At 31.7% G+C, this 72089-nt stretch overlaps 3 protein-coding genes and 1 long non-coding RNA gene across 4 annotated transcripts in view; 3 read left to right on the top strand and 1 right to left on the bottom strand.

Annotated features, from left to right (window-relative positions):
• The window catches only part of LOC134245613 (uncharacterized), a gene marked incomplete at its 5' end in the record, with an annotated part of 16339 nt that extends 2106 nt beyond the window's left edge, over window positions 1-14233 (top strand). The window contains 3 exons of the mRNA XM_062727912.1: window positions 943-2121; window positions 9347-9383; window positions 13657-14233. Of these exons, the coding sequence (XP_062583896.1) occupies window positions 943-2121; window positions 9347-9383; window positions 13657-13982 (1542 nt within the window). The remainder of the gene's footprint in view (window positions 1-942; window positions 2122-9346; window positions 9384-13656) is intronic.
• Window positions 14234-40939: 26706 nt separating this feature from the next.
• Window positions 40940-44829, top strand: LOC134245421 (uncharacterized). Its single transcript, XM_062727734.1, has 4 exons — window positions 40940-41034; window positions 43643-43790; window positions 43990-44445; window positions 44591-44829. The coding sequence occupies exons 1-4, from the start codon at window positions 40990-40992 to the stop codon at window positions 44785-44787; spliced, it is 846 nt and encodes a 281-aa protein (XP_062583718.1). The 5' UTR covers window positions 40940-40989; the 3' UTR covers window positions 44788-44829.
• A 623-nt stretch (window positions 44830-45452) lies between these two features.
• LOC134245351 (uncharacterized) lies at window positions 45453-50268 on the top strand. The gene is made up of 4 exons (XR_009987412.1): window positions 45453-45698; window positions 46485-46939; window positions 47862-48097; window positions 48247-50268. It is a non-coding gene; the product is annotated as an uncharacterized LOC134245351 (long non-coding RNA).
• An 18839-nt stretch (window positions 50269-69107) lies between these two features.
• Window positions 69108-72089, bottom strand: part of LOC134245511 (uncharacterized) — a 3628-nt gene continuing 646 nt past the window's right edge. Inside the window, exons 2-3 of the mRNA XM_062727825.1 lie at window positions 70905-70991; window positions 69108-69259 (exon numbers count right to left, since the gene is read on the bottom strand). Of these exons, the coding sequence (XP_062583809.1) occupies window positions 69108-69259; window positions 70905-70991 (239 nt within the window). The remainder of the gene's footprint in view (window positions 69260-70904; window positions 70992-72089) is intronic.

The raw sequence follows: 72089 nt of genomic DNA, 5'->3' as shown, positions 1-72089 counted from the left end.
CTTTCGAAGCACATTATATATAACAAAGAATTTAAAAGGTAAAAAAACTTTAAAAAATATTCTACTTTCACTTTAGATCGAACCGGGGTTACAACTTCTTCAACGAATCGTAACAAGTTGTAAATCTGAAGAAATATAGAGTAACTGTTTGTTTTGTTTACGATATATATCAAATTAAAAATGGAACATTTACATGAAAACTTTGTATTGTCTTACTGTCAGAGCAAATAAGCGTCCATTTTTTCAAAACCTGATTTGTTTCTGTCCTAGAAGTAAACAAGAGTTACCTCTCTTACGTCACAAGTGCTATCAATTGGCGCACTTTTTAAAAACAATTTTCTCAAAATTTTAATATAAATAAATATTTTTAAAGATTCTGGTTAAATTTTTAGATATATAATGTTTATCTTTATTACGAAAATACGAATTTTACTCTTTATTCACCCAAATAAAACAGAAATAATGATTTGAAATTTGAGGGCGAGACAGCCCCTTGACGACGGGCCGAGACAGAGATATCTCAGCCCTACTTCCAAGGCGCTGTCTCGCTTAGTCCAAATCGCCTGTATCAGGGCTGATACACTACTAGGTATATGATATATTTCTTATACAGTTATTCTTATCTATTTTTTTCAATTATTTCTTTGAAGGAAGACAATAATTATTTGCCAATCCAGTTCAATTTACAAAAACACAAGCCTTAAAAACTACCCCAGATAATTTAACCACAATTCAATATTAAAAGCATGCGTTTTGTAACAGATTGGAAGTGCTGCTCAGAATAAATTTTGTGTTCAAAGATTTAAAATTTCTATGGTTGCTGACTCAACATACTCGTTTTTGATTATAAATACAGATGTATTTTTATTTACTGTATATCTTAACTTTTTTCTTTGTCCAGAAGATTGTAAATATTATGTATATATTATATTTTTCTTACAGGAAAAAGACGGATTTTATGGACAGCTCTTGGATTTGCTACCTACAGATTCGAATCTTAAGAAACATTTAAATTATGAGAGGTGTTTCTTTGTCAGCTTTCCTTCTGACAAAGGTGAAGATTTGGAAGTTTTATCTGAATTAGAAAACTGCATTACTTCTATTGCCAAAGACAAGAGATGGAAAGAAGATATTCCAAAAGAATGGTCTATAATTGAACTCGCTCTAATCACAATGAGACGTTATGAAAAGACCGTTCCTATCGAAGATCTCAAAGAGAAATACTGGAAGGCTAAGGAAGATGAAAGTTTAAAAATTGAGGATGCACTATGCTTTTTCCATGACATTGGATTGATTCTTTACTTTGAGGAGGGGAACCTTTCAAATACCATCGTAGCTGACGTCCAATGGTTTGTTGATACATTTAAATTTATAATATCAGACAAAAATCATGTCCGAGACTTAGCTGAAACTGACAAGGAGTGGCAGTACTTCCATAGATCTGGGTATCTCATGGACAATTTTCTTGGTCGAGTTTGGGAAAGCTTATCTATAGAATCTTGGGAAAGGCCGACCATTTTGCAATATATGCAAAGACTAGGATTACTTGCTATAGGAAAATTAAAACACTATGTCCCATGTATGAATAAAAGAGATTTTGGTAGGAAGGAACGGATTGCCTTACGGGGAATGGAAACAAAATCATCTGTGTTGGTGCTACATTTCCACTTTTTACCGTTCTTCTTCTACTGTCGATTGATAGTTGCCTGCATAGTTGGAACAGAGTGGAAAGTGGTAGAGGATAAAAGTTTACCAGGCTTGTATAAAAACATAGCAATTTTTGTATACAAGGACCATCTAATTGCTTTGGCTGTGACGCAAACTGCAATTCAAGTGCAGATTCTGAGACCAAAAAACTCACCTATTGATATTGATATCGCAGTAGAAATAAAAGAGACACTGGAAAAGAGACTTAAATACTTAACAAGCACATTTCATAAAGAAGTTGAATATTGTATCGCATATCAGTGTTTAAATCAAGATGTGCTTTGCGAAAGTGAAGAATGCTATGTGTATGAAAAAGAATTACTATCAGGAAACGATACAATATTGTGTCCAAGACATGGATTTATAGAATCACATGAGATAAATATAAAAGCTCTGACAAAATTCTGGAATAGAGTGAGTAAATATAAACTATCTCTCTCTCTTTCTCTCTGTCACTTTCTTTCTCTCCCCAATGGAATTTTTTTTTTATAAAAATGAGTTTAAATAGAAGAAAGTATTATATTTCTAGTCGGAAGAAATAATTCTATTCGTGATCGTGAGGTCGTGAGTTCGTATCTCGCATGCAACCGACCTAGGTCGAAATAAATGGGTAGCAACTGTTCCTTCACCATGCGCTCAGCACTTGAAGTGAAAGTTTAGGGTCCTTCGGACGAAACCTTAAAAACCGAGGTTCCATGTCACGGCAGGCGTTGGCACGATAAAGATCCCTCACGCAGGGGGAATAAGGAAGCATACAAAATATTCTACCTTGGCTAAATCAGTGCTGCATTATGACGTCATAGTAGGCAAGATGACGTCAATTTTAGAAATCAGGTTTTCGTAATATTGGTATTTAGCTATGTAATTTAACTCTAGAAAATGATTAGAAACGTGTAAACATTAACAAAAATAAAATGTTTTTATTTTGTTATGCTGTAACAGTCATTATGATTGAAATCTACCACCGATGACGTCATATGTGTACATCAAGTAACTCAGAAATTGATCATGTCGTGTAAAGAGAATTTGGCATAGACGGCATGTTCAAAGATACGTTAAATTGAGTTTAAACGGGAATATCGGAAATATTGTGTTAAATTCATATGGAGTTCAATTAATTAAACAGGTATGCTAATTTATTATCATCGATTATATTCTCTTTCGAAGACAGTCCGCTATGTTACGTATCCCGGTCGGCCTATCGTCCGTCATTCTTGACCAAAAAATGCAACAGAACAACAATAAGCTGGATATTTCAAAACATACGATTTGTACGGATTGAAAGTTTGTGTTTTGACAAACTTGGAAAGTGCTGCTAGAATCCCGAGTTAAGCATGGTTGTACGAAAAATCTCGATTCATATGTATAAAATTCAAAACAAAGGGTAAGGTTTCGAGAGAATGTGTGGAATAAATATTTTACGGACAAGATAGTGGGATTCTAGCAGCACTTTTTAGACAAATTAGATGTTTTTCATCTATATCACACACTCAAAGAAATTATCAAACTCCGGGGTATTGTTGTTCTGTAAGCCTTTTCGTTAAGGAAAATTTTGCTATTAATAGAAATCACGTGATGCCGTGGCGGTGATGCACGTCTTTGTGTTAGACACGCTTTTATCTGTATGCAATAGTAAATAACAGTTTACGTTTATCAGTGGTTTTGGTAATTTATTAAACTAAATTTTCTTCAAAAAGTCTAAATTTCCCCAAAACTAACTTATATGCTTCCTTAACATACCCGCGCACTGTTCAATGGCCCTGAGTGCCGAGTAAAGGTAAAAAATTTGAAGCCCTTCACCGGCATACAGTGACGTCTCCATATGAGTCAAAAATTATCGAAAGGGACGTTAAAAAACATACAATCAATCAATCATTATTATATTTCTAGGACATGGTATTCTTATATATCATATTGTATCATATTTCTTCGATACTTATACGTCTATGTAGAATAATAAAATGTTTATAAATGAAAGTTATGAATAGCTAGCTACTCAACATGACATTCAAGTTTGACTACCACACAATCTCTAAAACTGGATGCAAAAAGACACCACTTAGGGTTTAATATTGAGGTAAAAGAACATGTAACAGAATTGAATGTTTCTGATGACCATAGCAACATTGCTATTCTCTGTATCAAACAATATCGAATAAGCTATTCGACGACGTATTGTCAATTAATAATGATAATTTCCATTCCTACGTCGATACGATATATCCTGGTGAGCTTGAGATAAAAGATACCACAGAGTCCGACACTTCTGCTTCATACTTGGATACTTTACTTGAAACAAACACTTATGGTAATCTAACAACCAAGTTATATGATAAACGTGATGACTTTAACTTTTCTATCGTCAACTTCCCTTACTTATGCAGCAATATACCTTCATCACATGCATACAGAGTATATATTTCTCAGTTGATTCGATACGCAAGAGCATGCTCTACGTATGAACAATTTCTTAAACGAGGTAAATTATTGACAAGCAAGTTGATGAAACAAGAATATCAACAGTTTCGTTTAAAGTCATAATTTCGTAAGTTCTATGGTCGATACAATGACCTTGTCAGCAAATACAATTTATCATTGAGTCAAATGCTGACTGACGTTTTTCATACCAATTGTTAGTCCATTGTTTATACACTGAATTGACGGCAGATTTTTTCCGTTATTTCCTGATCATGACAACGAGCACACGGCGGGTGTGACCGGTCGGCAGGGGATGCTCACTCCTCCATGGCACCTGATCCCACCTCTGATGTTTCGGAGGTCCGTGTTTGCTCTGCTCATATTTTGTATATTGTTTAATGGACGTTGAGATTGAATACTGTTCGCTATCTCCATATCCTTCCCTCAGCTTTAGTTCTATCATATGATAAGCATATGTTAAGGTGAGTCAGATTATATTCTTATATGCATCTTGAATATCAGGTAACATAATTCCAAAAGCAGCAAAAACATTTTAAACATTTTATAAGGATGGGTCTTTCTTTATAGGACTTCACTTTTATCAGAAAAATATTATGCAGTTTAAATCTACATGTTGAGGACATTAATATTTATTTCATATCACCTGAATTCGAAGTCACTTGATTTTAACAATCATACTTACAGTATAGAGGTCATCTATCAATTCCAATATTGCAAGGGCATAGCCAATTTAAAACTTAGTCCAATTTATAATTGTTTTCAACACTTTATGTAGTTTGTAAAAAGTGTTGCAAACCCAGATATATATTCTCTAATTTAAGGATATACGCAAGGTACCTTACCTACTGATAATTTTTCAAATATTCTAGATTTAAACCCATAATACAATTACAAGTTCTAAGACAAGAAATCAGCATGCGTTACCAGGGCTATTGAAAAGATACCAAATTATGAAAAAAAATTATTATTCAAAGAAAAATGTACAAAAAATACGAAACATATATTTTAGATATTTTTCAGTCAAAATTTGTTGTAGATGAGGCGTATAAATCCTTATATAGACATTAAATGTATTGCAACCAGACCCTTCATTTAATGCTAACCTTCAACTCCATGGAAGAAACCAATAAAGTTCAAACTACGTTGCATATGCACATAATAGTTAAAATTTAAGTTGTTTGACGGCAGTTTGAATATTTTGCTCGTCAACTACATTAAATATAGCTATAATTAATTTATTTGCAAGATTTCATGAGGTTCGCAGCACTTTTCAAGTATCTTAATGCTTCTTGAGTTGAAGTGTGTGTGAAAACTTGGTTAGATGCATTGAGGGTATTTAATTTCATCAATATTTTTTTATGAAAGTAAGATTACGTAATTGGATTTGGGGTATGCCCTTGCAATGATTAATCAGGGTCCTTCCATTACTTTTTTTATTGAATCAGCATACAAACGCACGACTGTATCACTATAAAATCATCGGGAAAGGTATCGTTCAAATGTGTGGTATAATTATTTCAGGGCAGTGGGATTCTAGCAGCATTTTTTAGGCAAAATAGATGTTTTTCTTTTTACTATATCTACTATATTATTTACCCAAAGAAATTGTTAAACTCCTTTTTATTGTTGTTCTGTTATCTTTGTTTATTTAGGAACTTTTCGCTATTAATAGAAGTGACTTGATGACCTGGTGGTGGTGCACGTCTTTGCGTTAGACACTCTTTTTATCTTTATGCAATAGATAATAATATTTTACGTTTATCAGCGGTTTTGGTAAACTATAAAACTTAATTCTCTTTAAGAAGTCTAAATTTCCCTAGAAATGATTTAAATGCTTCCTTAACATACTCACTTTAATTTAGAAATGACATTCTTCTGTTTAATCATAATATGCATTTTTTACTACAAAAAAAATACTGGATCTGTCTCTCTATCCACATAAAAATGCGTCAGGTTTTATAAAGACGTGATGTCGACAGGATGCATTGCTATCAGTAATTTGTTAATATCTTGTTATGTTGTATTTAGCTACCGACAAAAATGAATACAGTTGTGATGTAAGTTTTGATGTAGTTCAGTGCATTAGTTAAATCAGCATTGTATTTATCTTTTGTTATTATTAGGAGTCGCCTATTTTTTGTCTTGTCAAAGTAAACATAATCCGTATAAATTAGGCCCTGTTCTCCTATACGTAGCATAAAACGCCTGCATTGATGTGGAAGATATGGGTCTTTTGAATAAGACCTTTAAACACGAAGTCCTCTGTCAATACAAAGCTTGGCTGATCGATAAAGATCGTTTCCTGCTCTATGACCCTCAGTGTCGAGTAAAAGTCTAAATTTGAAGCCTTTTACTAGTATATTGTGACGATCCTATTTGATTAAAAAATTCTTAACCAGACGTAAAATAACATACAATCGATCTGTTTTTCCTTATCATATCTGTATTTACCAAAGCCAAGCAACAAATTATGCGCTTACACGCTATTCTGTGGCAACTGGTTAGGCTTTTCTAAAATAAATATCAGACAGTTCCTAAAGAGTGGCGAACTAAGAAATATATCTTTACATTGCCGATTCAAATCCCATGTAGAGACCGATCTTTCGGATGACACCGTTTAACTGAGGTACAGTGTCGCAGTAGATGCTGGCACAAATAAGAAAATGCTGTATACTTTCCAATGGTACTACTTGCTCTCAAATGGCATGTGTGTCTTCATATGAGTGAAAAGCAATTTTTAAAAAGACAAAAAAAAAATACAAGTAAAACTTGAAAAAAAAATATTTCTATGGTTTTTCTTTTGTTGTGAATTGAAATTTATAATGAAAATTTATCATTAGTGACTATTAAGTGTTTTAAGTATTTATCAGCATTTGAATTTTTTATTTAAAATATACTCACAGTTTCTAAATACTTAGAGATGGACTTAGGATAGTTAGTTAATCAAGACGTCACAAAAAATGAGATGTTGCTGTTAACGTGGTTTCTTAGATCATCTTATCTTTGTTACGGGTCAGTGAAGACTCACACACTTTTACCACAGCAACTAAAACTAAGAGATAACAGCTTTCTAATGTTCTAATGTTTACATGTGTACATGAATACTGTGAAATCACTAATTTTTTTTTGAGGTTTACATCTTTTTTAAGGTATGATTGTTTGTATATTGTTTGTTCGTTCATCTCGAGAATTTTTCATTCATATGGAGACATCATTACTTGCCGGTGGAGAGCTAAAAATTTTGTCCTATGCTAAGCACTCAGGGCCATTGAGCAGGGAGGAATCGTTTTCGAGCCAGCACCTATTGCAGGACAGGACCTCGGTTTATACGGTGTCATCCGAAGGACCGGTCTCCACGTCCCACAGTGGGATTCGAACCCTCGACGTACGAATTGACTCCTTAGTACGCGACTCAAGAGCAGAGGCAATAACTACTGCGCCACGCAGACGATTTTCAAGATTTGAAGAAACCCACGAATTAATATCTACGAAATGCAATTTATATGCCCCTGTTGACTAAGTTTCGGGGGTATCTAATTTTTTTTTTGTCCGTCCGTCTGTCTGTCTATTTGTCTGCAAAAAATTAAACCTTGCCTATAAATTTTGATTTAGTGAAGCTAGGACTTTCAAAGGAGTATATAGGATAAGAGCCAAATTGGCCCCCTAAAAATGTACATTTTAGAATGACACTGAGATATGTTTAATTGAAATTTATTTTGTAGAAGAGATTATGTTAGAAATATTTCCAATATATTTTTCACATTTACATGCACCCACTCGCTCTAATTGACATGAGAAATGATGATTTTTTGCTATCTAACAAAAAAAGAAAAAAATATGCCTTTTTCTTGATGTTTTTTCTTATGGGAAACAAAGAGCGCAGTGTAGAACATATATAATTTTTCTGTCACTAATTAGTATTGGATAGATACATCTTTGTTAAAAATATAAAGCTTGTTCTAGGCTGCGCTCTATATTTTCTGGAAGAAAAACTGCTTGAAAATAAGCAGTTTTATACAAAATATGCTAAAATGGCGGGAAAACGTGATTTTTATGATGTCATATTTCTAAAATAACGGCATTTTGGTCAAAACGAAAATTACCAATAAAGGTCGCATATATAGCTATACAAACTACAGCTATATATAAAGTAAAATTAAGATATTCATTTTAAGGGGCCAATTGAGACACTTACCATATATCGCTCTTTCAAATGTTTAGTTCATCTGACAAGGACTTTTTTTGGGTACCACCACATTTTGAATGTTTAACCTTGACCCATGAGGTTGACCCACCTTTACTAAAAAATTCCAAACTTTTCTTTTGGCCATATCTTTTGAACATTAGATGCCAGGACTTTTACACTTCATATATGTGTGGCAAGACCTTTCATTGGATATCAAAAACTTAAAGACCTTGAGCATGGAAATTTTTAGGATTTTTGGAGATAATTAGGGGGTCATCGAACGTCATCCAATGTTACAAAATACTGAAACATGTACAACCTCAATTCAAACATTTCAAAATGACCAGTTCTGTGTTGCCCCAGTACAATCTGTATTTCATTGGCTGATTTGATTTGTTTACGGTTCTTGCAAAATTCCTGCAAACTTTCGAATATGTAATGTTTCCTGCGAACTTGCTGCAAACATTAAATGGCGTATGTTTCTTGCAATGTTCCTGCAAACATGTTGGGTTCCTGCGAATTCTCTGCAATGTTTGCCGCAAGATTGCAGTTCTGAGATCATGAAAATTTTCTTCCTGCGAACAATTTTGTTTGCTGCAAGCTTGCAGCAGAGTTGTTGCAGCCTTGCAGCAAACATATCAGTTTGATAAGGGCAGATTTGTAACTAACTCGCTCTCTCATCAATCATGTATACATTTTTCTAAATTAAACACAGTGCCTCAGTTTTTACGGTCCAATCCAAAGGACAGTATCCGCATCTCACAATTTGATTCGAACCGCAACAAAACGATCAACTTCTTAACCTGCAACCTAGAAGTTAACGTGTTAACAACTACACAATTCAAGCAAATTTTTAAAAAAGCAAATTTAAATTGTTGTCATTTCAATTGGAATACATAATTATGCTTTTAAAAGATTGTTTTGTTTTTTTTTCTTTGAAAATGATTAGAAAATGAGCATTTTAAAAATTATTTTTCAATACTTTGTCATTTAATGTATCTCTTATTACTATAGGGGAAGTCATCTGTTCCATGCCACAGGTCTCTGAAAGGTAAAAAACTCATTTAAAGTCATTGACATATTAATGTATTCATAGACTCTTCATAAATTGTTCAATGTATGCTGATAATCAAACTACAGGCAATAATACTGACATATTTGATTAGAACTGTCTATACTCATACTTAAATTAATAACGTGTATAGAAATGTACAAGAGACGAACGGTTTATATTCACATGTATGCCCCTTAGAAGAAGGGATGGCATATAACTCTGCTGCTGACTGTCTGTAGCTTCACCAAAGTTTCCATTCAATTTCTTTGTACATACAGAAATGAAATTTTGTATACATATTTATTTTCAGGATATCTACGCCATGTTTTGTTTTAGATACAATCGAGTAATTATTGACAGAGTTATGTCCCTTGGGCATGTATCTTTTAATAGGTAAAACAAATTAATTACTGATATATCATGAGAAACGCGTTTTGCCAATGATATGATATAGAAGTTTATTTCTGGGTAGTGTACTGTAGTATCTCAGACTGTACCGATAGATGACTCTTTTTATTTTAAGTTCAAAAGGCCTCTTTCATTTTCATTTACACTCTCCATAATATATGCTGCTTATACATGTTATATACAAATATGTACTCCATGTAGGTCAATATGCATTTATAATGACCAAGGTACACAGATATTGACCTCTGATAAATTGAGTATATCGACCGAGGGTACTAGCCCTAAAAAGAAATAGGAAGTTCATTTTAACAATGTCTGCTGTTTACTTTACTTTTGACAGATAAATGCCATTATAGGGTTTAGTTTGAAAATAAGTATGTCTAAGGTTTAAGTTCTAAAAATTGATTATTAAATCACTTCTGTTTGTGCTCTGAAATTATAATTAAGGAAGCTATTAAAGGTGCTTAGACACAGATTTGAAGTTAATATTTAAGTATGATATCACAGGATAAGGAAAACTGAGACAAAAACGATACAAGTCGCCCCTTTCACTTCATAAGGGGATGAAGGACCTTTAGCTCAAAAAATACCTGTCATTCAATTTTTTTCATATTTTGTATATCTCATATTTAGTATGTCCCACATATATTAAAGCAGATATATCAATAGGTTTCTAGATTTATTTCTGAGATATTGAGTGACAAATACTATGCCCCACAGTGTCTGAGTGTAGGTTTGATTCTCCGTATTTCTGGGCCCATTACTCAGTCCATTATTGAATTTGTTCAGCATAGATAAAAATATGTCAGTGAACATGTGTCTTTTAATATATTTCAGAGTATGAATAGGGTTAAAAATTCGAAAAGGTGAGATTCTTTTGTCACACCGCATTTGGAGACGGAAAATTACATTCTTTTTAAGACAACTTAAATGACAAAAAATTAATTTACAAAAATCCTATAATTTAATATTTGAAAAATTACGTCGAAATGCAAATTCTTTATGTTATGGATTAACTGCAAAAATATCGATTGGTGAAGCTGAGCTCAATATTGCACAGGGCATATTTAAACAAGACATGAGCATGAGAAAAACATGTCATGTTTACATTTCTCGAGTACGGGAAAACCCTACTATGACTCACACATTAGCGAAATAAGCTAAGTAAGACATAACTACAATATATTTCCGTCAACAACCTTGTAAGAATATTTTTTTCTGTAATTCATAAAATATCCCACCATGCACTGATTATGACCCGTTTTTATGATATTATACTACCCATGTTTTACCTTGTATAATCTTACTGTACTGAGATCGGCTCTGACGTCAGTGACTCGTTGGACACACAGTGTAGGGAAACAGAAGAGCCAATCAATCTATTCTGTAATTTGAAACTATTTGCAAGAAAGTTTGAATGTTTTTAAATATTTTTATACAAGACGGTGAACTCAAACAAACAGTATTTTAAAAAAAAAAAAAAAATACTGTGGTTTTAATCTGGTTTTGAACATAATTTATCAGAGATTATGACGTAATTAAATTGAGTCACATGACCATACATCGTTCGTCCCCTTTCTTGTGAACTGCAAGTAAAAAAACAACTGTTATTCAAAAATTTATTTTATATGCAAATTTAAATTATAATCAATACTCACAGTTGTAATGGCTAGGTTATTTTTTTCATGATGCATTAACGTCATATCTTTGTAAAAAAAACATTGTGTGCATCAAAGATTTATCATAATATCCGTGCCTTCTTTAATTTTATTCTTACGAAATAGAGTGAATAAATTCATTTTTTTTATGTTTCATATTTTCAAAATTATCATTTTTAAAACATTTTTATTCTTATGAACATATTTTTAACAGTGTTAAAATATATAAATTATCTAATGACGAAATTACTGATAAACCGACGGCGTTATGAAACTGATCAAAATGAAATTACCTAAATTTAAATTAAAACATCTTGCAGAAATTTCAATGAAATATCTAAGCTAATAACTAATTTTGATACTTCAAAGTGATAACTTATTTAAATTAGTACATGTAAGCTCAATCGAAATTACTATTATTTTGTTTTTAAAAAATGGCATGTCGTGTCCAAACTCCGAAGCAGTTTCAACATGTTGGAAAATTTTAGCATGCAAACTCTGGGAATTACCTCTTTTAAGTTTTTGTTATGAAAGTTTAGGATAAATTTGTGAATTTAGTGAAGATTTCAATTTAAAAAAAGTTGTCTTAAATAGGGTCGAGCTGTTTTAAATTTGGGGCGAGTTGACCTAAACAGGGGGGGGGGGGGGCGAATTGTCTTGGGGGGGAGTTATCCAGCATTCGATATCACGACTTATGTATTGCAATTGCATTTCTCACAAGAAAAAGAAATTAAAATCTTATTTTATCTAAAATTTATTGAAACGTTAATTTTTTGACGGTTTAAATTGTCACATCCTTGCACTGTCTAAAATTTTGATTTTATTCTCCGTACTTGAGTAAAATTGCAAAATTGTTGTTTACATATATTTATGAAAAATATTGAAGTTTTTTAACCAGAATGATAATTATATAAACTCCATTCTTGAGGGGGGTATAACGTAGAAATTTTGAAAAGAAAACCCCTTTACAAGTCATCATCCCGTGTTGAGTTTTGTGTGCACGAGCTCTGTTATTGTTAATATTTACGATTTACCGGGTGTTTTTAATTGTAAAATCAACACACCAAAACTGCACGGACTGACAATATACTGAGATTTTCTTTTTTTTCGAACATTTGTATTCTGAGGTTTTTTTTCTTTATTTTTAGTATAGTATATTATTATATATATTATTAAACATATTGTTATGTTTCATTAATACACAACCAGATCGCCACATTTCCTAAATATAAAATTTAATGACAGGACAGGGTCAGACTCGTTTTGGGTGCGTTTGGGTGTCTTTTAGAATGATGCAATAGTATATAAATTGAAAACCACTTATTACTCTTGCCACAAAATGAGTATTAGTTCTACTCATTATAAAAGTTATGGGGTACACAGAGGTCACTAGAAGGTCAGAAAGTATGTTGATTTCTGAATTTTTCCAATTATATGCAAAATTTTATGAAGTTTACAGCATATTTTCTTTCAGAAAACATATAGCACAAGCATGCCTATCAACCAAATTTATATATTTTATACGCTAGTATCAGATGCATCTTTTTTTTGCAAATATCTCAGAAAGGCAAGCTTGTACTATTTGTTTCTTTTTGTTTTTTTTTTATGAAAAAAGTATTTCAAATATGACAAAATTAAAAACTAAAATTGAGAAAATTTTGGAAAATATTTTATTTAAGTACCTTCTTGTGGTCTAGATCTTAACTTTAAATCAAAATTTGTACTGGTTGCAAAACAAGCATCAACTTACTTAATTAACTACAAACTATCACAGTTTTAACCGTGTTCTGATTTTTACATTCAGATTCCTTGTTTACCATATTTTATCCTTAGTGAATTTAATTTTAGATGTGTTAATCAAACCGTTCAAAATTTTGAAAATTTTAATAACTTTTAAAGGAAATAAGATTTTATATACTTTTAATTTTAAATTGAAATTCTAGCGTTATTGCAATATATAAGTCCTAATATTATACAGAATACTTGAGAAAATGTTCTTCAAATATGTGTCCATGCACCTTTGAATAAAAAAATAAAGGAAGAGGAAAAAATAATTACAATGTTTACCATATGCTGTAAAATTCTTCAAAAGAATCATGGTGCTATTTATCTTAAAAACAGAGATCGGTTAAATGTATATTTTTGTGTATTATTATAGATCAGTATAACATTTATTCCTTTCTTTCATTATAAATTTATTCAAGGCAAAAGCGAAACAAAGAGTGGTATTGAGATGCATTCAGCAGAGAAACTTCACCGACGCTTACTTGCAGACTTAGCGACTGACTATCTTGACGAGTCTGTAGAGGAAAGGCGTGTTTACATTAAATGGAAAATAAATTTTAAAATTCATTATCCAGCACCAAGGTATGATTTAACAACTGTTTATCAAGATTTCAATAAACTAGAAGAGGATGGAAAACTTTCAGTTAATAATTATGGGACATTAAAGGATATATTAAAGAATGTCGACCAGCGAGCTTGTCGAAGAGTTGAGGAATGTGAACAACAACTCATGAAATCATTGTAATTCCCTTTTGCTGTGAAGCTGAATTTACATCACAAATTCTAGACATGTGCCAAACTTAATATTGTTTTCATAATTGAATATCTGAACACATCATTAAAATGCTTCTATCTTATGTCACTATATGTCTATACGATATAATATATATGTATATACCTGTATTGTCTATGAAAGTAATTAGCGATGAGACTCTATGCCTTACTTTAAATATGGGACATTGTTAATATTTTTATTATATAAAAGGATGACTGCAATTATAAGAATGAACCATTTTTCCTTTTTAAAAAAAATATCAAATAGATCTTATCGAATGCGCTACTGGAGGGCGAGGTAGAAAAATATTTGTAATTGTTCGAAAAAAAATGGAAATTTGCTCGAACGAATGAGATATTTGTTCGGACGAATTAGAAATTCGTCAGAACAGATTATCTATATATCCAGTTACTTGTTCAGAAAATTTTTTAAAAAATCACATAAAAATGAATTTCATCATATAGCAAGCCACAACAAAGTGTGCGCTGACGGATACACAGGCAGCTGATTTCAACAAAAATGAATTTCACCATATGGAATGCCTCATCAGTGAAAAATGGCTAAAATTCCATGCATCTGCGCTGATTAGTTACAGTGAAAACTGCGCTCAAAACTTTGATACGGACAGACACACAGACAGCTAAACAGATGAAGAAAACACGTTTGACATCCACATTGTGAATGGACAGTTAACTCGTAGGGTAGTGCAGAGGTACATGTATAAGGATAAATGCATTAAGGCGTTTTAACTCCATTCTTGTCGGGGGTAAAACATCTTTGACCAACAGCGATCTAAATTATTCCATATATTTCATCTCCGGAATTATATTCAGCGTTTCTGAATATTTTTCTTCTATCACAAGCTTGTGAAGGTAGGTCCGTACTTTCAAAATTTTCTTTTAAACTGATTTTTTTTTATTTGAATACCTTTTATAGCTAAACATCAATAAAATACATATTTTAATTTTCATATGACTTGCATTACAGTACTGACCTCTAAAAAATCAATATCCACAATTAAACATAAAGAAGTGTTGTACTCTTGTTTAGCTATGCGCCAAATCGCATCAAATTTATGTTATATCTAATGAAAATCAAATATACTCATTTACCAAGAGAAAATTGAATTTTTTGGAGAGCATTGACAAATTGATGTTTACGTTTTTCAGCAAAAAATCTAAAGATCTCTTAATTTTAAATAAATCTCAACATCTAAACTTTTTTTTTCTTTCTACTAAGAATCATATAATCATATTTAAAGTTAATACAAACACATTAAATGCTGACCAGATAAATTTTACGAAACATCTTTTTTAAAACGTATACCCCCATTTTTGGAATATCAATTTTTTTTTTTAATTATTCTTTGCAAAACTTAAGTAAAAGAAAAATTTAAAAAAGATAATATAGGCTTTAATTCAATAAAAATATATCTTAATTAAGTTTTGGAAAAAAAACTATTAAAAAAAAGGCTTTAGATCCATAAAGACAATTAAGATTTTTTAACTATGTATGTAATTAATGACATATAGATCCTATGGACAGAGTTTGATGTATTAATTTCCATAAATAATTATATTAAATGCTTTGTGTGCACATTGACACTAATACACAAATATGTACCAGCTAAATAATTTTTAAACATCCAAAAAGATTTTATTTCTATAGACAAGTAATAATCAGAATTTCACATTGGTGGGTAAAATTAAAACAGTAAAATTATGGATTTGCCTTGAATAGAAGGAGTATTTAGTTATATACATGTACTTCTCTTCATCTTCGGAATTATGCACAGTATTTTCGAAATTTTTTGAGCGTTTCCGTCTTATGTTTTTTTTTTTTGGACGGGGGGGGGGGGGGATAGGGGTTTATATGGATCTCAAGTCTACCAAGCTTATAAATAATCGATCGGTCCAAAAAAAAAATCAACTGCACTTGAATTATATAATTTCGGTGATTTCGTCGCCCGTGTGGCGCAGTGGTTAGAGCGTCTGCTCTAGATTCGCAGAGTAAGGAGTTGATCCTTACGTCGCGGGTTCCAATCCCACTGTGGGACGTGGAGACTGGTCGTTCGGATGATACCGTATAAACCGAATTCCCGTGTCGCAGTAGTTACAGGCACGAAAAGACCCCTCATCATTGACCCAAAGTGCCGAGTAAAGGACAAAATTTGAAGCTATCCACCAGCAAGTGGTGGCGTCTCCATATAAGTGAAAAATTCTCGAGAGGGACGTTAAACAATTTGAAATCAATCAATCAATCAGTTTTGGCGATTTTACTTTCTTTGTCCCAGACACATCTACCAACTGTCACTGATATCATATTTAACATGTTATTCTTTAAAAATAATTTCTAAATATTATGTTGATGTCAATGATTTATTGTTCAAGGATTTTGATTTTTGATTGTGAAAGTCTTCACTCCCAGCTTTTTTTTCCTGAAATTTCATCTTCCATAAATGTCGGAAAATAAAACTATAAAATGTCAGTAAACTATGAAATATCGGAAATAAAAAGCAAAATATATATTTTTCCATTACTGAAATAAATGCACCCAAATCATTGGGAAAAAATGTTTATACTCCTTTCTGATTTTTATGAACATTTTTCCGTCAGAATAATATATCTTTTATAAACATAATCATTTTTTTATGCTGTGAACTTGTATATTTTAATGATATGACGATTACAATCACACGAGTAGATATTGAAACATATGTATATCGACTCTGCTTCAGCTCCTGATAGATCCTTGTAATTTATTGTACATCATATCTCTTAATCTGACTTTATTTTCTAAAAGCTTGATTAAATTTGATATAAACACCCTATTCTCTAAATAGAAGGGAACAGCTTTTCGTATATATCCACGCTGTTCATGAAATCCATCTCCTTCAATCTGATAATGAAGGCAAACTGTTTCCTTTGGCATCCCTTTGGAAATATTATAATTCTCAATAAATACAGCTACAATTAAAACATTTCCATAGAAACCCCTTTCAAGAGTACTGCCTGTTTTGCTCCACAAATAATCGGAATAATTCGGACACCAATTGGGAAAATGTCTAGCACTGACCCCTACGTCCAAGAAGTTCTTGGCTTCTCTTGTAAACTTATGTATATATTTTTTAAATGTGTTAAACTTCCATTCCAAAGAAAAGAAATAATGCATTTTGATGTTTTTGTTGTTGTTTTTTATTATTATTATTATTTAATTTTATTTTATTTATTTATTTTTGCAAATTTGCCCTTAGTTTTCTCTAACCCATGGCTTTTAAAACGTGCTGATTTTTTTTAGTAGTCTACATGTACCTATAGTTGTTAAGATTCTGTAATCTTCGCTGGCCAGGGGTTTTCGATTCCCTTCACATCTCCACCACTAGAATAGTTTTCGAATCGGAAACCCTTGGATAGCAAGATGTAGCTTTTTACTGCTAATTTAAGACTAGTGATATCACTGAATATCGAGTCTGGAGGCAGTAATTTCATCCGTAAACCGGCCAAAATATTTGTTTTAAATCTTAAAAGAAGATCTTAAAAAGAATATGTGATCAGTTGAATTTTAACTATTTTAAAACTGAAATGTTTCCCTTCGATAATTTTAATGCTATTTTATTGTTCCATAGATAATAAGCAATATTCAAACAATGTTTTTTTTAAACCTTAATAAATAAATTTAGATATGCTAAGAGGTACAACGTCTTTTTGTCCTAAAACGTTAGTAAAATAACTTTTATAAAAATATAGTAACAATCATTCCCGTCTTGACCCCATTTCTACTTTAATCAATAACTGAAGATTCTGCAGCTTTCGACAAAAATTGTTATGCATGTGTCCAAGGAAATTAAAGAAAATTTGGGGGTGGGGACTGGATCAAGTGTCGTTGTCTCTCACTTTAACCCGAGCATAAAAATGAAACCCTGTCTGGAAAATCAAACAATTATTAAGAACGATGTTTTAGGTTAAGATTTAAATTTTGTAATAAATTAGTTCTAAGCTAGGATAATATATATTAAGATTGTACTATTCCACATTTAAGATTTATTTAAACAAAATAAGCAGGATCAAATCAGCATCAAAATACTTGAATTCAACTTACAGATGGCTGCATGAAAATAATGGCAATATAAGACAGACGGCATCCAAACTATATGAATTCAATGCTTGTATTTACATTCTCAAATTTTTCCTCTTCATAATAATATTGTTCATTTCGTTTGTGTTTAATGTGAATTTAGCGCCCTTTACCAGTTTGATTAATAAACATAGCAGCTGTTTGTGACGTTGGAAAGTATAATAACGCAAAATGAAATTGCAAGAAAAAATGGGAAATTTATTTTCAACGAACAATTGTTGTATTTTATCTTAAGTCAAAAAGGTAGACGTATATTTTTTTTAATGGAGTCAAAGCAAAATCCATTTAACTGTTCCTAGATATAGAAAATGCATGTAGTTCCTATTGTGTTTAATTTGAGTCTGAAAATTATCTAAAAAATTTGAACGTCTTAAATTTCTAATGGATTTAATAAAATAAAAATACGCTGAATGTAAATTTTGATCTTTAAAGAATTTGAGGTTTAATCATCGCTTGTTAAATTAAAACACAGTAATAAAATCAAAGAAAGCTTTACATAACTATTTTGTTTAAAACAAAGACAACGCAATTGTTCTTGAATGAAGATTTAGAATATGTTTGCAATGTACTTGTTTGTAAACAAAAATGAGGTTTGTTTACCCCCATCACCACCACCACCAACCCCTTTTGCCTATCCTTTTAATTAAGGGGGAAAGGACCTTTAGCTGAAAAAAATACCTGTCATTCAATTTTTTTTCTTCATATTTTGTATATATCTTATTTAGTATGTCCCACATACTATAAAGCAGACATATCAATAGGTTTCTAGACCTATTTCTGAGATATTGAGTGACAAATACCATACCCCACAGTGTCTGGGAGGAGTTTCGATTCTCCGTGTTTCTGCGTCCGTTACTCGGTCGATAATTGAATTTTTTCAGCATAGATAAAAAATATGCCAGCGGAAATGTGTCTTTTAAAATATTTTAGAGTATGAATAGGGTTAAACATTCGAAAAAGCAAGATTTTTTTTGTAACACCACATCTGGAGACATAAATTTACGAACTTTTTCAGACAACTTAAACAATAAAAAATATAATTTGTAAATAATCCTATCATTCATTCAAATTTACGTCGAATTTCAAGTTCATCGTTGTATTGATTAACTATAAAAATATCGATTGGTGAAGCTGAGCTCAATATTGCACAGGGCAAAGTTAAACGAGACATGGTCATGAGAAAAACGTGTCATGTTTACATTTTTCGAGTACGGGAAAACCAAACTAGGACGTCACATATTTCTGAAATAAGCGAAATAAGACATACCCACAGAACATTTCCGTCAGCAACCAGGAAACATTATTTTTTGCGTTCTGAAATTCACAAAATACCCAACCATGTAAAGATTATGGCCCGTTTTAATGATTTTATATTACCCGTTTTTTACCATCATGTATGATCTTACTGTACTAAGAGATCCACTATGACGTCAACGGCGCGCTGGACGCGCAGTGTATAGGGAAACGGAAGAGTGGATTAATCTATTCCGTAATTTGATAATATTTGCATGAAATTTTAAATGTTTTCAGATATCCTTATACTAGATGGTGAGCGCAAACAAACAGTCAAAAAATTATACAAGTACTGTGGTTTCAATCTCGTTTTGTACATATTTTATCAGAGATTTTGACGTAATTCAACTAAGTCACATGACCATACATCCTTCGTCCCCTTAGAATTTAATTATTTACACACATCTAACAAAGTAAAAATGACATTCGTAACAGTGCTTGAAAATTTGACATATTTGGATGATGAAGCGTGTAACATACAACTGATGTTTACGTTTGTTTACATTTGAAATGTGTTTTTATAAACACAGGGTTAATAAGCCAAAAAAAAATTGATTTTCAGATCAGTATTTCAAGAGAAGCATGTGTCCAATTAATTTCAAACTGCTTTTAATGACTTTACTTTCCACGACTTTTTCAAAACTGAACATAACAAGACTGCTGAGTATATACATAAATTAATGTAGAGAAAACGACGTTTGTAAAAATTGGCCAGGCCTCACTGGATATCAGATGAGTTATATACAGCCGCGATGCCCCTTGTGCTCCTGTAAGGACTCTTGTGTTCATGAGAATACATGCTGCCCTGACAATTTTTTCGAAGGAAAATTGACGCGATTCTATGATGCAACTTTTCAATGGTCACCACAGACTGAAATATATGCTGAACTATACTTCCACAATATCATGTTGTTGATTATTGCACCGAGGTTACAGAGATGCTTGATGCATTCATAAACCCCGATATGAATTTTACAAACAGAATCTTCGTAACCTCGCTAGTGAGAATTTATACTTACTACAACATTCACTGTGCTTTGTGTAACGGCGAAAAGAATTCTGACCTTGTGGAATGGAACATAGCTGTTGATGAAAATGCTAAAAACGTAAATTTCATTGACACCTTTGAAGTATTGATAACATTGATTAGGAACACAGCAATTCTGTTATGTTTTACCCTCTATCCAGCCTTGGAGGCGTTGTCTTTCCTTCTTATATAGATGATAATCACTATTTTAAAGAACTGTGTCCTGATAATGAAGATCTTTGCCTGCACCTCCTCCTATGTAAACGAATTCAGACTTTAATAAAACATATTTTGTTACCTCAGCAAACTAAAGACAATCAGTAATCCACAATCACATGTCAAAACCCAGTTGCAAACACAATTCACAAACTGTGTAAAGATAACAAAGTTTCAGACCTTAACATACCCGTTCCGAAAATTTTATTGCTTACTGTGTAGTATTTCAACATTTAAAATGTCCTCAAAAAATCTCTCTATCGGAGAAAATATGTCTAAGGACTATATTAACCTGGATTTTTCCAGTAATGTGGAGGAGAGAAGTCAAGGAGGGGGTTCATCGGGATGAAGTTTGATTTTCTATAACAACGTTTTTAATGATTCATCAATCATCAGCAAAATTTTGAATACAGAAACGATGAAAACAGATGAAATCCGCTGTGATTTACCAGCTAAATACATCACAGATCAACTGAAATCATATATATTTAAAATGACTTCAGCCTCTCTACATCGTATTTGTAACCAAAGCATTCTACCAAACTCAATGCAAAATGATACCATATGAATTTGTGACTGTTCTTTCTCGTATTTTGTTTGGACACCCCGTTAATATATCCGTTAAAATGCGTTAGGAATATCTGGTCACAAGGCACTATGATCAAACATAGAGAGAAACTACTAAAAATATCCAAGTTGTTCACCTATGTTACCAAGACACTACAATAATAGCGAACAAAGAGATACAGAGAAAGATAAAAATATTATGTGAGGAAGAATTAGATGAATTGGATTATCCTGTTTTATCAAATAATGTTACTTATAAAAACGTTTTTTGTTTCCTTTGCAATACAAATAACACGATTGCAAACGGCTCCATATTTTCAAAGTTTATAAAATTTTAGATATCAGCAGTCATTGTGATAGTCTTTTGCAGTTTAAATTGACTTCATACTGCATTTTAGCCAAGTTCCTACACTGGCTTCCAACACAAATTGTGATATTATATACGATGTTTATGATTCAGTTTTGTGTGATACAAATACGTCAAAGACTATTCAAACAGTGGGATGTCAAAGTTTAAACAGACAATTTGGCCTTGATCAAATTGAAATATATGAATATATGAATTTAGTATTAAAGTAACTAATTTATGAAATTACGAGGGAAAAAAACTTTCTGAGAGAAAAAAAATCTCGTAAAATAATTTCTTAAATAAAAACATGAAATGATATTCATGGGATTCGAAATCTGACCCCCAAAAAATCCATATGACAAGCATACTACTTGAAGACAACACGCTAACCATTATGCTAAACGTCTCAAGATGAATATTGGCATTTAAATCATGTTTGTGATATGAACCTTGATTTAATGTACTTAAAGATTTCTCTGAAAGATGCCAATGTTTTGTCATAAAAGTTTACTTTAAATAGAATATGGAGATAACGAACAGTATTCAATATTCATGGATATCAAGTCCATAAAACAATACAAAAGTGGTGTAGAGTAAACACAGACCTCCGAAACATCAGAGGTGGGATCAGGTATAGTGAGTCTTCACTCCATGTTCTTGTAAACTAAAAAAGGTATATTTTATTGCAAACTTTAAGGTATAATTGGTCTTCGCTCCATTTTCTTAAACCAAAAAAAAGTATATTTTATTGCAAACTTTTAGGAATATCTATTATAGTATGAGAGAATGATCATTTTTATGCTTTTTAGTGTGTGTGTGATTTATTATAGGCAAATATCTGTGAGACTTTTGTAAATTGTTGAGATTTTACATTAAGTATACTTTAATATTAAATGAAATATCAAATAAAATTTGGATATAATTAAGATTAAATCTTCCATTTTTATCTGTAGCGCTGTGGAGACCTCGTCCGCTTTATCTCCCATCTTCTTTTTTAAATGTAAGTTAAATTTATAATAATAGACTGAAGTTCCTAGAAATATCAGATATATTAACTTCTATAAGCTTCCAATCAAATTTGAGCCAAAAATCCGTAAAAAAAATTCTTCTTTCCTAGTCAAAGATGATTTTTTTTGGCATCATTTTGTAATTGTGACAAGTATATATGAAAATGAAAAAAAAATAAATATTTGATGCATAAAAAATAGCTAATATATCTTTAAAAATAAGGAAAAATAGAGAAATTCGGATTACCCATTATCCATTTTAGTTAAATCATTTATATCATTTTGATAATATCACCTTGTAGGCCCTTCATGATATTATTCTTTTAAGCTAAAAGAGAAAAAATAATCTTTTGAAATACAAGCAAGTATTGCATAATTAGCTACAGATTTTTTTTATTATTATTAATGTCCAGAAAAAGGCAATGATCTTGACCTGACCTTGTCCACGATATAACTGTCAAATTTAACCTACCATCACTTAGTGATATTGTCATATTGATTCTGTGTGAAAATTTCACTAATTTCCAAATGCAAGAAATGTAAAAAGAACCCTACCTTAATTATAAATTCAGTTCAGTTAAGACATCGATATCCTTGTTAATTACCGTATAAGTAGAATTTTTAGCGAGGATTTAATTTTGGCATTATTAGCGAGTGTCCCGAGATCGCTAAAATTAAATATCGCTAAAAATTAATTGTGTTGTAGTTGTTACATCTTCTTAAGTGACGATTTTTAAATCACTAAAATGACTTCTCGCTAAAATTAAAATACCATTTTTTAAAGGTCAAATCGCTTAATTTGCGTCTCGCTAAAATTTCCACTTATACGGTATTACCTTAGTTTAATTCCTTCTTTCGGAACGTTTATTTGTCATATTGTTGATACAACTTTTCAGAGAAAAAAATTATAAAAAGAAATCCAAAGAAGAGATTGAATTTATTTTTGTCAAGGTTTGGTCATTTCTGAATTGTCACGATAGTAATAAGGCGTTGTTTTTTTTATGCTTTCATTGAAACAGTTGTGTGTGGGATTTGTTTTTTTTTTGTATTTTTAAAAATTAATTGTACATACTCTTTCATTATACATATATGCATTTTTAAGATTTACAGTATTTTTATGCAAAAGTTGTCTCAGAAGAACGCCCTATTTTTAATAATCTTTTTTTTTTCTGACAGAAATGATTTTTTTTCTCAGTAATTGGAATTCGAATGTTTGCCATTTGAATAGAATATGATAAGGTTATAATCTCATTCATATGTAAAATGTGTTACAAAGGAAATCTGTGGAAGCTTATCAGTGCACCGCATTTTTTTCAAAGTTTTTTTTTTAAGAAAAGCATTGTCATGAATGTTTTGTTAATAACCATACATAACGTAATAAATTGACGGAACTTATTTACTAATGTGCAAGAATCCTTTAGTTTGACACTTAAAACTGAGTTTAATGACGTATATGCATATACATTTTTCAGTAGATATTGCCAAAATTGGAAATTTCATTTTATGTCATTCAAATCATCATACAGCAACGCGTTATGAGGGTAAGGACTATCCTATTTAAACACTGGTTTAATACCGATCACAGGGCTATGGTACTGGTAATACCGATGAGGAACTTTGTACAGTCTAAAAAGTACAAAGCAAGTCATATATGGAGACCAACTTTCCCAACTGATCAGGGTTGTGAAGTAGTCTATAAAAATATAACATATTTCGATATGTCTGAGCTGTATTAAATGTGTACTTCGAATACTTATTGAAAAACCATTGCTTCAAACGAAATTTAAAAAAAAATCTAAAGGAAAGAATGATTGTATACTGTTTAACGTCCCTCTCCAGAATATTTCACTGATATGGAGACGTCACCATTGCCGGTGAAGGGCTATAAATTTAGGCCTATGCTCGGCATTTACAGCCTTTCAGCAGGGAGGGATTTTATCGTGCCACACCTGCTGTGACACAAGGCCCCAGTTTATATGGTATCATCCGAAGGACCGTCCAATTTAAGCACAATTCCTGAACAATTGTACACATGCTAGAAACTCTGTTGATTTTTAGTGATGCGCAGACAATTTTTTTTACAAGACCAGCAATATGACTCAGACAAAAATTACAGTGTAATATATTTTTCCCCTACAAAGCAAATTTGTACTCCACGGACATTTGTTAATTATAATCATTTTCATTGCGCTTTACTGTCACCGGTGTTTGTAGGTATGAATATATTTTTATGCTAATGTTGGGTGCGTAGGTTGGTGGGGTGGGGAGTTGGCAGGGTTGGGATGAGGTGGTGGTAATAAGGCTGCATGGGTTCCCTTTCTTTTCCTGCACTGGTATTAGAATGTTACATGTACCTTGTTACGGTACGGTGGCAGATATACCCCGTATGGTATTTCTTGTTTTATGTGTATGAGGGTTGATAGAAAAGTTTGCAGACATATTGATTTACTGAAAATCGATTGTGTACTGTAAAGTGTAACCTAAGTCTAATTAGATTCCTATCATTTGTTTATTGGTTATGTAAAAAAAAAAAATCAGGTCCATTTACTAAAACTTAACAAATTTACAACGATTCTACTATGCGGTCATAGGATTCACGGAGAAATCACTTGACGTTAGTAAAGTAACAACCAGATTTCAAACCCGTTCTATGAGGGGAATTTCAAAGGTTCTGGCAACTGTTTATTAAAACAATTAACCGTTATACGGAAAATATTGAGTTTGATATCACGGGAAAGATGAGGAAAATATAGACAAATTTGACGTCATTTTAAAATTTTTTATGACGAAAAAACTCTGAAAATGAAGTCGGAATATAGAATGTTTAGCATACTGACCATAAAAATGACGTAGCAAAAGACACAATTTGATCAAATTAAAATTCAAAGATAATATTTGCTCATTACTCGGACGCAAGTTAACGGATGCTAATGCTAGTTGGTGAAATGTTTACATAGACTATACAATCTATCATATGATGTTCTATTTCGGAGATCTTCTTGTTCTAGTGATTTGGTTTTAGTGAGTGTCCAACTTATCACGTTTTCATGGAATCTCGCTCAAACTATTGCGTAAAAGAGACCTAACTGTGAGAAAAAAAGTTGACAATCCAAGAAAAATAGGCGATCGTGTTACAACATTTGGTGGCATAAATTCGTCAGGTGTTTCACCAGATTTGTGGGGTCGATGAAGGCTCAAGAGAGGTTAACTTTAGTGTGTCCCATATCTCTCGTAAAATCAAAAATAGCGCCAGCGCAGTTGTAATCCCACTGTACCTCCACATATTCGCAAAATTATAATGCATGAAAAATAAATAAGACTTTACATGTCTGTGTCACTTATATTCATTTTTGGATTCAAAAGTCAAAAGCAGTAGTAAGTTTTTAGGCGCCTCAGTTGAATTAATATGAAAAAAATACGCACAGAACCAAGTCAGAGATAAGATTAAGTACATTTAATACGTAAACGGGAAGAAACAAGTTACTCAAAATATATTTGATGAAAACTGCATTGATATACTTCAGTTTGATACAGGCCATGTTTATTTCAAGCAATGGAGAGCTATATAAAAGACCGAATATCAAGCCGTATCATGTAAATAAAAATCGTAAATGAATGTCGATGATAGCATAGCGTCTCGCTAAAATTTCCACTTATACGGTATTACCTTAGTTTAATTCCTTCTTTCGGAATGTTTATTTGTCATATTGTTGATACAACTTTTCAGAGAAAAAAATTATAAAAAGAAATCAAAGGGAGAGCTTGAATTTATTTTTGTCAAGATTTTGTAATTTCTGAATGTTCACGATAGCATTAAGGCGTTGTTTTTTTAATGCTTTCATTGAAACAGTTGTGTGTGAGATTTGTTTTTTTTTGTATTTTTAAAAATTAATTGTACATACTCTTTCATTATGCATGTATGCATTTTTAAGATTTACAGTATTTTTATGCAAAAGTTGTCTCAGAAGAACGCCCTATTTTTAATAATCTTTTTTTTTCTGACAGAAATGATTTTTTTTCCTCAGTAATTGGAATTCGAATGTTTGCCATTTGAATAGAATATGATAAGGTTATAATCTCATTCATATGTAAAATGTGTTACAAAGGAAATCTGTGGAAGCTTATCAGTGCACCGCATTTTTTTCAAAGTTTTTTTTTAAAAGAAAAGCATTGTCATGAATGTTTTGTTAATAACCATACATAACGTAATAAATTGACGGAATTTTATTTACTAATGTGAAAGAATCCTTTAGTTTGACTTTTTAAACTGAGTTTAATGACGTATATGCATATACATTTTTCAGTAGATTTTGTGTCATTCAAATCATGATACAGCACCGCGTTATGGGGGGGGGGCTGTCCTATTTAAACACTGGCTTAATACAAATTACAGGACTGTTGTGCTGGTAATATCGATGAGTAACTTTGTACAGTCTAAAAAGTACAAAGCAAGTCATATATGGAGACCAACTTTCCCAGAAGTTGTAATGATAATCAGGGTTGTGAAGTAGTCTATAAAAAATATTACGTGATATTTCGATATGTCTGAGCTATATTAAATGTGTACTTCGAATACTAACTGAAAAACAATTGCTTCAAACGAAATTTAAAAACTCTAAAGGAAAGTTCGATTGATTGTATACTGTTTAACGTCCCTCTCCAGAATATTTCACTGATATGGAGACGTCACCATTGCCGGTGAAGGGCTATAAATTTAGGCCTATGCTCGGCATTTACAGCCTTTCAGCAGGGAGGGATTTTATCGTGCCACACCTGCTGTGACACAGGGCCCCAGTTTATATGGTATCATCCGAAGGACCGTCCAATTTAAGCACAATTCCTGAACAATTGTACACATGCTAGAAACTCTGTTGATTTTTAGTGATGCGCAGACAATTTTTTTTACAAGACCAGCAATATGACTCAGACAAAAATTACAGTGTAATATATTTTTCCCCTACAAAGCAAATTTGTACTCCACGGACATTTGTTAATTATGATCATTTTCATTGCGCTTTACTGTCACCGGTGTTTGTAGGTATGAATATATTTTTATGCTAATGTTGGGTGCGTAGGTTGGTGGGGTGGGGAGTTGGCAGGGTTGGGATGAGGTGGTGGTAATAAGGCTGCATGGGTTCCCTTTCTTTTCCTGCACTGGTATTAGAATGTTACATGTACCTTGTTACGGTACGGTGGCAGATATACCCCGTATGGTATTTCTTGTTTTATGTGTATGAGGGTTGATAGAAAAGTTTGCAGACATATTGATTTACTGAAAATCGATTGTGTACTGTAAAGTGTAACCTAAGTCTAATTAGATTCCTATCATTTGTTTATTGGTTATGTAAAAAAAAAATCAGGTCCATTTACTAAAACTTAACAAATTTACAACGATTCTACTATGCGGTCATAGGATTCACGGAGAAATCACTTGACGTTAGTAAAGTAACAACCAGATTTCAAACCCGTTCTATTAGGGGAATTTCAAAGGTTCTGGCAACTGTTTATTAAAACAATTAACCGTTATACGGAAAATATTGAGTTTGATATCACGGGAAAGATGAGGAAAATATAGACAAATTTGACGTCATTTTAAAATTTTTTATGACGAAAAAACTCTGAAAATGACGTCGGAATATAGAATGTTTAGCATACTGACCATAAAAATGACGTAGCAAAAGACACAATTTGATCAAATTAAAATTCAAAGATAATATTTGCTCATTACTCGGACGCAAGTTAACGGATGCTAATGCTAGTTGGTGAAATGTTTACATAGACTATACAATCTATCATATGATGTTCTATTTCGGAGATCTTCTTGTTCTAGTGATTTGGTTTTAGTGAGTGTCCAACTTATCACGTTTTCATGGAATCTCGCTCAAACTATTGCGTAAAAGAGACCTAACTGTGAGAAAAAAAGTTGACAATCCAAGAAAAATAGGCGATCGTGTTACAACATTTGGTGGCATAAATTCGTCAGGTGTTTCACCAGATTTGTGGGGTCGATGAAGGCTCAAGAGAGGTTAACTTTAGTGTGTCCCATATCTCTCGTAAAATCAAAAATAGCGCCAGCGCAGTTGTAATCCCACTGTACCTCCACATATTCGCAAAATTATAATGCATGAAAAATAAATAAGACTTTACATGTCTGTGTCACTTATATTCATTTTTGGATTCAAAAGTCAAAAGCAGTAGTAAGTTTTTAGGCGCCTCAGTTGAATTAATATGAAAAAAATACGCACAGAACCAAGTCAGAGATAAGATTAAGTACATTTAATACGTAAACGGGAAGAAACAAGTTACTCAAAATATATTTGATGAAAACTGCATTGATATACTTCAGTTTGATACAGGCCATGTTTATTTCAAGCAATGGAGAGCTATATAAAAGACCGAATATCAAGCCGTATCATGTAAATAAAAATCGTAAATGAATGTCGATGATGGCATACCCGAACACAAACCGTGCTCGTAAACAAACCATTCAATAAATAATGGAATTTCTGATAAACAGTAAAATAGTCTTACTCTACCTCTTTGCAAATTAAAATTTTATTTGAATTTCTTTTTTTTCAAATAAGCCTTTGGTAGAACGTTTACGAGATCCTATTAATGTCGATAGAAAACATGACTTTTTTAGTGTACTAAATATTCTATATTCTGACGTCATTTTCGGAGTTATTATTCATATTTCACAAATATGAATAAAATGACATCGCAATATGTGTATATTTTTCTGACCTTTCCAATGAAATAAAACTCAATTATTTCCGTAAAACGATTAATTTTTTATTCAACAGTTGCCAGAACATTTGAAATGCCCCTTGTATATATTTCAAATTTCATCGACGTTTCTCGTCTTTTTTCTAATTAAAAATTAAATATAAATATTGAGAAATGTTTTTTTTTATAATGTCTTAAGTGTTGTTTGGATATTAGCCACATTTTAAATGATTGTTTATACAGTTAATAAGCGATCATGATAAGGTGAAATAACGAAAATCCTGATACGTGACTTCCATGCAATAAGTATGGAAGTTAAAAATAAAAAATGTCAATCCTTCCATTCTTAATAAGTGACTACCAATTGAATATTATTGTCTTTTTTGCGTGTAAACCATTTCTAGTAGCATATAGAAGCATTTTAGTTTATTTTTGACATTTTCCTGTCTACACACATAAAGGACTTTGTTTGGAAATAGCCAATATTTGCCCCCAAAATCAAAATTTGACGGAGTAATGTTTAATTATGTTCTAAAACGAGTGGATACATGTTGACAACAAAGCACTGAATATTTTCGTTAGCAATGGAGTCATATGTTTGAAATGACGTCAGGAAAATGACGTAAGTTTTAAAATTCCATGATTTTTACAGAAAAATTTAGATATTGCGTCGATATTTTGAGTAACATTACGTATGTATGTATAATATGTAGAATGATAATATCATTTAAATATGCAAATATTGTTCCTTAACAGACCTGCGCTCTATTTAATCTACGAGGGTTGATCCAAAAGTAATGTCATAGTGGCCATATCTTTTATATTTGGGGTCATACTTAAAAAAAATATACCAAAAGATGCACATAATCATATAAATCTAATGAACATTGAAATTTTAATTCAATAGTGTTTATTTGAATTTATTTTATAGATGTTTAAAACATAGAGCATAGGGAGTGTCACCGCGTCACAAGGGAACGTCACGTTTTCAAGTGTATTTTTTTTAGAATGAAAAAGACAAACACATTAAAAAGATTCTAATAAAGCACTTAATCTCTCAAATTTTTAAAAGACACAATTCTAGTCATTTTCTAATAGTCTTTAATTTAAGATTAAATGACGGCATTGATATTTGTGATCATAAACATTGTTGTTTTACTCTGTTGAATTGAACAAAGAGATTGTCAAAATGGGAAGAACGGCTCGACGACTTGTAATGCATTTGTTGCTTCAAAATATGTGAATCATCACAAAGCGACAATAAAATTAATTAATCAGACTTACAGAATAAGGAATCTAAATACGAGACATCTTAATAAATGGTTTCAGCAATTCTGGACGGGTGATTGGTCACTGAATGATCAGCAGAGGACAAAAAGACCGAAAGACAGGAGATCTGAAGGAAACGTTTAATGGTGTCTGACGTCAAAAACGACAGACGTATAAGAGTGACATGCATATGTGAATATGTGAAGTTTGTCATTGCTACTGTTCAAAAAATTTTGATAGAGTGCTTAATTAGGAAACGAGTGGGTGTATAATGGTAGCAAGAACTCTTTTAAAAAGTGGAAGTGGTGAAAGTGTTTGCGAATCAAAAATATTTTTTCAATGAAACGAAGGGGAACGCTTAAAAGTATGACGGTGCGCATCCATCATCTGACGTTATATGTAGGTGCGGCGACTACCATAAACGCACATTGTTTAAACTGCGATATTTTAGAAAGTATACATAAAATTCCTTTGTTTTTTTTTTTAGATCAGATTTGAAATAAACAAAGCTTCCATCATAATTTTGTTGCTTTACGTCGATTTATGGCAATTTTATCAAAGTTGTGACATAACTTTTGATCAACCCTCGTATATATAAAACTGTTGGAATTTTGTCCATTTTTGGTTTTTTTTAAAATAATAATGCAAATTCGGACTAGTTTGTGACGTTTGTAAAAGCAAAAAATCTCAATAAAATACCTTGAGGGTATAAAATATTTTGTTAATTTATAATTTACAGACAATTTATGCAATTCAACACATTTTTAGAAAATTTCAAAATTTAACTTTTATGGGGACAAAAAATATGCAATATACCGAATATAGTTCTTTTAGAAGTTCAGTGCTCTGTGGTGTTCAATAACGTTCCCATTCTTGACTTTCATTTTACGCGTTGATTATATATGGCTATAAAACATATATACATTTTCAAATTCAATTTAAAATTTCATTTCAAATTTCAAGTGACATTTCATGAATACTGTAGCGGCAGGTAAAATTTCATAATTCTTTTTGTGCTACAACTCTTCATTTCTTTAATTTCATTCAAAAGTCTACATATTATGAAGGTTCAAAACAGAAGCATGCTTCGTGAAGCATGTTTTGTCAAAATAAAGTAGCTGTATAATTTTCATTTATCACCGAAGAACACCAACTCTTTGTATATTTATTGAAAAAGGGTGAAGTTTTTATCTGGAGAGTTTAACCGATTTCATGGAAAAAGCGCTCTTTCAATAGAACTTGTCCGCGGACTTTTCTCATAACCTTCGTATATACCGGAATGCTTACGTTAAGATTGATTGATTGATTGAATGTATATTGTTTAACGTCCCTCTCCAGAATTATTCACTTATTTGGAGACGCCACCACTTGCTGGTGGAGAGCTGCAAATTTTGTCCTATACTCGGCACTCAAGCAATTGAGCAGTTAGGGATCTTTTTTGTGCCAACACCTACTACGACACGGGACCTCGGTTTATACGGTCTCATCCGAAGGACCGGTCTCAACGTCCCGCAGTGGGATTGACTCCTTACTTCGCGACCGACTCTAGAGCAGACGCTCTAACCACTGCGCCACGCGGGCGACATTACGTTTAGAAGTATGTTTTTGATAAGATCTTTTTTATGATTGAGACTGACCCAGGGACGCCTTTATTCTTTCTCAGGTGATTGTTGTAAATAATATGCTTTTTTAGTCAGGGAAATACACCAGTCTTACAGGTTCATAGCATATTTTTGGTATTTTATTGATTGTATGTTTCTTTATTGTTTGTCATTGATTGAATTGATTAAATTACTACTTGTTAGTTATTGAAATGTTTTTGTTGAGGGGGTCAAACGACATCAACATTTTATATAAAGATATTTAATAAAAATGATATAAAACATGCAAAAAGATGTCGATTATGATGCTGTTGAATTTTCAACCTAATGATCAAAGTGATACAAATTTTATTGTAAATATAAGACAAACTTGGTTAATTAAAGTAGTTGAAAGAAATGTTTGCTGCTTATAATAAACAACAAAAGACGACAAAATATTTTACTATAACGTCAACTAACCGACAAATATGAGGGTATTTTCCAATTAATTTCAACATCTTTTTAAAACAAACCCATCATACAATTTTCTCAAGCAATATTCAGTTAAAGGGGAAATTTCAAAAGATCCCAAATAAATTCCCATTAATCAATGAAAGAAAAAATGAAGTTATCAAAATTATTTGGATACATTAGATTAATAAAAATTAAAACACATTTATTTTACAAGAACTTTTGTGCAGCTAATATGCAGATTGAAATTATATGTAAAATTTAGGACAATCTCCCCATCATTACAAATCATTTTTTTAAATGACTTGACGTCATTTTCAGTTATGACGTCATACATTTGTAGTTCAGAGAAGTGAATGCACAGAGTTTGCTGTGATATTCTCTGGAAAACCTTATCGTACTTGCGCATGCAATAAAAGCCTATGCAACTCTTAAAAAAACCCAACCAGAAAATACTTATGAAAATGAGAAAAATCACTGTAAATCAACTATTATTTGCGTCAATTTTTATTTACAATTCTTCTGTTTGGAATCAATCCGGGTAGATTTTTTCGAAATAATATTCATCTTATGTCTTAATTTTACAAAATTTACAAAATCTCCCTGCCTTTTCAATATTTCTTTGACGCCCAGATTCAATTGCAAAGCTATGGGAAAACGTCTTTTTCTTATTCTAGTACTAATTTGTTTTTTTAAGTGAATGTATTGACTATTCTTAAATAGTATATTGCAATGTTCAAAATACTAAAATGTACCGGTTTTCTAAAAACTAGATTTTGCTAAACAATTTATTTCTACTATGATTTTTTGAATGAAATTATCTGTTATTTTTGTTTGTTATAGATAAGTGATTATCTATGATTTGTTTGTCTGAACAGACTAAATTTATCCAAATTTTAATTCTTAAAATCACCAACTCCGATTTCAGTGCGCCTGCTGGATTATTCACATCAATTGAACAAAAAAATTAAAATGCATTCGTAAAAATGAGAACCATTTTCTTCGATCGGAGGTTTATCAGTTTCAACATGAATTCATGACAGTATTTGAGGTCCCTTTAAAGCCTTATATATATTAGTAAAACCACATTCCTTTTTTCGATATCACCAGCATTTTGTACAACCCATATTTCACAACCATAATTTGATATGCTGTCAACATAAGTATTTATAAGTGAAAACATTTTCTTATTATTTGGTTTAAGGTACACATCACTAATTTCTAATTTCAGTGAAAATATTCCTTCTACCTTGCTTTGCCAGCTGGTTTTCTGTAATATTAAATTTTCCAGTTTATTAAATTTAAAAGTACACGAGGATACATAAACTGCATGGTCAACAACGTCAATTAATTTACCATCTAAATAATTTTCCATTTCCATCTACTTATAACCCCTGTTTCTAAAATTTTTGTGTTTCAATAATTTTATGTCTACTCAGCAAATTGTCGAGACTATCATTTAAAGTTACGTTTACCTCTCCTTCATTCTTATAGAATCGTTAATTATTTATATAGAGGAAAATAAAACAAACATGATTTTATACACGTTTATTTTGATATTGGCGTTTGTTGGTCGTGGCATACTAAAAGCAGCAGGGGTCGCCAAGCGTAAAAGGGCGACCCCAAATCACAAGCAGCAGCAGCAGCAAGCAACATGAAAGCCTAATATCACATGTACATATAATAAGCATAATAATGGCCGTTCCGGGTATACCGTGAACGGTAATTAACCTTACAATTACATTCTATGTACATGTATTTTAAATAAACTTTACAAGTTTATATGTATGTTGTAGTTATTGTTCCGGGTTATCAAACCGCGAACGTTACAAGAGATATTTTAGCAAGCAAAACACTGTGCATGAAATTTGTTGAAAGCAGTACACATTTTGCACAGCAACTGAGTTTGTTTCAAGTAAGCAAAGCAGACCAATTCATGAATTTGTTGAAAGCAGCACACATTTTCACAGTAAATGAGATTGTTTTAAGCAGCACCAGCACAATGAATTATAGCATCAGTTGAATGGCTCGGCGCAAACGCCACATGGCCGAAACCTTTGGAATCCAAAGGTTTTGGTCACCCCACAAAATGGGGAAGCCGCATTCAACTGACCCACGACCAACCGCCCTGATTTAAAACTATGTATACTTGGGAAACTGTAATAATCCCCTTGAAAACAACTTGAGACCCCCCATCCCTCCTAAATTTAATACTTAATTCTGTATAATGAGTAGACCGAAAATTTTGATTCAGTTGATGTTTTTCAAATGTGTAAAGTTATGAGAACTTAAACAAAAATTAATATATTAGCTTACATGGGATTATTTCATAGCAACATAATATATATTAAAGATGAAGAATTATATGTGCCAATATGTTAAGAAAAATTTATGTGGAGACAAAATATTGTCCCATCATAAAATTGGCTGATCCTGATCATGCAACCCCTCTCATTTCAACAGGAGCATCTATGAATTTATTCTGGCTGGTTTCAAGCAACAATGTATTAGATAAAACCTACTTTACTTACCGTGCAAGATTTCTTTGGAAATAAATCATGGTAATTGTATTATTACAGGTTAGCTTTTAAGAAAATTACCTCTCCAGGCTTATATAGTCCTCACATGTAATATGTAACTCCCAACCATGACTCTAAATTGGATCTTGAAATTATACTTTATAATATTTGATATGCCATGTTTTTAAATTTTATAATAAAACAGAAAATGATCCTTCTCATCATATTTTAATTCTATTTTCATGAGTTCTTAGCTGTATTCTAATATATTGCTTTTTCAATCAAACTAATCTGTGTAACTGAGCAGCCTGTACATCATAACTTGGATATTTCCAGCTATTTAATTATATATACCAGGAATATAGTACTTTTTAAAGTTGACTTAATGACAATTACAGATCTATATCTAATAAAATAATGGAGTAACTTCACTACCTAGAAATATGACAAAACAGGACAAATATTACAAATAAATGGCTCATACACAGCTCAACCCCCCCCCCCCCCCTATCAAACTGGCTTGAAAGAATACATGATTACATGACCTGTAGTTAGAAAAATTAAAATTATTGTGTTGACCCTTGTCTGACAGTGCATTATCCTAAATTCTAAACAGTAATGTATATCATTTTCCCAAAAGATATGGAGAATAAAACAAATTAAAAAAAATTCTTAATTCACCAAAATTGAAAGTGTGATCAGAAGGATGTACTTTCTTGTTAATAAAGGTTTAATCCATTATACACTGAACCAGTTACCACCTAAATGTACTGTTCAATTAATGTGAATCATTTTAACTTTAAAGCCTATGGCTGAAAAATAGAAGTTTGCCTGTTGATTCTGAATGAATGATATGTTTCAATGACATGAATCTAATATAATTAGTGGAAAAATTTGATAAATGCTTTAGTTTCTAATTCATTAATAACAATAGTTTTGTATTTTCCTACAATTATTCCCTGACTGAGGCTGTTGGTGAAATTCCAATGGGTTCGATTTATGAATGTTTCTACACTGGGAACTTATAATTAGGGTTTTCCACTTTTCTTTTGAATACAGGATAATTAATGCAATTAAATTTACTCTCTGATTGATGTATCTTGAATGAAATCTATGAGCTTATATCATGCTTATCAAGTTAAGATGTCTGATCAAATATTATACTCAAGACCAAAGAAAATTGCCATTGTAAAGTACATTGACACCTTAATTGGCCTGATCTTTGTACATGTATATTAAAACAGGTGGTGCTAATGAAATGAAATCCAACATTTAAGTCCTTTAAATAATTGCCCTGTGGCTTATCAATAATTGGCTTCTTGTGCAAATATTGAAACTGATCCGAAATTATGCCTAAGTCATAAAAATACCAATACTACATGTACGATTAGTTTATATTTATGTGTACTTGACTAGATAACCTTGGTACCTTGTATCTTGCAAATAATAAATCTTATTAATACATGTAGATACTCTCAAATCTGTTATATTCCTATGTATTGATAGCCCCATAGCAGCTCTCCCCAGTAAATGCATAATACACTTTTCTACTCAACACCCTATCCAATTTATACTTTTCTCAAAGACTTCATTATTTCCAACCTAAGAGTCAGACACTAATTGTCTAGCAATAAAATTCCCCTTTTCCCCCAAATTGAATGAATTGCATGTTTCTCCCCTATTTATGTGTTATGAATTTGTATGTCCAAAGTTAATTTCAGTACATGTAATATTTTCAACCCTGGTGCTTCAGTATTCTATCTGATGTAAATATTCCATGAAATTTAAGCTCTAACCAATAAAATAAAATTATTAAGAATAGTGTATATGAATTATTTTAAGTAAAACTACTTAGGTAAAGAAATGTTTTAGCTGAAAACAGTCAATCCACAGATAAACTTAAAATTCGGTTATGTGTAAAAAGGCAGACACACTTTCAAGTAAACACAAGTATTAAGGCGCAATATTTATACCAATATATTTTGTTAATTGTTAAATCCCTTTTATTTAAAGCTGCTTTTATTTAGTTAACCTGACAGTAGTTGAGAGAATTAGAATAATTGATATTGCATGATCCAGTTACTTTTTTTCTGTGTCACACAGAGCACCTGCCGGGTACATACTTACCATAGCTAAAAGAAGAGAATTACTAATTTAAGCAACTGGTTATAGAATACAGCAGATTTTTTATCATGAATTGAGCAATAATTAGTCATTTTCCTTAATTTACAAATCTAATTCCCTAATTTACCCAAACCCCAGATAAATAAAATTATAAATTCCTTTATTTCTAATGGTTATAGCCTTAGAAGTGAAAAATGCGTGAACAAGAATGAAATATCCCTAAAATGCTAAAGTGAATACCCTCGAGTCAGCTTATACTGTCAAATTTATTGTATGACAAATTAAAAAAAAAAAGAAAAATAACTAGCATATAGCTCATCAAGAGCAACTGAGCTACATTTGATAGGCAATAAATTTTATGAAATTTATGCAATTGCCAAAAGGAACCAAGTGGCAATTAGTTATTAAACACTCGAGAAGCACTGAATTTTATTTCAAGAATGCATTTTGAGTTTGAAATAAAGCATTGGGTTGTCCTGTTGGTTGATTGTGTTGTTGACTGTGGAGGGCATTATTACAGCCAAATAGGAAATATAAATAAGCTTCTGCTGCATGATAATAACATAAAGCCTGATTTATGGCCAACATTACCCTTGTGACTTATAATATTTGATGTTTCCCTGTTAATCATCAAAAAGGTGCAACTGTTTTAACTTTGCTTCTGACCCCCCCCCCCCCCCCTCTGTGTTTTAAACAAAATTCAAGAACTTTAATGCAAAATGCATTTTAAAAATACTGTTGGTGTATACACTGAGAATGCTCAATTGAATAAAGCCAGCGAAAATTGATAAGCACCGATTATAATGTTTTGATCAGTTTGACTGCTATTAAGCCATTCTTCTTACATAGGATTTTTATTTTTCCATTAATGCACGATTTATAAATAATTTAAAGAGCACAGATAATTAAAAATATTTATTTCTTAATCTGGTATAATATTATGTTTGCTTGTTAAACTAAAACATAAACAAGTTTTAATACAAATTACGCCACATGTATGTCGACATAGAAAATTTTGGAAAATTCAATCCGAGCCAATCTCGCATTTTTTTCAAAAAAGAATAATCCATCTATACATCTAGTCATCAAATCAGATATTTGCCGATAATATTTAATAAATATTTAAGAAACAATCGTGATTGAAAGCATATTTTTTTAAAAGTTCTGTCTGCTACAAAATTCGTGTACCTTTCGTTTTTGGATCAGGGCAAAGAGGGGGAATTTGAGATATCCCGATCCCGATCTAATTTATATTCGAACTAACCCAACTCAAATAACAGCAACAAGGTTTTCCTCATAAAATAAGTGCATCTATTCTTTAAATTAATAGATGCTATTATTTTACACTCGTAAAAATATATTTTTGAGTAGAAATGGCCAGTGTTATATTTCTACTGCAGTAAAAATAATTAATTTGTGAGTTAGATGGCCAGCGTTTTATTCTAATTGCAGTAAAATTAATTATATGTGAGAATTGTGGCCAAAAAGTATTCATTTCATTGAGAAATCAAATGATTTTTACTGGGGTAAAAATAATTTCACTGGAGTAAAATATTTATTTGTGAGTAGCAATGGCCAGTGTTTTATTTTTACTCCAGTAAAAATAATTTAAGTGTAGTAAAAATAAATAATTGTGGGTAGAACGGCCAACCATACTCGATGATACGTTTGGGATAACTCAAAGTTATATATAACTCTACCTCACCTAAAGATATCAACAGCCAGTGACTACCTCTTGACAGTATCGCACAAAACAGAAGAACAAAACACGCCTCAAAAATTAAATATAGTGCATATCAGTAATATAATCCATTGAAAAAATATATTCTAATGATAAACATGTTATTTATCTCCCAAAAATACACGCATTAATTTTAGCCAGTCAAATGCAGTCTATTTTTATCTCCTTTTGATGCTACCTTCATGTGCCTTTCTCATAAAGAAACTTATAAAGACTAGACTCAACAAGCAATATCACAGTAAGTGTAACATATTGTTAGTTACAACAAAGGTATAGGATATTGTTGTTAGTACTTAGAATCTCGCTAAAAGTGTACAATTATATATCTTTAAAATATTTCTACTTTCGTTTTAAAATATAGTAAACAAAAGGAAAATCGTGATACTGTTACTTATGAAATATTAACTTTGTATTAAAAAAATTAAAATTAAAATTTCCCTTTGGAATCGACTCTGTCTTCCTGTAGTGTCTAAGATTATTTCTTTCGAATATAACCAACAAAAAGAAATCCATAATCAATGAATTCTGACAAGGAATTCAGATTTGAATTTTCTGGGCAATATTTACATATCTAAAATAGTCAGATATACATGTAATAAACAAAATATCGTGTTGAACATTGTGTTTTCATTTACTTCACGTGCAGACATTTAGATAAAAATCACATAATTAAGACCATCAACAATTAATCTTTACACGATTCGATAAAGTTTTCAGAGTTATTGCTCTTTGCCACACAGATGCATTGTCTCTTGCTGAAAATAAAAAAAAAGTAGGCTATTATTATTATTATACAAATATGGACTCAATGTAGGTCAATATGCATTTATATTGACCCAGGATGACAGATATTGACCGAAGATACATGTAGTATATCGACCGAGGGCGCTAGCCCGAGGTCGATATACTTCATGTATTTGAGGTCAATATCTGTCATCCTGGGTCATTATAAATGCATATTGACCGTGCATTGAGTCCATATTTATTATATTATATAAATAATAATTTCCTAAATTTATTAGTGCAATGTATATCATCCTATTATTTACAGAGATAGTATTAACCATAAATAAGTTGGATGTAAATGTTTCAGAATTCATTGAATATTACTCAGAGGAAATTGTTTTGGCATTCCCATATCATAATAATGACGCAAGATATCTATCTCCGAATAACACAGAGTACCCTTTCCCCAGATTGAGAATCGCTCTCGTTTACACTTGCAGACGAAATGCACTGACAAAATATAAATACCTTTGTCTTCTAAGAATATATACAATCTTACATGGCATGCTTGTCTATATTTTCTTTAGTCTCCGTAATCGCTTAAACAGCGTCAAAACTCTGCTGGCTGAGTGGAAAGGTCGAACTCAAACATGAAATGGTATGTGCTAATTATTCCCGAAAAATATTCACAAATATCCTAGTTATTTTTTGTATTATCAGTCTCAGAGTTCTTCACTATATGTTTTAGATTTTCCTCACCTACAACTTGCGAACTTCCATGTTTGTCTAAAGCGAAAGTGAAAACGAGGCAGCTCGTGCGAGTCATTATTCGCTTTCAGCGGTCGTTATTAAAAAAATAAGTACTTCGTATTGACCAATCAGATTACCGGATTTCACAGAGTTATATAATATTTTTATATAAGTATGGCCTCACAGCCAGGTCTATGATATTTAGTCAAAATAATAAACGATAATTTTCCAACAGTACTGTATGCAAAAAAGATTTGTTTTGTTTGAATAGTATTTGAAATATTTAAAAAAAAGTATTTAATTTTCTTGTTCACTTGTAAATACATTGTTTGCTGGCCATTAAGTCAATGTTTTTTAATGTGATCATATATTCGTTTTTCTTTGATACCTATTGATCCATGTGTATCTTAAAGTTTGATACTTTCAGTCAAAAGCTGCCTTTGAAATGTATATCAACTAGACATCCTTATCAAAAGTCATGGCAGAGAAAAGGCTACCTGATTTTGTTGATCCTGGTCGCCCTGTGAGTATTATTAACTGAAGGTGTTGACACAGCTTCCCCATGTCTTCTGTATGTTTTCAATCTGTTTTGATTTTATTTTTCGCTCATTATAGAACACGGGTTATAAACTACACTTCCTTTTAAAAAATTTCATAGTAGAGATCTGATCATTAAAATAACTTTTTAACACAGTTCTGAGGGATTCTCTTGGCAAGATTTATTTCGCCACAGAGAGCTTTGCCATAAAATTAGCCCCACTATTTGTGGACTTTTTGCGCTTAATAGTACCGATTAATATTTGAAGCATTCTGTGTTTATTTCACTAAATTGTGTTTCTTAGGATTTAAAACAACACACCTTTCTTTAGTCTACTGAAGTGTAAACTGTCGAATCTGACAAACTGTAAATTCTGACGTTTTTTCTTTAATTTTAGTATCTCCTTGTTTCTAACACTATACAATCCGACTTCCTGTCTATTCCGACACAAAATTTGTCTCCCAGTGCATGTCAGTTTAGGCAGGTTTTATGTTTTATGTATATGTTCGGAATCTCTGAGATGTTTTACCCGTCATAGCACAAGGGTTTTAATTAACGTTCAGTTTGTTCTAAAATTACATAGTGGATAGAAAAGTTGAAACACTAAAATTGTACATTCTTTTACGACTTCATGAGATTTAAACCTCACTATTTGGACACAGAGCCTTTCGGCAAGGGGTAATCTCACACTAGTTGTGACTTTATATGCCTAGTGCAGGTTGACATTTAATGGCTCAATCTCTTTTTAGTGACGTCCTCATAAACTGTATAATACATATGTATACATGTACAAGTGAAATATTGTCAAAACAAAAAAAAATAAGAAAAAAGAAACCGCTGTTCTTCTAAGAAATCTAGTAGTAAATTCATCAAGCATTCCTTTCTTACACCAATTCAAAGCCTTCCTTTTTTTAGAAAAACAATAGGCATGTTGTAGATTATTGACAATACCTTGGTGAAACAAGAACATCAACATACAAGTTTAAAGTCATCATACGGTGATTGACTTAGCTTTTTATCAAGCTTTCCTTTCTAATACCAATTTAAAGCCTTTTTTTAAGAAAAAAATTAAACATGTTGTAGATGATTGACAATACCTTGGTGAAACAAGAATATCAACAGTTAAGTTTAAAGTCATCATTTCGAAAGTTTTATAGTCAATACAGTGACCTTTTCTGCAAATACAAATTATCATAATTAGGTCCAATACTTACTGACGTTTTTCATAATTATTGTTAGACCATTATATACAAACTGAATTGTCAACGGATTTTTCATTATTTGTGTTTGCTCTCCTCACATTTTGTATTATTTAATGAACTTTTGATCTTGAAAACTGCTTAATATCTCCATAATATATAGTTACAATTCCATACTTCTATCCGTAATCCTTTTGACCCTGTACAGATTTTACAAAATGGGTTGTGCGTTTTTTTGATTTTGAAAATAAAAACATTCAATTTGAAATATTAAGAAGAGCTTGATGACAACATGAACGTAATACTTATAGAGAACACTTGATCTATCATATATTTTTTGGTACCTTGTGAAGATCTACTAGTTTGTTATTTTTTATTTAAAAATGAAGCACCTCAAACTAGTATCTTTTAGAAAACATACCGATAGCTTGATGAAAAATTCAAAACTTATGATAAGCTTTAAGGAGTACACTGCACAGGGTTCATCTATGTTTAAACTGTCGTTTTCACATGTATATACTGGTATATGTCATACGTACTAGATCTATAAATACTAACAAAACATCTAAGTGTTCACCTGACAATTTTAAGCTATTAAGAACAAATATATACAATTTGAAATTGATTAAATTCAAATTCAGAGTTAATTATGCAAATTTTAGTTTGAAGGCTGTGTTACTTTCATGTAAGTATCTCGTAAGACTTTAAAGAAAAGGGTAATGGTGCACTAAAGTGCACCATGGTGTACATTAAAAGTGAAAATTCAAAGGAAATAATCAGAATGGAGTAAGACCACCTCTCGTTTTAACTACTGCAAGACGTTTCCTCTTGATATAAAGTTTTTTTCTGAATAGAAGGCTGACATATCTGCTGCCGCAGTAGCTCTGTTGAAGTAGAGGCATCGACAGTCTTTTCTTTGACAAATTGTTAAGGGGACATATTGGTTGTAATGATTTGAAAATATACAATCCCTAACAAAGGAATACTATAGTAAACTTTAGTTAACAATAATTTACTATAGTACCTTGTAAGTAAGAACTTTGGAACTTTGATAACTATGGTAAAAACTTTGGAAATTTGATTTACAATAATGAAAACTTTGAAACTTTATTTTACAAGATGTATATATATTGAAATCTTTGAAACTGATCTACTATATTTAAGAATTGCAAAATTTGATTTACTATTAATTTTGAAAACTTGGAACTTTGATTACTAGTAACTATAGTGAAATCTTTGAAACTTTGAATTATTATCAAAGTTTACTATAGTATTTCTAGTAAGATATTTTATCAAGTGATTAAAAAATTAAAACATTTATTTGAGTGTACACTTAAGTGTTTTTTTGATTGACTGTTATAATGTCATATCGACAATAATTATTTTCTTTAAAGGCATTTCCACAAAAACTCTTAAAAATAGACAGTTCTGAAATTTCAAATGCAACACAGTCCGTTTTATCATGTGTAGAAAGTGATTCCTGCATCGGGAAAACGGGTAACAATGAAAAGCAGGAAGATAGTGACGACGGTGATGATGCTGGTAATTATATTATTGCTTAAAATTAATTAAATATTAACATAATTTTAGAGATATTCCATTCATTCATAAAATTTTGAGATCAAACAGGAATAAAGTTGTAATTTTTTTTTTCTTTTATTAATTGAATAGAAATATTCTACATCATAAACAGTAATATATTAAGTAAAGGTAAATGTTTGATTTTTCATACTTTTTATAGATCGTAGTCTTCTATACTGTATTCTGTTATCGCGGTATGAAGGTATAAATCTAAGCAGCACTGACTGGTATGAGAAACTTACAAACATCAGACAGACCTATGATATGAAACACAGATCAAGAGAGGAGGACATCCGTGCCATTCAATCAATGAAAAAAACATCTCATAGTGTACACATCATTGGAAACGTTGTAAACTGTTATCTGTTTGACATTTTTGATGAAGATGACCGTGTTCATAATTGCCTGACGTTCAACAAAGATTATGAAAAATTCTGGAAGGTGACACCGACAGTTGTTTTGCGGAAATGCGTTCCTTATGTGTATAACATACTGGAAAACATTATGTTTAGCAGTGAGATTTCTGATATTGTTTTGAATGTTGGAATGAACTTAGTTCTATTATCAGACAGTGATTGGAAATATGACGAAAAATTTCAGAAATGTTTAAAGATATGTAAGTATTTATTTTGTTTTATAGCGCATAACATTCATGTTAAATGTATACTTAATACCTATTTTATCTTATCATTTTATTTGAATTTCAAAAACATAATTATCTAACTATTCCGAAATAGTTAATAGGATAAAACTGTTTTTAGTGAATCTTCCTCATGCTGTGGTTTACATGGTAAAAAACGATGACGAGCATGATGAGTTCAGCAATTTCAAAGAATATGTGGATGAGATTATGAAACGTGAACATAAATCCTTAGAGTCATTGAATCTGAACAGTCTCCTTGGCTCCTACCTTATTGGACGGCAGACAGGCAAAGAGAAAGGTAATGATTTCAGTTGAAAATGATATGTCTATCATTCTCTGAAGGATGAAGATTCACAACTACAATGGTGAGAACAAAGATTAAGTTATTTATTAAAATGTGGAACCCCGTAATATATGTATAATATATCAACCACAAACCCCGTTATCTACGGAAGCGTAAATTGCTCTACACTAGTTGTGTTATAAAGTTGTATATTGTCTTGTATTTTATCAACATTTAAGACCAATTCTCTGTAATTATCAAAATTGGCTGGCCACGCATAGTTACAGATTTTGATTTTTCTATCATAATTTAATACAGATGTGTGAGTGATTGTTAAAACTATAAATAGATTTTTAATTATAATCTTGGTTGCCATGGAAACGAGATACAAAGTTTCTCATTTTGGTAAATCTTGAAAATCTGTGCTTTTCATGAAAAATCATGTCCAGAGATGAAATGAGATATCTAATTTTGTGTTTATTGTTTTAATTCAATACTAGAGATTCAAACAACAATGTTTGTCGTTAAATTTTGATTTCACGCTCATAAGTGGTCATGTTATACATGGCAAAATATAAAAATTATGGTAAATTTTGCTCAGTTTTTAGAGACTTAGCACAAAAAAATGCAGCTGTTTGCAAATAAGGCAATAATAAAACATGAAAGGGCGATGATTGATTATATCAAAACAGTTTTAAAATTGGTGGGCAAATGAAATTTGTAAAAGAAATTCAAAGGTGAATATTCATTTTTTCTGCATTTTGAAGCATTTTTTGCTTCCCGATTACTTCCCTTGGGTTACTCTCTAGCGTCTGGAGGTACTATATGTAGACGTTGTAATGGTAAATAAATGATTTGGTGAGAAAAGTTATCCAAGCAGGCGAAGATTTGCAGTGTGGAAGAAGAAAAAGGACCAAGATATAATAAAAAATGAAGACAAAAGGTAATTATAGCCATTACAAATGTTTAGTATGTGTACGTTTCTCTCTCTCCATTTTATTGACAATGCATGCATATATAACCCGAGATTCCTCTGTTTTGAAAATTGTGATTGTGACACATGAAGGGACCTCTGCCCTGACTCTCCCATGAAATTTCACGATGAAAAATTAGATTAAAATACATATTTATGACAGACCATGTAAGTCAGACACAATCTCCTAGTTAGAATAATCTAACTGTGTCTCGATACAGGCCCTCACCACAGTTAGAATACGTCCCATATACTTGCATCGTAGCAAATCGGAGCGGATCCGCTCCGAAACGATTTTGAAGAATATAAAATGATTTGCACTGGGAATAACTACCAAAATAATCAAAACAAACCTTCTTGAGATTGCTTATGCCTTTTATCCCAAAAATTATTCCATATAAATACGTAAATCCAATTAATTTTCTCAACGTTTTTCTCTCGACTCCATTCAAATGTTTACATTCGGAAATCTCTAGATTGTTCCTAGTAAATGCACTATACGGGTTATTCTTTTTGCTACATTACGAATACACGGAACGAATTCTATCGTTAAACCGGGTCCGTAGGACAATATCATTTTAACGATAGAACATTCTATCTAGTTAAACCGGGTCCGTAGGACAATATCATTTTAACGATAGAACATTCTATCTAACAATCTCCTTACATATAAACACTGTGTACTTAGAGTTTTGCATTGTACATTTCTTATCACACTTTTTCCTCATGTCAGCAATCTAATATATTTTCCCACAGGTGGATGAAACTTACTCATGCTTACCTACATACACACCAATGACACCTGCAACATGGATACAAGACTGCAACTACACACAGCCATCTCCTTGGACCCAACAGATACCAGTGTCACAGTTTGAACAGCAGATGCAAACACAACCAACTCCCGACATTCACACTCAACAGATGCTTACAAAACAGATTTCTCTTAATCCGCAACCATCTCAAGACATTGAAATACAACAAATGCCAACACACCAACCAATGCGGCACCTCAAATTTCCTTAGAACAAATGCCAATGGCACAAATGATGCCTTAACAAATGCCACCACAGAACCCTGCAACTCCTTCCCAGCACACCACACCACAAAAGATGCCATCAACACACTTACATGTAGTAAGCCCACCAAGGACACCAAGGAGGTCACCAAGGAAGCATTTCTCATCTACACCCGAGGATTCTGATGGACTTGTAAGTGATGATTTACAATACTAGACAATTTTTCAGATATATGTTAGCGTTTATATTAGGATTGAATACCAGTATCAGGTAGATATTTCATAATGTGACATACTGCAATATTAATAAGTATATTGCAGTATATCACGATACACTGTACATGTATTTTCAGCAAATTTGAAAGTGACATTAGTGGTATTTTCTAATTTTATTAACTTCATTTTCAAATACAAATATGCATTTAAATGCACCATCACAACGGTTTTTTCCTTACTCTTTTGTGTAATTACAAATGCTTCTGACAATTTATATTATCTATATAGAAACTCCAAGCATATCACATGTAACGGTATATCAGTTTACGTACATGAACTACTAAAACTTATAGCGATATTATTGCCCAGCTCTACTTTAAATTAATTACAGTCTGAAAGTTAATGATAAGTCTTTATAATTCTTAATGCTGTTTTTAGCATGCATGTTATATTGTATGTAAGAAATATTTTGATAGAATCAATCTAATTAAAATTAGATGTTAGATCCGCTCGCATACTCGCTACACTAACATCTAACAACATCCCATAGAGGGTCACGTCAGAGGTCAAATGCGGAACAACTCTAGACTTATTCACTACGATTGCGTCAACAAATATCCAATGATTTTGTCAACGACAATTTGATTGGTTGATAGAATTTGACCTCTGAGGTGACCCTCTATGGGATGTTGTTAGATGTTAGTGTATGCGAGCGGATCTTACATCTAATTTTAATTAGATTGTGATAGAATTTGCATTCTCAGAAGAAAATCATTGTCATTTTATAGATATTTATTGTTTAACTTTGAAGAATTTTGTTTTTCTTGTGACACTGTAAATGTACATACATGTATATGGCAGAGTTAATTTCTAAAATTAAAATTTTGTTTTAATTTTAGATGACAAGGCTCCTTTCAAAACCATCCTTTGTCAGTTAAGAGGGAAGCACTGAGGAAAGCAAAAACTGCAGCAAAGAAGGCTCACTCATCAAAAATGGCCTTCACCTTGACAGCAAAACTCCTTCCTGCAATTCTAACATGTGAGGAGTTGGCCCTTGGTAGAGGACAAGGGTTAAAGTCAAAAGATGGAGATAAAAGACCAACTCTTGATTCCACAAAGATGACTGCGTTGAAAGGTATTAGATAAGTTAATCTCATGCAACTGGTTATATGGTAACAGCAATTCAATCAAAGATTTTGACACCAAATTAATATGAACAGTTGACCGAGTTACACAAACATTTAATTGGCAAATTCATGTATATTTATATTCCTTCTACTTCAGAATATGTAGCAGTCTGGTGTGAGAAGAATCGTGGGAAATATGGAGAAAAAGAGATAAATGACGCTGTGACTGAGCAGGTTTCATATGCCCGAAAAAAAGGAAAGGAAATAAAAAATAAAAAAAAGTCAACAGCTGAGTGAAAGAAAATTTATGTTTAACTTTGTAAATATGATGATCACGAACTGGTTATATTTGATTGTTGGACATCACAAAATTTATTGCTAGGATTTTATGAAACCAAGATTAATGTACAATATAGTAATTTGACAACTTGTAAATTTAAATTGTTTTTTTTAATTACTGATTTAACTTTAAAGACTTTAATATCTTAATAAAATGTAATAGTTTAATTGTTACAATGAGTTTGTCTATGACTTTATTTTGGAAAAATGTCCATTAAAATTGAAAGACAGAATTAATTGGCATAATCCGCTTAATGTACGCCTAAGCATTCCGCTTAATGTACGCCTAAGCAGTATGCTGTTTTCCGTCTAAAATTTAGCAGGATTTTTAGGCGGAATCTTTAAGCGGAATCTTTAGGCGGACTAATTTGCATATTTCGCCTAAGTTTCCGCTTGAATTCCGGCAGAACTCCATCTAAAGTTCGCTTGTATTTTGTCTAAGCTTACTCTTTATGAGTATTGCTGACTTCAGGCGGAATACGCCTTAGTTGTCCGCCTGAAATCCACCTTTTCTCCGCCTGGAATATTTCGTACGGGCTATGCAGTAAGAGTGATCTTACCTTAAAAGTCAGATAGAAAGATAGTTGTTCACCATCTATTGAACAATTTGTAACAGATTAAAATATTCTTAATAGCATTATCTTAGAATAAGAATAAGTAATTGAATTATTAATATTTGCATTAATTTTCCCAACTGTAGACAACCATGGTTTCTGTTCATGAATTAGAATAATTCATTGTCTCTAAGCATTTTTTTCCTGTAGAAATAAGGCAGGTACTTGATAAAAATGAACTAATAGTCTCAATATGCATACCTTTATATGGTAATAATGCAGATCACGTCTTGTTATTGTAAAGAGCTTCTTTAAATTTAATATTATATGGTTTGCTAATTAAGTTACATTGTAAAATACATTGTAGTTGATAATTTTCATAGAGATTTTGAAAAAAAAAATCACAAGCCAAGAACTCTTGACTTACGTAAATGTAATACTTTGTAGCATTTTGTGCTTATTATGTACCAAGTAACTATATTGAAATTGGCATGGAAGGCCTCGTGTAATTTAAATCTATATCAGTCTAGATTTTTAAAGTCTAAGTCTACAATTTTATTTCATGATGAAATGGAAATATAAGGAATCACTGTCTAGTTTTGAGAGTATGCCAGGGACATCAACAATAGTGGGAAACATGGGATAATTTTAGCATAACGGGCAAATTATCCTATGTTTCCCACTATTATTGATGCCCTTGCATACTCTCAAAACTAGATAGTGATTCCTTAAAAAACATATAATTTAGAAATTATGATGTAGCCGGTAATAAACTGGTACATCTAACTGCAGTAAGCAATAATAGAGGATTGTTATTTTTGTATTCTGCAAGAAAGGGGGGGTCTATATCTTTGATCATATTCTCACCTATCAGTATGAATTATTATTCTTTTATGGGTCAAATGACAATGTCTCATTGATTTTACAGATTTTGAGCTTAAATTTTTTGATTTTTTATTATCAAAAGAAAAAATATATCTTGTTATATGAAGTATAAGTTAAAGCTGTTTTTTGGCAAAATGCCAATTTTATGATTTTTCAATTTGTTATAGTCAACATTTGTTGTTATTTGCCCATGAATGTTTTTGAATATTTTCATTATTTGTGACAAGTACCTTCAGATGAAATAAGTGATACATTGTGAAAGTTCTGCTAATTTTTTATTTTTCTTCTCAAAATGTTTCAGTTTTTCAGTTTTGACTAAATTTCGAAAAATTGATATTTTGCCATTGTTTGACTAAGTATTACAAAATATTCAAATAAATCTTTAACACAATAAAGATATACATTGAGAGTGTTGATGTTGTAGTTTTATAAAAAACTAGTAACCGAATTCTAATCCTTAAAACGGGTTCAGCACAGATGGGGAAAAAGTGTTATTTCAGCAAGATTGCCACGCACAAATTAGCCATTTTGGTCAGGATTTTTGTATTCTGGTTACCATGGTAACAGATGATGTCCAGAAAAAAAGTATGCCATATATATGAGTTTTACCCTAGGAAGGTCCTATATGCCAAGTTTGAAGAAAATCGGAGAGATGTCGTGGCCAACCTTTTTTCAATCTGTTTGATTTTTACAGAGAACTGGTCTTAATGTGTTATAGCTCCTTATTTATACACATATTTTGAATTGTTTTGAGATGTATTTACATAAGTGAAGACAACTTCTTTTGTTCAATAGATTTTATTGTTCTTAGTTTTACCGACTAAAATATTATATCAATTTTCAGATATCGATCGAAACAAGATATGTAATCATGTCAATATAGTATTGTTGATATGAAAAAATATTTAGTTATATCGACATTGATATATGAATATTTTCGAGAAGAAGTAAGAAAAAAGTGTTTTTGAATTAACTTCGCGGGGGTGGGAGCTCTAATAAATCTTCACCTCACTTTGGAAAACGTATGTACCATGTATTTCCTATCGGGTAGGATTATAGGCTGAAAGAAATTCAAAAATATTTGAGTGATTGATTGATTAATTATATTGCTTAACGTCCCTCTCGAGAATTTTCACTCATATGGAGACGTCAGTCGTATGCCGGTGTAACGTTGAAGTTTGAACCGAGTTGAAAATTGACCCAGGGTCATTTTTCAGCATTGAATACTGAGACTCAAAATGTTGAATTTAGACCCGTGTCCGTAACAAAAATGAGCCGGGTCGTGGAATTTTGATCATGAAACTTGTTCTAAAGTCAACAGCATGAAACACGTATTTATGATTTGATTCTCACAACTGTGATTTAATCCATTGGCGTCGGGAAGAAATGGGGGATTGGGATGCTTAGCCCCCCTCCCCCCACTTTTTTTGCAAAGATAGACAGTCCCGAAATAGGATTTTCGGGTTTTGACAATTTTTCTTTTCAATTTTTTGATTAATTTTGTCAATTATTTCAATTTTTTTCTATTTTCAATTATCAACCCGTACTTTCAATTTGCTCCTGATACCAATGTAATCAATACACACTTCATTCAGATATATTCTTAGAATAAAATATTAACAAAATATCTTAGATTTTATATGTTAAGTTGCATGTTACATGCGCCTTAAATACGCAATACCGGTATTTCGTGAAAAATTATTTTTTAAAAATCATTAGTATATGTATTTCAACTTATAATGTCCAACTTAAAAAACGGTTTTTTACAAAAAAAAAAAAGATTGTCATCTTTTTGGCATAGTTAATCAGACAGATCAAGAACGAACCCGACAATACATATTTACTTTGTTAAGTACAGGATGGAAAGTGAGAGGGATGATCTCCACCCCCCCTTTTTTAGGATTTTTCAATTTGCTAATAAAACCTTGTTTCATGGCAGATTTAGAAATGATGGTTTCATCATTTTCAATGGTTCTGAGACTGAGATTCTCGATTTCTTTGAACTTGGCAATCAGCGTCATCTGCACTTTAAATTTACCTTTGAAATCTCTGTTGATTGTGTAAACTTTTTAGACACATAAGTGTATAAAGGAAGAAAATTTCAAAAATCAAACAAACTTGATATCAAATCTAACATAAAACAAACAAACTATTTTTAATATCTACACAGGGAAAGTTCTCACAATTCAGCGGTATTCAAAGTTTTCGTCAAAGGTAAATGCAAAAGACATGTGATATCAATGACACTGCCCTCCGTGTTATTCTACAAGATTTTAAAAACACTTGTCAAAGAGAGGCTTCTCTGACACAGAAATAGATCTTATTTTCACAGGAATAATTGGAACTTACAGAAATGAGATCCGAAATAAAAGTAACGGCAAATTGAGACCAACAATAAATTGGTTATGGTTACAAAATATACTCCGAGAGTCAACGGACAAAATACGATCTTAAAATACTGGAATAAACAAAAAAAGACACAAGTTGCAAAGAAATATCTACCTTGGAACCAAGTAAAGTTTATAGCTAAGACAAAAGCAAAGGCGATTATGATATCATTTCAGATCATGTTTATCACAAGAAAACATTGATGAGGCAAATCTTAGGGCAAGTACCCGTTACAAAAACTGCCAAACACTCTTTACTATATTTTTTTATGTATATTAATGAATACCGGTACTTATATTTCCGACAGAAAGGAATTCTTGGTTTAAAAGTTTAGTCTAGAGTGTAGGGTTCTAATAAATTTCATGGACAAGTTTTGCTGATTGATGTCTTTATTTTCACTCCAGATTTCCAGGATTTTTGTTTTATGTCCTATTCATTGTTTTGTAGTTATTTATGAATGCTATGGATTTCAGAAAGTATTGTCAAAAATTAACTTGCAATGCATGAAGATGACTGAAATCGTGCACTGATCAAAATGTACATATACACACGGGATGATAGGTTTATTCCTATTATTCTTGAAAAGAGAAAAAAAAAATGAAACCGAAATATAAGTATAGAGATACTTATAAATCCCTTAAAACAACCTCTAATTTCAAAAAATGTTCAAAATCTGAGATGGTGTCAAAATTCAACAGTGTTGAAAAATGACCCCGGGTATAAATTCAACGACTTTTGGTCTCAATTTTCAACGGAGAAAAAAAACACCCTATATTCAATATTCAACGTTGAAAAATGACCCCCGGTTTAATTTTCAACTAGGTTCATTATTCAACATTACACCGGTGAAGGGCTTCAAATTTTGACATTTACTCGGCACTTAGGGTCATTGAGCAGTGAGGGAACTTTATCGCGCCAACGCCTGCCGCTGACACGGGGCCTCGGTTTTTAAGGTCTCATCCGAAGGACCCGCAACTTTCACTTCAAAGTGCCGAGCTCATGGCGAAGGAACAGTTGCTAACCATTTTATGGACTGGGTCAGTCGCGGCCGAGATACAAACTAACGACCTCCCCATCACGGAGCGAGCGCTCTACCAACTGAGCTACCGTGAACGGTTAAAATATTTGAAAAATGGGGAAGGAGAGGCATCAACAGTTAGATTATTTGCATTGTCATAGGGGGTTATTGTACCCAGCACCACTTTGGAAGAAGAAATCTGATACTAGTATTTTTTCTCATGATTTACTGCGTATATCTCTTGAGTTTAGTGGGGGGTTGTAAATCGCTAATGAAGCGAAAATATAAAAAGTATCAGTATTATAAAAGTAACACTGATTATGTACTTTGGGGGATATATTAATGGATATATATTACTGTTGTACTAAGTTTTTTTTAAAAGCTGGATGAGAGCCACTAAGAAACTCTCGTCTCCCCCTCTTCAAAAGTGGTGACCGGTAAATTACCCCCCCCCCCCCCATGAATCTAACTTTTAATGTGTTTTCATCTCCCTTTTCAATATATGTTTTTTAAATTTTGATTAAGCTTTCAATCGTACACGCTGGCAAATACATGGTACATGATATCTGTTGTGTGCACGTACCTTTCTAAAATACTATTGCTTATTTGTTGATACAATACAAAAACAGATCCACCGGCGGTGTGTCTGGCGCCTGCCCTGCAGATTAATTTTTTTGTCCACTTTTATGAATTTTGTTTTGTTTGTTTAGTTTAGTCTACATACTTTATCTACTTTATTGTTATTTGTTTTAAATCATCTCTAACTCATTATACAATTAAAAGGTATGCATTTTCTTCGTGATGATGTAACATAGTAACATCATCGAATAAAATATCACCAAATAAGATATAACAGTGGGACGGACAACTTCGGAATGGACATTTTTCCGAACTTGCGCACCCTTTTCCTTTAAAGCTAGCCTCTTGGAATTTTTTTTAAATGGTGGGGTTTTTCTACCTAAATGAGTTTCTGAAATAAAAAAGCAACATTTTCTGCTAGTTTTTGAGATATTAAGTGTCAAAAATAAAAATCCCATGGGGAAACGTACTTAAAATTACCCCATGAAAAACCCCACAAAAACCCCATGGGGTTCCAAATTTCCCCCATGGGGAAAATAAACCCATAGAATTTTTTGTGGGGTTTTTAACCCCATATATGACTAAAAATAATATGTGGGTTTTTTTTCCCCAGATTTTTCCTACATAGGGTAAAAAATCCCATAGAATGTTCTTTATTTATCTTTATTTTTATGAAATCTGGAACAATGGATGCATTATATTTTTGTCAATTGCCTTTTTTTCAAAGTTAGGCCTACTGATCGAGACAAGTCTGTTTTATTGTTAAAAAAAAATTTGTGTTTTTTTCCCCATACCCTAGCACTTGTATAATTCCCAAAAGTACTTATATAAAATATACATATTATAATTAACATGATTAATGTTACAATATATTTCTTTAACTTCTCTGAATGATTATGATTATAATGGCAGCTACTAAAATAATTAATTAATTAATCCAAGATATTAACTTCATAATTCTGACAGTGTTTTTACATGTCTTTCAATTAAAGTTGTATCAAAGTCACATTTATAAGATTTGTACTTCTGTTATTGTGTTTGATACAGTAATATTTCATTATTTGTTTACATGTAACATAGCATGGCATGCTTTAAAGCCTTCCCAACACTTGTTTCTGCACAGCACACGATGATACTAAGAATAAAATGTATTTCTTTTTATTTACACCTGTTAGGAGTCTGTTGCAAGGTGAATTTACCCAAGGCTCATACAGCTATACATGTACTAGCTGTGCCTGTTGATATCCTCGAGGAACCTATTTCGGTGGTATTAGCAAACTACGTGATAAAATAATCTTGACGGGAAAGATTAAAATGAAACAAATGTGACTAACCTCCGAAGGACTCTTTATCTAATCAAATTATATCTATATTAGCTAATAAAAAAATCTATAATTTGTTTTTCTTGCGATTTCTTTTTTCCTTGTTGATTACGTAAGCAGAACTGTTGAGGTACCTAAATTGGTGGTATGGTACTTGTCAAAAGTTTTCACCCTAATAACACGAACCACGGGCATAAATTTATGAACAACAAATATTAAATCGTATAAATGAACAAAGCGATAAATTACAATTTTATAAAAGTTTTTATTATTGCGAGAGGGACATAAATAAATTCATCACCACATCTTATAACTTTCGTTGTGCAGCAAAACTGTACGTGGATCCAGTGGTTACAATTTTCAAAGCTGAACTGAGCCCACTTCACAAAAACAACTTATTTATTTATTTTTAATTCATTTTTTGTATTTATTTATTTTACCAACTTGAAACTATATAAACTTTTTATAGCTTTCTTTAGATTTCTGAACTAATTTCTATGTATTTGTTTACTTACAATTTACCAACAAGATTTATCAAAATATACCCCCGGTATCAAAAAACATATAACAGACACTAACTTTTGGACATCCTCTGTATTTCTATTTAATTATGCTAGCCACATGACAGTCACGTGACTTGAAAGCGCAGACGGTAAGCTGCATCTACAGTACGTATTTCGATTAATTATTTCTTTTAAATCTATATTTAGAAGTCAATTACATTAAGATATTTTTAGCATTAAAAAAATATGGTATTTTTTGTTGATCTGACAATATCAGCCATTTACTTACACATTTCTTTGACATTTCGGGTATTTTTTTCACTGAGTCGTAAGCTTCCGTGTTTACAAACACTACGCAAAAATCGATGACGCCAGATCTCGCACGGTAAGAAAACGCGCCTGCCCAATGGGAAATACCACCGATTTAGGAACCCCACCGATTTAGGACCCTTGATATAGGCTTAACTTTGACCATTTACTCACTTGCTAGTTGCTTCACTTTGTGTTGAGATGATAATGGACTAATTCAAGCATGTTAAACCAATATCTCAATGAAATGAATATAAATGAGACTAAATTGATTTAAATGTACGTGAATTAATCCTTAAAGTTTAGTCTTTAGATCAATTATTGACTCAAATCTGATTAAATCACCAAATTCTTCTGTTGAGTTCTTGCATCTCTGTTGCGACAATGCATCAAAGAATGTATTATTTTACTACGACTACAAAGCGCAGTTGAGATCTCGAGGATTTACAGTCAACTAGTACATAAACCAAGTCGTAATTAAGGTATAGTTTTCTTCACTGCAAAAAAAATTGAGGAGTCAACTCCTACACAAAGGATTTTCTTTATGCCTCTGATTTCTCCTATACCATTATGCGCAGATTGTTTTTGTTTTTCCCGGTGTAGTTAAATCTGAGGCATCAACTCCTACATAATTTAATATATTGTAAAGTTAATACATTTTATATTTTAGACAACTATAAATTTGATTTCTAATTGTTAAACATCACTGCAACAAGATATGTTTGTAAATTTTACATTTTAACATTAGTCTTCTTTTCGTAAATTAATGCAAGTAATATTTGTGGATATACGTGTAACTTGATATAATGCAGATAAGAAAGTCATCTTATAAAATATTTCAACAAAAAAAATATTCAAAATTGGCTAAATATTATTGAAAAAAAAAAGAAAAAGAAATGGTCATTTAAAGGCAGAGAAATTTTACCTGGTGGTATTTTTATTCCAGGTGAGGTAGGGGCTAATTTTGTACAGGTGTGATTGCCTTGGTGCTAGCAGTCTACCTATAAATGGATACACAGTGAAATACCCTAGGTGTCAAACTTTATACCTGTGATAGGGATTTTGAGACAACTTTGAATAATTAGTAGAAAGGTTTCTCAAGTATTAAAATGTTGAATTATTTTTTAATGTTTAAAACACTCCTATCCATTAAAAAAGTTATTGTATATATTATAATATAAACTGCCTTTATGAGAACACACTAGTACGACTGTTTGAGCAAAACCTGATGATGGATTCTCCCTATGAAAATTTCAGTCCTTTAATATTTACAAATTATAATTTCAGATTTAGAAAGTTGATGCTTTTAAAAGAAAAAAAAAATCCATACTTGCCAAATTTCATTGAAAAATGAAAAAGTTATGACCATTTAAGAGAACTGCATGAATACACCAGTACGATCGACTGACTGAATATAGCCTGGTGATGGATTCTCCCTATGTAAATTTCAGTTCTGTTACAATTGATCATGTAAGATTAATAAAGTTTATGCCATTGCAAGAAAAATAAAACCATATCTGCCAAATTTCATTGAAAGAGAAAAAAGTTATGGTCATTTAAGAGAACATACCAGTATGACTAAATGAATATAACCTGGTGATGGATTCTCCCTATGTAAATTTCAGATCTCTTACAATTTATCATGTAATATTTACAAAGTTTATGCCATTGTAAGAAAAATAAAAAAAAACATACTTGCCAAATTTCCTTGACAGAGAAAAAAGTTATGGTCATTTAAGAGAACACACCAGTCCGACTGACTGAATATAACCTGGTGATGGATTCTCCCTATGTAAATTTCAGATCTCATACAATTTATCATGTAAGATTTACAAAGTTTATGCCATTGTAAGAAAAATAAAACCATACTTGCCAAATTTCATTGAAAGAGAAAAAAGTTATGGTCATTTAAGAGAAGCTCAGAGCACACCAGTCCGACTGACTGAATATAACCTGATGATGGATTCTCCCTTTGTAAATTTCAGATCTCTTACAATTTATCATGTAATATTTACAAAGTTTATGCCATTGTAAGAAAAATAAAAAACATACTTGCCAAATTTCCTTGACAGAGAAAAACGTTATGGTCATTTAAGAGAACACACCAGTCTGACTGACTGAATATAACCTGGTGATGGATTCTCCCTATGTAAATTTCAGATCTCTTACAATTTATCATGTAAGATATACAAAGTTAATGCCATTGTAAGAAAAATAAAACCATACTTGCCAAATTTCATTGAAAGAGAAAAAAGTTATGGTCATTTAAGAGAACACACCAGTCCGACTGACTGAATATGACCTGGTGATGGATTATCCCTATGTAAATTTCAGATCTCTTACAATTTATCATGTAAGATTTACAAAGTTTATGCCATTGTAAGAAAAATAAAACCATACTTGCCAAATTTCATTGAAAGAGAAAAAAGTTATGGTCATTTAAGAGAACACACCAGTCTGACTGACTGAATATAACCTGGTGATGGATTCTCCCTATGTAAATTTCAGATCTCATACAATTTATCATGTAAGATTTACAAAGTTTATGCCATTGTAAGAAAAAAAAACAATACTTGCCAAATTTCATTGAAAGAGAAAAAAGTTATGATCATTTTAGAGAAGCTCAGAACACACCAGTCCGACTGACTGAATATAACCTGGTGATGGATTCTCCCTATGTAAATTTCAGATCTCTTACAATTTATCATGTAATATTTACAAAGTTTATGCCATTGTAAGAAAAATAAAAAACCTTCTTGCCAAATTTCCTTGAAAGAGAAAAAAGTTATGGTCATATAAGAGAACACACCAGTCCGACTGACTGAATATAACCTGGTGATGGATTCTCCCAATGTAAATTTCAGATCTCTTACAATTTATCATGTAAGATTTACAAAGTTTATGCCATTGTAAGAAAAATAAAACCATACTTGCCAAATTTCATTGAAAGAGAAAAAAGTTATGGTCATTTAAGAGAACACACCAGTCCGACTGACTGAATATAACCTGATGATGGATTTTCCCTATGTTTCAAGATCTCATACAATTTATCATGTAAGATTTACAAAGTTTATGCCATTGTAAGAAAAATAAAACCATGCTTGCCAAATTTCCTTGAAAGAGAAAAAAGTTATGGTCATTTAAGGGGATGAAGGACCTTTAGCTGAAAAAATACCTGTCATTTAATTTTTTTCATATTTTGTATATATCTTATTTAGTATGTCCTACATACTATAAAGCAGACATATCAATAGGTTTCTAGATTTATTTCTGAGATATTGAGTGACAAATACCATACCCCACAGTGTCTGAGCGGAGTTTTTATTCTCCGTGTTTCAGGGTCCATTACTCGGTCGATAATTGAAATTTTTCACCATAGATAAAAAATATACCAGCGGAAATGTGTCTTTTAAAATATTTTAGAGTATGAATAGGGTTAAAAAGTCGAAAAAGCAAGATTCTTTTGTAACTCCACATCTGGAGACGGAAATTTACGACCTTTTTAGGACAACTTAAACCATAAAAAAATTAATTTGCAGAAAATCCTATCATTCAATATTTGAAAATTTACGTCGAAGTTCAAGGTCGTCATTGTATTGATTAACTGTAAAAATATCGATTGGTGAAGCTGAGCTCAATATTGCACGGGGCAAAGTTAAACGAGTCATGATCATGAGAAAAACGTGTCATGTTTACATTTCTTGAGTACGGGAAAACCCAACTATGACGTCACACATTCCTGAAATAAGCGAAATAAGACAAACCCACAGAACTTTTCCGTCAACAACCATGTAAAAATATTTTTTGCGTTCTGAAATTTACAAAACACCCTACCATGTACATATTATGGCCCGTTTTTATGATTTTATACTACCTGTTTTTACCGTGTATGATCTTACTGAACTAAGAGATCCACTATGACGTCAAAGACGCACTGGACGCGCAGAGTAGGGAAACGGCAGAGTGGATTAATCTATTCCGTAATTTGATAATATTTGCAAGAAATTTTGAATGTTTTCAGATATTTTTATACTAGATGGTGAACGCAAACAAACAGTCATAAAAATTATACAAGTACTGTGGTTTCAATCTCGTTTTGTACATATTTTATCAGAGATTATGACGTAAATCAACTGAGTCACGTGACCATACATCCTTCATCCCCTTAAGAGAACACACCAGTCCGACTGACTGAATATAACCTGGTGATGGATTCTCCCTATGTAAATATCATATCTCTTACAATTTATCATGTAATATTTACAAAGTTTATGCCATTTTAGAAAAATAAAAAACCATACTTGCCAAATTTCCTTAAAAGAGAAAAAAGCAATGTTCATTTAAGAGAACACACCAGTCCGACTGACTGAATATAACCTGGTGATGGATTCTCCCAAAGTAAATTTCAGATCTCTTACAATTTATCATGTAAGATTTACAAAGTTTATGCCATTGTAAGAAAATAAAACCATGCTTGCCTTATTTCCTTGAAAGAGAAAAAAGTCATGACCATTTAAGAGAATACACCATTGACTGTGTATAACCTGATGAGGAATTCTCCAAATATATGAAGATACTGAAAAATATATTATACATGTATGAATTCTAATCATGGTTTTTGAAATAAGTTGCAACAGATTTTTGATGGATTCTTACATCAAAGACATAGATAACAGATATTACGTCTCTGCTCACATCCAAATATGTTGAATTTTTTCATTTAATAGATATCAGTGACTGTTTTAATTGGTAATAACACAATAGATATCAATTAATAAATTTTCAAAAATTAGTTTCTAATAATAAATAATTGATATTTTTTGTATGTTCATCAATCAATACTTTGCAATGTGATTTTTATTAGGAAAACTTAAAAAAAAAATTAGAGTAGTTACTCTGAAACAAGCTATGTATGTATACACAATTGGATAATAAACAGGAAATGGCCGTGTAATGATCAGTAAGCGTGGAGATGAATTCTGGAATATATGTGTATATAATCGTAAAGACTTTAACTCTGAAAGGTGTGAGAACCTTCCTTCGGGCAAAATTTCAATATATTTTCAAAGGTGTGAAATTTTAGGTGTGCAATTCACTGATTTCAGTTTGATTGCTCTTTTACAAAGTTAAAAAGATTTTTTAGAATTAATTAATTGAAAATCCATCTGCAAAACATCTCTTTCATGACAACACTAATAAAAGGGATTTTAATTAAGACTGTTTTTCAAGATTCAACACTCCTGCAATTAAATCATAATTATCAAACAATCGGGTACTGCTTTGCATGAAAGCATTTTAGTGGTCAGGCCATCAATGGCTTCCTCTCTCTCTCTCTTGAGTCTTGACACAGTATAAAATTATTGCATCAGCGGTAAGAGAGAGAGAAACAACTTCTATTAACAAATACAATGTATCACACAGGGCCGGAATTTAAAAACAGTACTGTTTTAATTCGGGTCATTTTAATAAAAATTGTCAGTCGGTCGGGAGAAAGCAAACATGCAAACACTTTATTCAAAAGATGACATCATTGTTATTTTTTAATCGTTCTAGAAAGACCACATACATGTACATATTTTTTAAAAGAAACTATTCTGTTAGTTGTATATCAACACTTGAGGGAAAGTTTCGATCGAATAGATCAAGTAAAATGCATACTGAAATAATCATGCCTTTGAAAGCTTTTTCTGTTTTCTTTTTCGATGGGATGGGGGTTTAAATAAATTCTAAAATTTTGTTCCATAATATTATTCGCAGCGTAATTGAAACGTTCGGGGGGTCTCTTTTGTTGTTGTTGTTGTTTACTTAATTACGATAAAATGTATCAGGAATATTATTTTAGCTTTCCGTCATTTCGCGATTGTAGATGGTGTAGTTTTCTCTTCTTTACTTTCAATAGATCCAATTACACTATTACTGTTGATTGAAATTATTGGAACTCCTATCGCGACCTGGATCATTCGATTTGAAGAATTTACTGTGCTTTTGAACAAATTTAAACAAGCAGTATAACCTGAAAACAAGAGGAGATAGATACATAAGAAATATTACATTCCTTATAAACCAAGAGTTCCCCGGGGACAGCTTTACTTACTTAAGATAATTTAAATCAATAATCTATAAATTGTCATTTTTCTATATTAAACTTTCAAAGAAAAAGTTATCGTCTAACGTATTATAAAATTAAAAAATACATTAGCTATTATTGTTTAGTTTAAAAAATAATTCTAGGTAATGAAATGATCATATGTATAAATTTTCAAATCTTCATCTTCGATCCTAGAAAGGGACATAACTCTGCAAAGCGAATCTTGTAGTAAGAAGACTAGATCGGATATGAGACATTTTGAAAGCAAGAATAAAAACTTTTATTTTGTGTATCTATTATTTTTCCATAAACTTTTAGACAACCTTTAACAGGTTTTTATCGTAAACGGCAAAAGACCTTACTTCGAGATATTGACCATGTTAACTTAAACTGAACGTGAATTTATTTGTGTTATTTTTCATCCGAGTTGGAATTCACGGAAATTTTATCAAAATTATTGGTTTTATTTATTTTCATAATCTCACATTATGTTTGATTAATATTACAGCAACTATAGAGTTTGGAGTTAAACCTTCTCATCCTTCTTTTGCTAACTCCCGAGAAACAATATCTACACGCTCCAGATGTAGATTTTCCACCACCATCATTTATTCTTTTTTACTTCTGAACAACTTGACATTTTTAATGCTGAACAAAATGACATTTGAAATAAAATATGTTCAGAGTTTAAAAACCTATTAGAAAAAAAAGAGATTTAATATATCATTACATTCCTTTAAAAGCAGTTCTTAATAAGAACATTTTAAACTTTAAATGAAAAAAAAAAATTAACAGATTTAATTGTTAATATAAATTTAAAAAAAAATCAAACACGCTTGCAATCTTTTATATACTTCCTCAGATGAGGTAGAAATTATGAACCATATATAATTTTAAAATCTGAAAATTAGCATTTTGAAACTTGTACATGTAGACAGTGCTCGAAGACGGGACTAGACGCCTATTGTTATGCAATAAATAAGAAATGGCAGGTGTCAGTATGTAGGTGTGGATCCGAATCCTGTAATATACACATGTGGGTGTATGTGTACCCCTCGGAATACAGCCCTGAGGGTAAATCTTACAATAGATTTTCAATCCTCTGTGTATAGCGTGGTTCGACCATGCTCTGTGCGCCGAAGTTAATAAACAATGATTGAATAATGTCCCCCCTCTATCATACCTAGTACGCGATATCCATGCATTTGTAATGTGGAATAAAAATTATATTTAAATTATAAAATAAAATGTATAAAATTTATTTTATTGTATAGCAATATAGCATGTTGTTATACCATCTGGCACAACACAAAACTTTTATCAATTAAAAAAAAATCATGGAAATGAAAAATAAATCAACTGATGATTCAGGCACGTAGCATCGTTTTTGAAAGGGGGAGCCAGACAATTGTTTTTTTTTAGTTTTAATTACTTGGCCTGGAGAAGTTGATAAGCACAAAAAAAAAACAGAAAAAAACATTGTCCAAATTCGGAAATGCTATTTCTAGGGAGGGGGGGGGGGTAAATTTTCTTATGCCGACTTCTTACTGTACCATTTTTGGGTATAATATACTGCATTTTCTTTATATTACTTTACCGTAGTATTAACTTGGGGGGGGGGGATCTAGCTGTATTTCAATGAATATTTTTAATAGAAAACTGAGTAATGTTGGTTTCTTACATATGCTTGTAACGGTAAATTAATTTTGAGAAAAAAAAATTAATTAGAACAAGACCAGATTGAGCAGTTAATATATGCAGTTGATATAAGATTTGAAACTTCCAATTAAAAAAATAATAAATCTACTGCAGTTGGGTTATCATCTATTCGGCCTTTTAGTGAACACTAGGTCAAAGTCAATTTGGCCTTTTAGTCCACACTTGGTCAAAAGCAAATGAGCGCACCGTCATGATGATGGAAGTAAGAAGTTAAGTTAACTGTTAACTAAACTTTATTTTAACAAGGGTTAATTCACGCAGGTTTTTAAATCAGTTTGATTGATTTAGCATGTGTGAATTACTCCATTAACATCATCCCTAAAATTTCCATTGGAATTCTGCTGTCAGTGTCTGAAGAAATGAATATTCCCATACGGAAAAAAAGGGCTAACAAACTACTGTAACAAACTACAAACAAACCATACTGGCTTGATAGTAGTTTCATAGTATAGCAAATCACATGCAAATGAGCTAACAAACTACTATCAAACAAACTATAATCAAACCACTCTAACAAACCACAAACAAACCATTTATAGGAACCAAGCACTTTATTTGAAACAAACTACTAATAAACCATAGGTAACAAACCACTAACAAACTATAGGTAACAAACTACAAATAAACCATAGGTAACAAACCACTAACAAACTATAAGTAACAAACTACTAATAAACCATAGGTAACAAACTACTAATAAACCATAGGTAACAAACTACTAATAAACCATAAGTAATAAACTACCAACAAAAAACACTGTACACAAACTACTAGCAAATCACGATCATTTACAACAATGTGCATAACAAATATGGGAATAAAAAAAATTAATACTGTATATACCACAAGTAATAAACTACTAACAGACAGCATCAATACACAAAATATTAGCAAATCATTTATAACAACATGATGCAAAAAAAGTATGGGAAATAAAAAAATTACCGGTATTCATATTTATATATTTAAAAAAAATAATCAATACTTGTATTCATATGTATATAACCACAAATAACAAACTAAAAACAAACAGCATCATTACACAAAATATTAGCAAATCATTTATAACAAACGTGCAAAAAAAAAATTTAAAAAATGGGAGATAAATTACCTGTCAAGATTGTAGCACTCATAGAAAACACATCTGAACCGTATAGTGGTTTATTTGAATCTCAACAAGTATATAACATAACGTTATAGTAACGTCTATGACGTCATCGTACTATGACGTCATAGTTCGGTAAATGTCATCAATATACATTGTAATTGCATTGAAAGGTAAATTAGAAAAGTATTACTGTCTATATTTCACAACATTACCGGTATTCTTATTATTAAAAAAACAAAACAAGAAAACAAACAAATTACCCGTATTCAGATGGTTTTTGTTAATATGAAGTTTGAAAACTTGAAAACAAAAGAGTTTATGATGATATCAATGGTAATTGCGAATTATGTATAAATAAAACCTTCATAACAAGTTTTCCTTTGAATACAATTTAAAGTACTTCATGAAAGACTCAATTTTTTGTAGAACTACTTCCTCACAACTTTGAATTTCTAATAATGAGCGAGTGAATTGCTTACAAATTAACATGACAATAAGATTATTGAATTTTCTAAAAAATGAACAAACATCATAAGTAACAAATGTCTATGTATTATTAAGTGTAAAATTTCACATTCCAAAGGAAAATACGCGGGTATGTTAAGGAAGCATATAAGTCATTCCTCGGGAAATTTAGACTTTTTAAAGAAAATTAAGTTTGATTAATTACCAAAACCGCTGATAAACGTAAACTGTTATTAACTATTTTAAACAGATAAAAGAGTGTCTAACGCAAAGACGTACATCACCGCCACGGTATCACTTGGCGTCTATTAATAGCGAAATTTTCCTTAATAAAAAGACTAACAGAACAACAATACCCCGGAGTTTAATGCTTTCTTTGAGTAAATAATATAGTTGAAAAACATCTAATTTTCCTAAAAAGTGCTGCTAGAATCCCACTGTCTTGTCAATAAAATAATTATTCCTTATATTCACACGAAACCTTACCCCATGGTTTGAATTTTATACATATGAACCGATATTTTTCGTAAAACCATGTTTAACTCGGGATTCTAGCAGCACTTTTCAAGTTTGTCAGAGGGCAAACTTTCCATCTGTATAAATTTTATGTTTTGAAATATCCAGCTTATTGTTGTTCTATCGCATTATTTTTGTCACGAATGACAGAGGACAGGCCGACCGGTATACGTTATTAAGGTAACTGTCTTCGAAAGAGAATATAATCGATGAAAATAAATTAGCATACCTGTATAAATAAATGAACTCCATATGAATTTCACATAATATTCACGATACTTCCTTTTAAACTCCATTTTACGTATCTTTGTACGTGCCGTCTTAGCCAAATTCTCTTTACACAACATCATCAATTCCCAAGTTACTTGATGTACACATATGACGTCATCGGTGGCAGATTTAAATCAAAATGACAGATACAGCTTAACAAAATAAAAACATTTTATTTTTGTCATTGTTTACACGTTTCTATTCATTTTCTAGAGTTAAATTACATCTCTAAATACCAGTATTACACAGGCAAAAGTGGCTCGCATGAACTTCATATGAAATTCGCATGAATATCGTGCGAATTCTTCGCATGAAAAGGAGACGAAAAAGACCACGCATGATATTCGCATGAAAATATCATGCGATTTTGACATGAAATTCGCACGAATATCATGCGACTAAAAATTCGCACGAAATTCATATGAATTTTTTTGCTGCTTTCTTTACAGATTTTCATATGAATTTCATGCGAATTTCATGTAAATATCATGATATATTCATATCAAATCCATGTGATGTAATTTATATATTTTTCCTAGTATATTGAACTTTCAATTCTTTTAATCCATTTGATGAAAAGTATTAGGAAATTCTAATACTTAGATCTGTATATGAATTTGTATAACTAATCATCAAAGTTTCACTGTTACTGTATTCAAAACAATGCAATAAGTACAATCTCAAAATCTGATCCAGCAAATGACTTAATGAGCTTTATCTAAATCTTAATTTGAAACTGCTTAATTTTAACACATACAGATTTTGAGGAAGCACCACTATGATTATCCAAGTTATTCTTTTGATGAACAAACAACTGGACACATTCTGTTTCTTAATCTTCTTTATTGAATGCTTCAATTCTTTTTAACATTCTCTGCTCAAGGGCCACCCATCTGTCTGGAGATTGTTTCATCTGCAAGAGAAAATAATTGTAATGAATACTGGGTACCGGTAAATGAAATACAGTCATGAATTTTACAACTGCTTTTCCAAAGTCAATATTTCCCTACTTATCAAGATAACATAAAATATGAACAAAAGTAGATATAGCAATCTCATATCACCCCTAAGTTCAATTTGGTAAAAGGTTGAATTTATATTGCCTACATTGTAAATGATCTTTAAAAAATTAAAAAAACATACATCATAAATTATAATGATTTCAAAATCATACATCATAAATCATAATTAAAAGTATAATTATAATGTTTCTTAAGTATAAAATTATTGACAAAAAATGAAAACAATTTTCCTGCAAATGACTTTAAACTTAAAAACAATCTTGTGTCAGGTATCAATTAAACCTTGAGATAATTGTCTCTGTTTTATTGACCTATGTATGATGATGCAATTTGTATCTGTTGCAAGGGAATTTAAAAGCAAAATTTACCTACCATTGCATCTATGTTCCTTCTGAACACGTACACGCAAGAAATCTGTGGCTGTGGTAGCTGGATTTTTTCCTGAACAATTTGAGTCCATCAGCGAAAGATCTCTGTAAAGCAAAGAACAGAAATAAATCTAAAAATATTATTAAGACTAGTCATGAATTTTATATCTTCAAAGTTCAACTTTTTAAAGGAATAAGTTTGAATCTGTTTTACTATTTAAACAGTCATGGAAATATTATGCACTAATTTTGCCTCTGTTATCAAAGATTGTTGGGTTTATATTGTTTTTGTACTGTTATGTCCATCTTTCTGTCTTAATATTTAACCTTTAAACACATTACTTATGAGTGGGTGGAGCTATGGCTTCATATTCCACAGGTGTATTTCATGTAACAAGAACTTTATCAGGGTACTATAAAATTTGACCTCTTGACCTTGATATTAGGGTTTGATCCACTTTTACAAAAAAAATCCCTAAACTTTAACCTAGGCTAATAATTTTGAACAGTTAGTGCTATCAATCTGATACTTCACATTATTTTGTAATCATTGTGACAAAACCATTCAATAAGTTTTTTTTACCTTAAAATTGGTCTTGACCTAAGAGTTTGACCCACTTTTAAAAAATATAATCTAGGCCATAACTTTTTAACAGTTAATACTAAAATTCTCATATTTCACAGGTTAAATTATTCCTTATGACAAAACCTTCCTTCAGATGCTAACAATTTGACCTTTTGACCTTGACCTTTAAGTTTGCCTTGCTTTTCAGTCCTTGCTTTAAGATGTTATATAGGCATATATAAAGGCGTAAACATAGGATAAAATAATATATGTATGCATAGGTTTATTTGCCGAGTACCTAGGAGCAGAAAAAGATGACTGTCAAAGAATTACTGCATTTTTTATATGTCTTCTATAACATCAGAACCTATTACTGGGTACCCAGGGGCAAAGTAATGTACAATTTTGGAAATGGGACTCTTAACTACTCATTATAAGTATATACTTTAAATGTACTTAGTTTGTTTGCATTCTATCAAGAAGCACTTTTACCATGCAAAATTTGGTTGATAATGGTTCAGTCAGTAATGGATAATTTGTTACTGATGGGACACACAACAACTGATGAAAAGAGAAGCAATAGGTCTAAAAACAAATAACAATAAATTGACACTTGCATCCCTCAAGTGTCCATATTAAGGTCATATGCAATGTAGTTTGAACTTTTTCGGATTCTTCCCTGGAGTTGAAGAGTTCCACTAAATGAAGGATATGTGTGTAATATTTTTAATGTCTATATATGGATTTGTACACCTCTTCTGAGACAATTTTTGATGAAAAGAAAATCTGGAATTTATGTTATATAATTTTTGTACATTTTTATTTGAATAATGCAAACATTTTCAAAATTTAATATCTTCTCAAAACCCCAGGTAACCATTGCTGATTTTTTGTCTAAGAAGATGTAATGATATTATAAGTTTAAATTTAGAATATCTTGGAAAATTATCAGTAGGTAAGGTACGTTGCGTATGTCCCTAATGAAATTAAATTTCAATCCTTACCAATGCATAAAAGTCACCTTGAAGTTGGTCTTCTCCTCTGAATTGGTCATTCGGATGGTGATAACCAGAAATTGCCGAGAAGTCAGGTATACCCCTGCAGTCGAGCCTTTATTTGCATTTACTCCACATTCTTCTCTTGTGTCACTAGCTGAAATGTATCATATTATTGAGAATCTCACAAATTTCAGAATTTTTTATAAGCTGGTATTTTTACAATTGTACTTTTTTTTATAAAATGCATTTAAAGTTTCGATCAACAATGCATGAAATCAAAATGAAAAATTTTACGACACATTTTGACCAAAAACAGGATATGTTTGTGAAACACTGATGCCCCCGTATGACAACATAGCAAAGATTAAACTTTTCTTAAATGCAAATTTAATTAATAGGTACCAAAAGTAGGATATTCTCACTGGAAAGCAATTGTGAAATTTGAAAGCAGGCCATTATTAAAGTTTTTTTTCAATAAGTACAAAAATCTCCAAGGTCAAGTCCTAAAGGCTAAGTTACTAATTGGTATCCAATGAAAGGTCTTGCCACATAGAATTACTTATGTAGAGTATGGAAGCCCTAGCCCTAACCTTTCAGAAGTTATGGCCAAGGTTAATTTTCTTTTAAAAGTAGGTCAAACTCCAAGGTCAAGGTCAAAGGGTCAAAGTTCTTGTTATCAAATAAAAGGTCTTGTCACAAGAATTAAATATGTAAAATATGAAAGCACTAGCCCTAACCCTTTGAAAGTTATGGTCAAGGCTTGTTTTTTAAAGTAGGTCAAACTCAAAGGTCAAGGTCAAAGGGTCAAAGTGCTTGGTATCCAATGAAGGGTCTTCTCACAAGGATTATATATGTGAAGTATGAAAACCGTATCCCTTACCGTTCAAAAGTTATGGCCAAGGTTCAAGTTTTGCACAGGTACAGAAATCTACAAGGTCAAGGTCAAAGGGTCAAGGTTGTTGGTATCCAGTGAAAGGTCTTTCAATAAAAAATACACATGTGAAGTATAAATGTCCTGGTGTCTACTGTTCAAAAGATATGGCCAAAGTAAAAGTGTAAAATTATCATGTAAAAGTGAGTCAAACTCCAAGGTCAAGAGGTCAAATTTGGTAGTACCCAAAGAAAGATCTTGTCACAAGGAATACAGATGTGAAATATGAAAGTCATGGCTCCAATAAATCAAAAGTTATGGGCAAGGTTAAAGTTTTTGAGGACAAACAGACAGACAGAGAGACGGACACGACAAAAACTATAAACTGTACCCCAACACTTTGTTTACGGGGGCATAAAAAGGGCTAACTTAAGCTTCTGGCTTAGGTGAGAAAAATTCAATGAAATATTCCCAGCTTAGTCATAATTGGTCACGAGATTAAATTCCATAAAGCCCGAAGGGTTTCTATGTAAAACTTTGATTGGCCATTGTGGACCCGCCCTTCCCCTGGGGGTCATGATTTGAATAAACTTGAATCTACACTACCTGAGGATGCTTCTCTGTAAGATTCATCTTTCCTGGCACAGTGGTTCTTGAGAAGAAGATTTTTAAATCATACCATCAAATTTTCATTATTTCTGAATTATCTCCCCTTTGATATGGCATGGCCCTTCATTTGAACTAACTTGAATCTCCTTCACCTAAAGATACTTTGTGCCAACGAAGTGTGGTTGAATTTGGCCCACTTGGTTCTTGAGAAGAAGTCGAAAATGTGAAAAGTTAATGACAACAACAACGACAACAGACAGACAATGGACAAACTTTGATCAGAAAAGCTCACTTGAGCCTTCGGCTATAAAATACTTACATGTACTTTTGACAAATTGGGAAAATTTAGGAGTTAGGACTACTCTGGTACTTGAAATCTGATCCTTGTGATGACAAGTAACTGTGCCTATACAGAGAAACTAAAAAATGTTAGGTACCGTAGGTTCAATAACATTTAGTTCATTATCTCTTTGTCACTTTATTTAAATTTATAAATTAACGAAGATTATATACATGTATTTACATTAAAGAAATGCAAGATAAGCAAATATAAGCTGAATGGTTAAGGTTTTGCTACATGTATACATGTGATAACAAAATTGTTATACACGTAATAACAAAACTGTTATTGATAGTTATACACGTAATAACAAACAATGTATACCACAGGCTCTGCAAAAAATATTTCTCTCTTAGATTTTTTTTCTTACCTGCTTACATGTATCATATTTATAATCTTTGAGAAGCTATCAGTGTGGTATAATGGAGTGCCGTGCATAGATCTGCTTATAACCAGCAAATTATACTTGTGAGTATAGAATACAACATTTAATAAATATTTTCGAATTAATAAATATTTTGTAAATATATGTACAGTACGACTCATTTTAGGGAAGTGACTAGGACTTTCTGTCTTGCATTCCAGATGTAAGTAAGCCTCTTTATATCTGCAAACATTTTGGAATGCACATGCACAGGTACTTGTGGACAGGACAGTGGGGTATTTTTTTTTGTTGAGGGGTGGAAGGATTTTTTCAAAGGGGGGGGTATTATAATGTACATTTTACACCTGCATGTAGTTATAACTAAATAGGATACCGGACGGGGTATGGTTTTTAAAGGAGGAGGTTGATATAAAACTAGGAAAAAATATTTGTATGGATTACCTGAAAAATTTTTGAAAAAGAAAGGAAAATATTGATCTCAGAACCTGAGAATCCTATCCAACAACATTAGCTTTTCACTGAACATTTCCTATGGTAAAAACACAAACAAACAAAAAATTGGAACTTAATTCTTATCATTCCTTTTTTTTTTTTCTTTTTTTTTTTGCAAATCCAAAAGGGAGGGTTGCAATTTACCACCGTAGTTAGAATAATCTTAAGCCCTCACCGGGTACGTAGGACATTAATTTTTATCATTTAAACGATAGAACATCAACATTCTATCTACAACCCCCCCCCCCCCCCAATGCTACGTGTGTTTAAAATTTGATTGCTACAGT

Source organism: Saccostrea cucullata, unplaced genomic scaffold (genome assembly GCF_032062105.1).
Source record: "Saccostrea cucullata isolate Sc308-1 unplaced genomic scaffold, CSIRO_AGI_Scuc_v1 ctg1915, whole genome shotgun sequence".
Lineage (NCBI taxonomy): Eukaryota > Metazoa > Mollusca > Bivalvia > Ostreida > Ostreidae > Saccostrea > Saccostrea cuccullata.
Note: the sequence above shows the minus strand (reverse complement) of the source record. Positions and strands in the feature narration are given on the sequence as shown.

What these genes read in the sequence shown, in the direction of transcription:
- LOC134245421 (XM_062727734.1), top strand. Translation starts at nt 40,990, where the DNA reads ATGGCAGAGAAAAGGCTACCTGATTTTGTTGATCCTGGTCGCCCT. An exon ending in TTGTTGATCCTGGTCGCCCT is followed by an intron (nt 41,035 to 43,642) that starts GTGAGTATTATT and finishes TTTTCTTTAAAG; the next exon opens with GCATTTCCACAAAAACTCTT. An exon ending in TGACGACGGTGATGATGCTG is followed by an intron (nt 43,791 to 43,989) that starts GTAATTATATTA and finishes TACTTTTTATAG; the next exon opens with ATCGTAGTCTTCTATACTGT.